The sequence below is a fragment of the Pan paniscus genome, chromosome 1, assembly GCF_029289425.2.
Source record: "Pan paniscus chromosome 1, NHGRI_mPanPan1-v2.0_pri, whole genome shotgun sequence".
Lineage (NCBI taxonomy): Eukaryota > Metazoa > Chordata > Mammalia > Primates > Hominidae > Pan > Pan paniscus.
The window spans coordinates 91,646,932-91,718,611 of NC_073249.2; the positions used below are offsets into that span (position 1 = coordinate 91,646,932).

At 43.5% G+C, this 71,680-nt stretch overlaps 2 protein-coding genes and 1 pseudogene across 14 annotated transcripts; 2 read left to right on the forward strand and 1 right to left on the reverse strand.

Annotated features, from left to right (window-relative positions):
* Nucleotides 1–3,532: 3,532 nt before the first annotated feature.
* On the reverse strand, nt 3,533–47,718 carry CD1D (CD1d molecule). 13 transcript variants are annotated; one of them, XM_055112901.2, is made up of 14 exons: nt 47,546–47,717; nt 35,753–36,732; nt 32,208–32,302; nt 27,864–27,980; nt 25,443–25,639; nt 24,276–24,454; nt 18,719–18,872; nt 14,981–15,203; nt 7,267–7,610; nt 6,704–6,970; nt 6,115–6,393; nt 5,274–5,552; nt 4,395–4,494; nt 3,533–4,301 (listed from the first exon to the last, which is right to left on the reverse strand). In XM_055112901.2, the coding sequence occupies exons 9-14, from the start codon at nt 7,325–7,327 to the stop codon at nt 4,280–4,282; spliced, it is 1,008 nt and encodes a 335-aa protein (XP_054968876.1). In that variant the 5' UTR covers nt 7,328–7,610; nt 14,981–15,203; nt 18,719–18,872; nt 24,276–24,454; nt 25,443–25,639; nt 27,864–27,980; nt 32,208–32,302; nt 35,753–36,732; nt 47,546–47,717; the 3' UTR covers nt 3,533–4,279. The 13 variants fall into 13 exon arrangements, with proteins under 13 accessions (XP_054968876.1, XP_054968873.1, XP_054968856.1 ...); XM_055112898.2 differs by lacking the exon at nt 18,719–18,872 and adding an exon at nt 29,380–29,555; XM_055112881.2 differs by lacking the exon at nt 18,719–18,872 and having other exon boundaries at nt 4,395–4,497; nt 36,516–36,732.
* LOC100994166 (RNA polymerase II elongation factor ELL2-like) lies at nt 10,429–13,079 on the forward strand (annotated as a pseudogene).
* Nucleotides 47,719–58,175: 10,457 nt separating the features above from the next.
* On the forward strand, nt 58,176–61,522 carry SMIM42 (small integral membrane protein 42). The gene has a single exon (XM_057302379.2). It carries the CDS (start codon nt 60,334–60,336, stop codon nt 60,544–60,546), a length of 213 nt encoding a protein of 70 aa, XP_057158362.1. The 5' UTR covers nt 58,176–60,333; the 3' UTR covers nt 60,547–61,522.
* Nucleotides 61,523–71,680: the final 10,158 nt, after the last annotated feature.

Sequence of the window (71,680 nt, forward strand, 5' to 3'; positions counted from 1 at the left end):
TGATACTGAGTATGGGAAAATTCCCTGCGTTTCCACCTAGAGGCAATTTTCAAATCACATCACAGGGAATGGGAAGTGAGAAGACATATGTGGCCTGAGAATAGGGTCCAGACCACAAAGGAAGAAGAGCCAGTTTAAGCAACTGCACAGGACAAATAGAAAAGAATAAATGAGCAAAGTTTGTCTGAGCCAGTCTCAGTTTACACCTGTCATCCTGCTTAATTATTAAGTGCGCCCTCTCAATTACAGTTACCCTAAGCAACAGAGACCCCAGGGGATGAGACGAGAGGATACACTAAGAGTGGGGCAGCATCAACTCCAGATTGGATAAAGAAAATGTGGTACATATATTCACCATGGAATACTAGGCAACAATTTAAAAGACTGAAATCATGTCCTTTGCAGCAACATGGAGGCAGCTGGAGGCCATTATCCTAAACGAACGAATGCAGGAACAAAAAACTAAATACCACACGTTTTCACTTATAAGTGGGAGCTAAACATTGAGTACACATGGACATAAAGATGAGAACAATAGACACTGCGGAGCACAAGAGTGGGGAGGGAGGAAGGGGGGCAAGGGCTGAAAAACTACCTATTGGGTACTATGCTCACTATCTGGGAGACGGATTCATTTGTGCTCCAAACCTCAGCATCACACGATATACCTTTGTGACAAACCTAAACATGTATCCCTCGAACCTATAATAAATGTCGAGGCTGGGTGTGGGGGCTCATGCCTGTAATCCCAGCACTATGGGAGGCTGAGGTGGGTGGATCACGAGGTCAGGAGTTCAAGACCAGCCTGGCCAACATGGTGAAACCTCATCTCTACCAAAAATACAAAAATTAGCCGAGTGTGGTAGTGTGCGCCTGTAATCCCAGCTACTTGGGAGGCTGAGGCAGGAGAATCACTTGAACCCAGGAGGTGGAGGTTGCAGTGAGCCGAGATCACGCCACTGCATTCCAGCCTGGGCGACAGAGCAAGATGCCATCTAAAATAAATAAATAAATAAATAAATAATTGAAGAAAAAAAAAGGTGGAGCAGGCACTTCCAAGGATGGTTTTGGCAAAAAAAGAACATCCATTCTCAGCTCTTAAAGAAAGCGCTACACCGCAAAGCAAAGCAAACCAATTCCATGCCATACACTCATGAGCAAAAAGCAAATTCAAGTAGTAGCTTTGGGAAGTTCACAGATTTCTGTGTATAGCTGAGAAGACACATGTATCCTCCTGAATCCAATCAGGAAATAGAAACTCCACCATGAGTTTAACAGAGGAAGTTTAACAGAATTATTAAACATAATAAGAAAATAATTATAATATGTAAGAAAACTCAACAAAAAACCCTAGGGTGGAAGGAGAATATCCAAAGAAGAGCAACTCGGAAGTGTGACTCCTCCCCAAGTGTGGGGCGCAGATCTTATTGGAGAAGGTGTGGTTCAGTCCCATACCTTGGGTAGCAGAGACATTCACAGGTTTACCCAGGCCAAAGCTGGCCTGAAGTAGCTAGACAAGCTGGAAGAAACCCTCCTGGCTTGAGGCAGGGGCTTGCAGAGGAAGTACTGCTCAGTGGAAACCTCCAGGCAGTGGGTGGATTAAGCACAGGTGATGCGAGGGTCTGCAGATAGAATGGGGTATTGGGAGGGGCAGGGACCACAGGCAGCGCCACACAGGATGTCTTCCCACCCCCTTCATTGACCCACCATGCAGTAGATGGAAGCTGCAGGAGAGCCCCTTCCTCCTGCTGTGTCCCTCCAGGGCCCTTTACTGAAAAAGCTTAACAATGTGCTGACTTTTTAAAGGAACTCTGTTCATTGTCACTGAGCCTATTATGAAGAATGAATTTGGAGCAGAGTGGTAATAAATTGACAATCAGCACAACACTCAGTAAGAAACATGATATTCATAAAAAGAGTATTAACATGTTCTAAAATGAATTCTCAGGATTTTCTGAGATATTTGGAACTGAGTATTTATTTGAAGGAAGAAAAAATTTCCTGGAGAGATAAGCCTTTATTTTCTAAATAAATTAAAATTGTTTAAAGATGAGTCAGAGCTACCATAAATTCATGCAGAAGCATTTCCAAAAGGACGTCAGCAGAGACTTTAACACACGTGCCCTCAGAATGCAGAAGGCCAGTGGGGTTGGTTCACAAACTTGACACTGCTAGAGGAACCTAAGCTGAAGAGCCCCACGTGAGGGCGGGCAATGTGGTACCAAACACAGCAACAGCCTCCACATCTTTTAAGGCATTACACACTTGAACTCCACAAGTCTAGGAGATAATCAATAATAGATAATTATTATCCTCCTTTGGCACAGGAGGAAACTGGTTCAGAGGCTAGAACTCCAGTCCCCTCAGCCAGTGCACTTGCTGGTTCACCTCACTGCCTTTGTTTTTCAAAGCTCTGCTTCAAATTCCCCTCCCTCCAGGACGCCTTCCCTGACTAACGCCAGGCCAATGTCCTTTTCACTTAGCACTTTGAGGAAGTTGTTGTATAACATTGCACAATGTCTAAGAACAGTGGTTCTCTAACTTTAGCTAAGCATCAGAATCACCAGGGGGCTTGACTATTGAGCCTGCTCCCAGACCCAGAGTTTCTCATTCAGCGGGTATAGGATGAGGCCCAAAACAATTTGCATTTATAACAAGTTCCCAGGTCCTGCTGAGGCTGTTGGTCAGGTTACTGCAATTTGGGAACCATTGATTTAGAAGCTAGCGTAATTTTTTTTTTAAGACAGGGTCTCCCTCTGTCATCCTTACAGTGTAGTGACACAATCACAGCTCACACTAACCTGGAATTCATGGGCTCAAGGGATCCTCCCACCTCAGCCTCCAGAGTAGCTAGGACTACAGGCGCTCACCACCATGGGTGGCTAATTTTTTAATTTTTTTGTAGAGACAGGGTCTCACTATGTTGCCCAGGCTGATTTCAAATGCCTGGCCTTAAGAAATCCTCCTACCTCAGCCTCCCAAAGCACTTGGATTATAGGCATATCCAAGTGCTTTGGGATATGTTGAAGCTAGCAGAATCTTCACCCACATCCTAAATTCATATGTGCAAGTCTAGTATAGACAGTGTGAAATGTTGCTTTTCTCAAGCAAACACTCTCCAACAGTTAAGTCTCACTTATTTTTTCTGGGTGTTCAGGGGCCCTGACTGCCAGGAGATTTACCTCCCAGCTAGGCAAACATGATTTTGGCCTCCTTATTTCTTTGGTATCAGAAAGGTCTGCTACCCCTGTAAGTTTCCTGCTCTGTCCTCTCTAAGATAAGAACACAGCTTGGCTGGGCTACCATCACCAACATCGCTGCAGCTCATGCTTGCCCAAGTGGTGTTGGCCCTTTCCCTACATTGTTTCTTTTAATAGCTGTAAGTAAAGGAGACTGTTGTTGTTGCTGTTGTTGTTTTGGGAAGGAAGAGATGCCTTCATGACAATCTTCTTCCCAGGAAAAAAAGTGATGACCATTTGAGAGAAATATCCTTACTCAGAGTAGTTGTTTTCAATATAATACACATACACTATGATTTCTCTTCATTTATTAATTACACTAAGTAAAAATGTGAGACCCCTCTGTTTCTTATAACCTAACTTTCTTTTAAAGAGAAAATGTCCTTCTTCAGTCGTAAATCCAAATTTACAATAGAAACTGTGTCCTCCAACTACCAATATGACATCCAGGGCAAACTTTTTATAAAAGAGACACAAACTCCTGGGTTTGTCATCAGTCAGTAGGTATGTATTTGAGGTGTCCCACATAGTATTTTGTAAAAACTTGAGTCAACCTTTTAAAATCAGGCATGTTCGCTGAAAATCCAGATTTCCAGTTTTCTTGAAAAACGGTTAAAGCCAAGCCAGGTCCTGACTTTATACTTGACAACAAGCAGCTGCAACTGATTCCTTTGGATAGGACATGTGTGTTCCAGTTCCTTGCAGATCCCATCACACACACTCACATCAGCTCTTACCTGCTTGTCTCTGGTAGGTCTTCAGACACAAGTTTGCACACCTCTGCACTTCTGATTTCACAGAGCCATTTGGGCTTATAAACTTGTAGTGTAATTTTTGAAAAAGAATTTAAATTCTTTTAGATAAATGTTAAAAGGGTGTGATGAAAGCTGCCTCATGACTGTTCTCTACTTTTTCAAGGTATCTCTCCTTTCATCTTCAATTTCTTTCATCTTCAATTCCTGAGCAGACCAGGACTGAAGTCTTGGGAACCTGAGGTCCAGAGGTCCTGGGTTCCAGAGACACAGATGTGGCAAGGCGAGTCACAGGACGCCCTGATAGGAACTGTGAGAGAATAGAAAGGGAAAGACCATTAAGGAAGAGGGAAGCCAGGAATGAAGGGGAGAGAGGTTGAGGAAAGGGAAAGGGGAGACTTACGTTTGCCTCTTAAACCGGGAGGTAAAGCCCACAATGAGGAGGAACAGCAAGCATGCCAAGACTGCCAAGACAATCAAGCCCACGGAGGTGTAGCTCCCACCTGCTTTGGAGGAACATAGGCTGTCTCTCAGCACAGGACCCCTCTCTACATATATCCAATCCCCTGGTCTAGGCATGTGTGAGGGTACCAGGTGCTCCTTATTTCCTCCTCCACTTAAAACACCAATTTCTATTCCTCATAAGTTTAGATTCCCCATCTTGTTTTCAGTGCCTGGGCATCCCAAATTCAGCCCACTTTGGCATTTGCTAGTGTAGCATAGAGGGAAAGGGCAACAGCTTTGTAGCAAGGCAGACCTGAATCTAAATCCAGCCCGTCCACTTTCTATGTGGCTCCGGGCAGTTAACCTATCTCGGCCTTCATTTCCTCATCTATAAAATGAAAAGAGCAGTACTTGCTTCAAAGAAAACTGTGAATGATGAGATGAGATATTATATGCAGATTCATTGACCCCTACACAGGGAGCACTCAACCAACCCAGCTATCTTTGCTAACCTGCCTTCCCAAAGGCCTGGCTCCCTTTATGCCAAGGAATGAATCGTCCTGGGATTGTTTATTCGCTGCCTACTTCTGGATCCTTGAGTTTTGTAGTCTTGTTTCTTCTTGTATATAGAGAGCACTATTTCAATCCTTTTTGACTTTCAGGTCTTTATTTCCCTCCTTCCTGTATCTGGAACCCCTCTCTCTATCCTTTTATTGGGGGCCTCATCTCTGAAACTCCTCTAACCTGGGTATATCAAGCCACATCCCTCCCCAGTGCCTCCCTCTATGCCTGAGGACCACCTCCTGCCATTTCCAGCCTGGGCCCAGCTTTTTCTCACCCCAGTAGAGGATGATGTCCTGGCCCTCTAGACTGCTGTGCTTCACCCGACAGGACAGGCCAGCCGCCTCCCCAGCCGCCACATCCAGGGTTGCTCGGAGATACCATGTCTCGTCAGCATTGGGCAGGATGTCCCCTGGCTGAGTGTCCTGCTGCTCCTGCTCACCCCGCATCCACTTCACCCATACAGGCTTTGGGTAGAATCCTGAGACATGGCACACCAGCAGCAGACGGCCAGGGCCAGGACTGGGGCCACGGGACAGCCAGGCCTTGGGCTTCACTGTATCCAACAAGGGAATGGGGGGGATCTTAAAGTGAAAACTCTGCATTAGAGGCTCCAGGCCTCATATCATCCTTTTTGACTTTCAGGTCTTTATTTCCCTCCTTCCTGTATGCCCCTGACATGTTCACTTCTGGAAATGAAGTCTCCCACAACTTTCAATCCATTTGTCCCACCTTCTTCAGGGAGCCTGCCCTGATACTCCTTCTTCTTCTCTGGTCCCAGCCTCCTATGAATGCCCCTTGTCTGTTCCCCTATAACACCCTTTGTTTAGAAGTAACATATGTAGCCTATTTCAAGCATTGCATTAATTAACATCCCCCCACCAAGCAGGGATCCTAACTGCCTGACACCTTTCACCCCCAGTTGTTCATTAATTGAATTCATAGAACCCAAGAGGTGCTCAGTTGATGTCTGTGAAATGAATAAATACCCTCACCCCTTATCCAGCCCCTCCTGGGCCTTCCTCTTTTTGAATGCTCAAAGGGATGAGAACCCTGGAATGGAAAAGCCCGTTTGGAGCCCTGAAGTGGAATGTAGGGAGTAAGGAAGGCAGGCTGACCTTGCTTCTCCAGTTCCGACTTCCCTGACTCAAGGAGGCCACTGACAAATTGGGGGCAGGTGCCATTAAGGAGCCACTGCACTGTTTCCCTCGTCCACTTGTCCTGGTTGAGCACTTGAATGGCCAAGTTTACCCAAAGTGGGGCCTCTTGGGTTGGCTCCCAAGAAGTTCCTTGGAAACTCAGGATATCTTTTCCTTGAAATGCTACATGGAAGAAGTTATTTGAGGCGTTCCCAGGGTGCACCTCACAGCCAGCGGACACCTGGAGCTCCAAGGGATCTGTGGAGAGGAATGGAGAAAGATCAAAGAAGGGTTTAAAAGACTGGGAGAGATGAAAGAGAAGAAATTGATGTGCAGGTTATAATGGGGACCCAGACTTCAGGGAAAGGAAAGTAAGTGACCTGGAGTAGGCAGGAACGAGGGACACTTTGAAGAGTCAAAGCCTGGGACATCTCCAGGTAGAAGGGAAATCAGAAGAGGGTGGACAGAGCAGAGAATCTCATCAGGTGGTGCCACAGTCTCCCAGTTGAGTTTCTGTGGCCATTCTCTCCCCTTGGGTACCGGCCCAGGATCCTATCCCTCAGCTCACAGGATAAGCGTAGCATTTTGGCGAATTCCTTCACGTCCCTGGTGAAGCTGCTTCGATAAACCCGAAATATATGCTGCAGCGTCTCCCACTGCTGGTCGCTGAACGTGCCCTGGGACCAAGGCTTCAGAGAGCGGACGGTGTCCGAGTCGTTGCTCCAGCTATGCGTCTGCAGCTCCCCCAGCCACGCCAAGCCGTCGGTGCGCGTCCAGCTGCTATTGGCGAAGGACGAGATCTGGAGGCAGCGGAGGGGGAAAAGCCTTTGCGGGACTGGGAGAGAATGAAGATTGGAGGCGCGTAGCAAGTGGCCGGGAGAGCAGCCAGCATAAAGAGAAGGAAGAAAGAAAGAAACACGAGGAGATGAGCTTCAGGAGGCGGCTGATGCCAGCGAACTCTGTGCCGCGCTGCCTCTCCCCGGAGCCAGGGAGCAGCGAGTTTTCTACCTAGATCGCGCCAGTGCGTCCCGGGTCTCACCAGTCCCCATCAGGCGTTGCCCTCCCCGTCCCTACCCAGCTCCCTCTCTCCGCCCTCCGGCGAGTGCACTCAGGGGCCCTCGTTCCACCCACCTTCAGCGCTTCCCCAAGCCTGGAGGAGCGCCCAGAGCAGCAGAAACAGCAGGCACCCCATATCGCCCGGCGTGGGGACCTCGCGGAGCGCCGCTGCGCGCCGCCCTCTGACCTGCGCACTCTTCTCCCCTGCCGCTCAGCTCACGTCCCTTTCCGCTGGGTGCCAGCCAATTCCCAAGCCCAGACCCCGGCAGCCCTCCTCGCTGGGCTTGCCGGCGGTTTGCTGCTTCTGCCGAAGGGCGCCCTCGCCCTTAGCTGTGCGAGCTGCAAAGAGGTCGGGGTCCCAGGAATCCTGGCGCCGCCGCTCACTTCAGTAGGTTTCACAACCGGCGTGTCTCACTTTCCTGTTTCAAAGGAGACTTTGGGTCAACGTGTGGGACGCTTTACAACCATTATTTATGTTTTGGAAGCAGGACATAAGGTTGTGTCTGTGTTACAATTCCAACCATGTTAAAAATGCAAAGGGAAAAAAGGATCAAAGTCCTTGCTTTAGCAGTACATGTCTCTAGGTGGAAAGACTATGAGTGATCTTAATTTGCTTTACATCTTTATGTTTTCCAAAATTTCTCAAGTGCAAGTACCACATTTACAATAAAGTAAACGCATGAAAATTAATTTCCTCAGTTGCACATTGAGAGAACTGGATTAGGTTGGCTACAATTCTTTACAACTGTCATATCCCAGGATTCCTCCACCTCAGTGTTCCCTAGCCTCTCTTTCCTCCTGTCATGGTCCTTGCTCTCCCCTCCCCAGCCTCTGCTCTGTCTTCCCTGACTCCTTTTTGGGGGCGCGCCCCCAGACTCTCTTCCTCCTCTCCGCCCTAGCCTCTGCCGGCATACCTTCTCCTCTGGCTCCTGACTCATTCACTTTCCAAATATGCGCCTCTGTCTTAAACAATAAGTGTAAGATGACAGTGTGTACCTGGACAGCCAACTCGCCACTTCTCACACTGAAAATAAGAAAAAGTGACCAAAAATCGTGGTTCTAAGCCTTAGCTCACCTGGAGGAAAAGACTCCTCTTTGGCAACTCAGAACCTGGGCTGCAGCCTGACAGCTCCCTCTCCCTCACTCTTTTTATCCAATCTATCTCCAACTCATCTCTATTTCACTTCTTTTTGAATACCTCTTGAATAAATTCCTTTTTCTATATTTCCACCGTCACCATCACCCTAACCTTTTGACTGATCTCCTGAAGTAGCATTCTTGGGTAGAAAACAAAATCATTAGCACGGCCTGCAAGATTATGCGCCCTCTGGCCCTGGTGTCTACCTTTTGACATCACCTCACACCCCAGCATCATTTGCTCTGTACTGTAGCCTGGCTGTTAGCTTTCAGTTCCTCCACTATGCAAAACCTCTTCCTGACTAAGGTCTCTGCACAAAGTTCCCTCTACATGAAAGTTCTTGACCTTCTCCTCACCTCACCCGCTCCCAATGCCTAGTTATTTCCACTAAGGTATCAGTTCCAAGGTCACTTTCTCAGGGAAGTCTTTCCAGATCTGCCAGACTGTGTGACCCTATGCAGGAGAAGTAGGGCAGTCCCAACCTCCACTGCTTGTACACTAACTGGCTTTGAGAAGCCGTCCTCTCAGCATGTAGCAGAGTTTATAATTATAGAAATGGCCATATGTCTGTCTCCCTCTGTGTCCTCTTCTAAATCAGCTGGAGAGGTGCCAGAAGGCAAGGATCATGTCTCCATAATCTGATTCCTCCCATTCTGCTAACGTTAATGTTTCCCTTCTCCCATATCCTGTTGCAGCAAGAGTCCTAGAGAAAATAGGCTACTGCACCACACTCTAGGCTGGGATCTTGTAGACAGCCCTAACCCAGCCTATCTAATTATGTGTAATTTGCCCAAAAAAGCTTAAAATAACATAGTAACATGTTCTTGTAACAAGGTGTTAAATTATTAAATTTGGATACAAAATTGCCTAAATAATGCATAGGAGGGAAGCTATGAGAAATAAAAAGAAAAATAATTATATGACTCATGGGGCAATATTTTTAAACTTTCTTCAAATTTCCAAGCTCCCTTTAAAAACTTGAACAGTTCTGTTTAGTTTTTGTGTATCTTAAAAATTTTAAGTGCTAACATTCTTGCACACTTAAAGACAAGAAGCTGGCTTGTGTGTGTGTGGTTTTTTTGTTTTTGTTTGTTTATCAACAGAGGCCAGGCTGTATTACCTTCAGAAGTTAGGACTATCTGGAATTATACGGATATTTTTTCCCAAAGGTCAGTTGAGTTAGACACTTTTTGGCTATTGGAACTTTCACTGCTTTTTTTCTGGGAAAGGAACCATTGAATTATGAAATGTTTTGCAATATGTTACCTAAACAAAATATTTTATAACAAGACTGACTCAGAATACCCTAGCACAGAGAGATGATGATTTACTCAGAGCCTTAAAATAAGCCCACGGTGGGTACTACATGATCTCACTTATATGTGGACTCTAAAATAGTTTACTATTTTATGGAAACAGAGTTAGGGTAGTGGTTTTCAGGAGCTGGAGGGAAGGGGCAAATGGGTTAATTTTGGTCAAAGGGTTTCAGCCTCTCAATTTTGAGAGGCTGACCAAAACCTTGGAGCCTGATCATAAGGGACTTACTTGGTTTCAGTTCAGAATTCACAATTCACAACGTCAAATTAGTTGGAATCTTATATGCTTTCTTCATGTTTTTGTTATCCTAACCATAAGGAGACCATTTAATGTACAAAGGATAGCTGCATATGAGAATTTAAGATGCTTGAGAGGATACATCAGGGAAATTTTATAATAGCTATCAGGAGGATAATACCAACGAACTAAAGAACTCTTCTTAATAGGACTTTCCACAAGCCAAACTGATCAAAATCAAACAATTCAAAGTTCAGTCAATAAAGAAAGTTCAACAGCATTCAAGTGCAATTGGTCATAGTCTTTATTCAGAGCATAATGGTGATCAAGGACCATAGTTTGCTGTAAAATGGCCTGATTTAAAGAGGCTACTTCATTTTTGTAAGTAGCCTGATAATACAAACCACAGTAACCTGGAGATCCACTAAAAGAAACATAAGGATTAGAAAACCTTGTGATAGCTCTCTTACCTCTCGGACGTCCAGTCCCAGGAGCAAAACTCCAGCGACTTTGGGCCCCGCTCCCGTGAAAGTGGAGGGCGGCCGATGAGGGCGGTTGTGAAGGGAACGAGACCAATGAGACTAGCCTGGGGCGGGGCGCGGGGCCAGAGGGTGGGGCAGGTGGCGGCGGTGGCAGTCCGAGGTCTGGCTCCGCGCAGTAGATGACAGTACGTCAGCAGCAGGATGGCCCTAGCTGTGGCGGCAGCTGCAGAAGCCCAAGCAGCTGCGGCCGCAGTGGAGGCTGGAGCTGGACTGGCGGCGGCGGCACCTCTGGGAGTTTAAGATGTCGGCGGGGGCGGCGTCGCGGGGCAGCGCTATGGGCTCTCGTGCGGACGGCTGGGGCAGGACAACATCACCGTATTGCATGTGAAGCTCACCGAGTCGGCGATCCAGGCGCTCCAGACTTACCAGAGCCACAAGAATTTAATTTCTTTTCGACCTTCAATTCAGTTCCAAAGACTCCAGGAGCTTGTCAAAATTCCCAAAAATGATCCCCTCAATGAAGTTCATAACTTTAACTTTTATTTGTCAAATGTGGGCAAAGACAACCCTCAGGGCAGCTTTGACTGCGTCCAGCAAACATTCTCCAGCTCTGGAGCCTCCCAGCTCAATTGCCTGGGATTTATACAAGATAAAATTACAGTGTGTGCAACAAACGACTCGGATCAGATGACACGAGAAAGAACGACCCAGGCAGAGAAGGAATCCCGCAACCGAAGCACAAAAGTTATCAAACCCGGTGGACCATATGTAGGGAAAAGAGTGCAAATTCGGAAAGCACCTCAAGCTGTTTCAGATACAGTTCCTGAGAGGAAAAGGTCAACGCCCATGAACCCTGCAAATACAATTCGATAGACACACAGCAGCAGCAGCGTCTCTCAGAGGCCATACAGGGATAGGGTGGTTCACTTACTGGCCCTGAAGGCCCACAAGAAACCAGAGCTACTTGCTAGACTCCAGAAAGATGGTGTCAATCAAAAAGACAGGAACTCCCCGGGAGCAATTCTGCAACAGGTAGTCAATCTGAATCCTAAGGACCTCTCGTATACTTTAAAGGATTATGTTTTTAAAGAGCTTCAGGGAGACCAGCCTGGATACAGTGAAATAGACAGATGGTCATTGGAGTCAATGCTCTCTAGAAAAGTAAATCTATCTCAGAATGCTGCAGGCACCAGCCGTTCAGAATCTCCAGTATGTTCTAGTAGAAACGCTGTATCTTCTCCTCAGAAACGGCTTTTGGATTCAGAGTTTATTGATCCTTTAATGGATAAAAAAGCCCGAATATCTCACCTGACGAACAGAGTACCACCAACACTAAATGGTCATTTGAATCCCACCAGTGAAAAATCTGCTGCAGGCCTCCCGCTGCCCCCTGCGGCTGCTGCCATCCCCACCCCTCCACCGCTTGCCTTCAACCCATCTGCCCGTTTCACATCCTCCTCAGATTGTAAATTCTAACTCCAATTCCCCTAGCACTCCAGAAGGCCGGTGGCTCAAGACCTACCTGTTGACAGTTTTAGTCAAAACGATAGTATCTATGAGAACCAGCAAGACAAATATACCTCTAGGACTTCTCTGGAAACCTTACCCCCTGGTTCAGTTCTATTAAAGTGTCCAAAGCCTATGGAAGAAAACCATTCAGTGTCTCACAAAAAGTCCAAAAAGAAGTCTAAAAAACATAAGGAAAAGGACCAAATAAAAAAGCACGACATTGAGACTATTGAGGAAAAGGAGAAAGATCTTAAGAGAGAAGAGGAAATTGCCAAGCTAAATAACTCCAGTCCAAATTCCAGTGGAGGAGTTAAAGAGGATTGCACTACCTCCATGGAACCTTCAGCAATTGAACTCCCAGATTATTTGATAAAATATATTGCTATCATCTCCTATGAGCAACGCCGGAATTATAAAGATGACGTCAGTGCAGAGTATGATGAGTACAGAGCTTTGCATGCCAGGATGGAGACTGTAGCTAGAAGATTTATCAAACTAGATGCACAAAGAAAGCGCCTTTCTCCAGGCTCAGAAGAGTATCAGAATGTTCATGAAGAAGTCTTACAAGAATATCGGAAGATAAAGCAGTCTAGTCCCAGTTACCATGAAGAAAAATACAGATATGAATATCTTCATAACAAGCTGGCTCACATCAAAAGGCTACTAGGTGAATTTGACCAACGGCAGGCAGAGTCATGGCCCTAGAACTCTGCTTGGACCAGAAGATGTGAATAAACTTAAGCTTATTTATTTAAAATTCCAAATGAGTTGCTCTAGATTCTAAAAAGGTGAAACTTTGGCTGTTGAAAGTTTCAGTATTAGTAAACTTCAGTTACTTTTTCTTTTCCATTTTACTTTGCTTCCCTGCATTTCAAAGCTGCTCTTTCTGGTTCTCCCCACCACCCCACCACCGAGACTTGTGTTTGTTAATGGAAATAATTTTTTAGGAATTGGGGATCCATTGTCTATATTTCAAATCATTTTTTCCTCAAAAACTTGTTTTTGTTATTAGAAATAATTTTTTAGATATTGGGGATCCAGTGTCCACACTTAAAAGTTGTATGTGTTTAAAAAACAACAACAGTAATGTGCAAGGTGAAATGCTTTTGGATAAACGTAAGCCTATTTTCTGACCTTTCTTAATGCAAACTCTTTGCCTTAAATGGTAGAATATTTAGAAATTTGCACAAAATTAAAAAAATAAACATTGTCTTGGAGGGTTAAAAAATAGAAAGATGTACGTGTATAGATTCACATACACATATGTATATACAGGCTGACTTGATCTAGAACATTAAATCCGCCCTGCAAGTTAACCCCCCATTGCAATGGTTGCCTTAAAGTGTTTGCTAGTTGTGTATATAGTGTGGTTAATCACTAGCTACACTGTTTCCCACTTGATTAGAGCAATGGGAAGCATATTGTGGCCTACCAGCATCTGGAAGTGTGTGCTCAATCTGTACGTGTGCAGAGGTGGTATGGATGTGAGCGTGCATGAAGGAAAAAAAGCTGCTACTCCTAGTAGGCCAAACGCTCAGGTTAAACAACTGACAAGTGTTACTGTAGGGTGTTTTTTTGTTTTGTTTTGTTTTTTCTATCAAATTGCAACTTTTGTTGTGGAAGACAAAAGCATTTCCATTTCAACGAGTTTGTCAGCTTTATTAATGTTGGGCAAAAATTGATATGTCATGAAAATGAAACAGATCTATAGTTTTGGGACAAAATTATAAAATTAAATGTGCAGGTAACCTATTTATATACTGCTGTAAAGTATTTTTTGAAGAGAGATATGCAAAGAAGCTATTACCTACATAAGATGTACACTTAAAGATTTTTTTTTTCATCCTGGTGCCAGGAATATAAAAAAGAGTGGATATATTTAACCATAACATACTGTGATTCATCAAGCAGCACAAACTTTCATTTCATGCAGTTTATGTGTTGACGTTGATTTAAACTGTCACTTGTTTTATCATGTGGGAACATAAGTTATGTGGTCAAAAATATAAGGATTTTGAACTAATGTTGATTCAAGTTGCATTGTCTTATTGTATTGTCTTTTCAAAGTGCTGCCAGTTGAAAAGGGAAGCATTATGTTTACAAATCTGTTTTGAAATGTTTGCCAAAATTTTGGTAGTGTCTTTAATAAAGATGTTTGTCTCCAGCATCCAGAAAAATAAATAAATAACTTTGTTGTGGAAAAAAAAAAGAAAACCTTGTAATAGCCAAGTTTGCCATCCACTATGAAGGATGCCTGCAAACCAATTGTTAGCTGCTCCTGTAAATACATTATGTGTCTTTCCCCTAAACAAAAAAAAATTCCTTAATGTATTTGGTGGCAGCATCTAGAGGAACAGCAATATTAGCTACCTTTTTAAGTAAGTGTCAGATAGTAGTAAAATCAGAGAAAAGATAAGTGCAACATTCCGTTTTGTTCAACACCACATACAATGCCCAATAGGGGCATAAAGGAGATCTAAGGCTATAAGATGCTTCATTAAGTGTTTAGTTAAACAAAAATGTTTTAGAAAGTGTCTTCGACCCTGGAGATCTCATTGGCTCCAAATTCAAGATTTTTCCCCAACTTGAACAGATTGGTATCAAACTCCATACAACTAGTACCCCACTGCTGCCAACAGTGAGCCCCCAGGAACTTTATTGGAACCTTTCCTTCATAGAAAATAACTGATCTTCATCTGTTTTGAGGTTGGTTCTAATTTCAGTTATTGACCTCTTTGGCCTGTGAGTACCATGGGTAATTCCAGGCAGAGCTTTTTGGAAGGCAGGAGTGAGCAAGACCAAACAGAAAGATCCAAGCCAGCAAGAAGGCAATGTACAACAGAGTACACAATTTCTCCATAGACCCAATATAGGATCTCACGGGCTGAAAATGAGGTGAAAAATACCTAGTGGTGTTTGAGCAGAGGTCAAGTTATTAATAAATTTATCTTCCTATAAGTCAGCTTAGCTCCTGAACAAGGTCCAGTGGGAAACTGACCTTCTTGTGGTCCTTTTATAGCATACTGTAAGGGTACATAAACACGTTTAGTGGAAAGACACCTCACTACATTTAATCTAGTAAGATCATATAAGCAATTACTCTTACCCACATAGGTAGTCCCCAGGTCTTGAGTTTGCAATACCTGGAGGCAAAATATCCCTTCTGCAGGCATCACTTGGATAGATTTCATATACTTGGTAGTGATTAGGTTAATTATTGGAAAGGTTAGGGTATTGTTTCCATTGAGTGCAGGAAGCCAAATAACAGTGATGCTAGAATATCAGGGATAGCTTTCCATTCTTCCTTTGAGATTTCAGGTGGACTCTCGCTGGGAAAACAAAGAGGCATTGGCATTAATGGAATTGTTTTATCATTTGGGGGCATTAGTCCACACGCCCCAAAATTGCTCTGGTTTCTTGCTAGAGCATAAGCCTTCACTAAAGCCATTCACAGATGATGGTCCCATGGATTTTCCTGTAAGAAAAGAGAAGAGATTAGAATAAAAAGAAACACAATAAAAAAGACAAGACTTTTGTGATACCAGAGAAGTCTTGATCATCAATCTTGGGAGAGCTGTCCGCATCTAGAATGCCATCTGCTTATGGCCAAATCTTCTGTAGTCAGTTTCACCTTAAGATCTCTAATAGGTGTACAGTTTCAGGAGTCTCGAGGGCCCACTTTGAGCTGAGAGATGTGGATCCAATACTTAAGGCCCTGAAGTTTGCTGCAGAAAACTTGGTATTGTCCCCTTCCACTAGAGGTCAAGAGCAGTCTTTCCCAGGTGTCACTTCCAAAAGACCCAATTTCTGAGTTTTAGACTGTGAAAGATCTGATTATCATCATTTGACAGGCCACAATGGGTTTCTTTTAGCTGGTGAAAATATGCTTTGGGATAATGCATTAAAGCCTGGCACTATTCAGCCATGTCAGAGTTTATAAGAGGGGCCAATACCTGAGTTTCCATTATTAAGGGCATAGGTATTTCAGTAACTCTTTTATAAGAGATCAATGTATGTTTTCCAGTGGTAGCGGATCTAATGGCCATCAACTGGTAACATCTTTGAATAAAGCAATTCAATCAATTCAGTTAGCCGTACCTAATACCATTGTGTTTGAAATATCTTATTTGACTGACTTATAATTTGATCAGTAAAGTGGGTTCCTCTGTTGCTGGATATTTTTCCAGGGATGCCCCATAAAGGGAACACATTTTCTAATAACTTCTTTTTTTCTTTCTTTTTCTTTTGTCCTTTTTTTTTTTAGACATGGGGGTTTGGTTCTGCTGCCCAGGCTTGAGTGTAGTGGCACAATTATAGCTCACTGCAGCACTGAACTCGTGGGCTCAGGCTCAGGCAATACTCTCACCTCAGCCACCAGAGTAGCTGGGACTACAGGTCATGCTACCATGCCTGACTAATTTTTTTTGTTTTTGTAGAAATGAGCTCTCAGTATCTTGTTTTAAACTAGAATGGTTTGTTGTTCTAAAATGAGAGGAGTAAAAGTATAGGACTAAAAGTGAATGAATGAAAAAGTTGTAGAAGGTTTGTGGAAGATGAATCTTGTGAAAGGAATTTTATGTGTGATCAAGCTGGCTAAGATTAGAAGAGAATTAGTTATATGTTTGCTCAGGCTGCAGGCTGATCTTGAACTCCTGGCCTCAAGCAATCTTCCTGCTTCAGCCTCCCAAAGTGCTGGGATTACGGGTATGAGCTACTATGCCCAGCCACTAATAACTTCTTAACTATCATCATAGCATCAGCTTTTCTACATGGGAAAGCTTTTATACAATCAGAAAACATGCAAAGTATTACAAGAACATTATGACACCTCATTAAGGGTAGAAATCGAAATTCACAGTCTATCTGTGAAAGTTCAAGTGATCCCTCAAATGGTAAAAATACACCACTTAAACTTTTGATTGTCTTATCAGAATTATGGGTTTGACAAGCCAAACATTTAGCACTTTTAGAAGAGTCGCCCCATCAATATTTTTTCACAATTTGGATCCTTTTATCTCTCCCATGATAAGTCATGGAGTGCAGAGCTTTTGATAATGGAAACTTTAAGGACTCAGGAAGAAGCAGGTAGCCATCCAGGTGCATAGCATTGTTTGTTAAATAAGTTATCATAGGTAATTTGACTTAACTCAATCTTTTTGGAGTTCATTCAAATTGCATATCTTAATAATTTCAGTACTGGCTGACTTAGTAGGAAAATCCGCCAGGTCATTTCCTTGGTATTTAATTAATTCTTGTTCTGCCTGATATTGGGTTAGTTTTGTGAACGAGTCACTTGCTCCACTAAAGTTCTGGGAGTTCTTGCCCAGTCCAATGGTATGATCTTGAAGTTATCAGAAACCTGTACTTGTTAGAGTATTTTTCATTACTCTCCATGAAGATGAAACACTTTAGGCTCATAGTTAGGAAAGTATCAGAGTAAACAACCACCTGTGAATGACAAGACCTGAAATGTCCATGGTTAAAGATATGATGACAGTTCATTATAATAATGATTCAATTGACAAAGTGTTTTGGTTATTTCTGTTGCATAAAACATTTTAAGATAATAACTAGAATTATAACTGTTAGAGTTATAGTAGGACTATTAGATTTCTATAAACTTTATACAGTTTCTGAAACACATTAATAACATATCTATGCAAATAGGGCTCAAAGAAAATTTGGCATTACTTTTATTATTTGACAATCCTTCCCATATAATTTAATATGTCAAATAAGCCCAGTTATTTTAGTATCTCTCTTTTTATCAGGAGAGGTATTCCTTTGAAAAGTTCCAAAAGTTCAACTTGAAAATACCAAAGTTTATTTGAGGTCCAGAAAAAGAATTAATTTAGAATTTGATTTTAGAAGTTTATCAAAAATATCAAAGAGTTAAAATATTTGATCAAAATAGGATCACAGGTCACTGTGAACAATTCATTTATTTAACCAAGGTAATATTAAAAGACTTCAAAGACAAATATAGAAAGTTACATAGTTATAGAAAAACCTGAGCTCTTTTAGTAGAGAAGGCTCAGCGTTCTTAAGTAATGAAAAACCTGAAAAAGACAACATAAAGCAAAGGAAATTATCTTGGTAAAACATGGAATCTTTGTTTTTTGGGCCAATTACACAAAAGGTAAAGGAAGACCTTTCCCAATTTCCTATTTAGAGCAGATAAATACTGCAAAAAAGTTGTGTTGTTTTAACAGGTGGACCAAGTTCTAGTTTTGTATCAATGTATTTTTATATTAATGCTCAATTTTTAGAAAAACATATAAATAATTCCATTCACATACATAAACATCTAGACAGAAAAAGACTTCAGAGCTTTTATTCAAAAATTTTAGCCATGTGCCAGGTACAATAATGCAAACTCACTAATTTATTAAGGAGTATCTAGGCTCAAATTGTTTTTCTAGACCATAGAACAAGATTTCCAGCACAGATGGCTAAAGCTTTTGACTAATAATTATTAAAAAGACTTTTAAGATTTGTTTTCATTTGCCTTTTTTAAGGAACCTTTTAAAGAGGCAAACTTTGATTTAATTTAAATGTTTAGACACTTCTATGCACCAATTAAAGAATGTATCACCTTTCTTTTTTGGCATTTTGGATACTTTCTTTCCTAATGCACCTCATAAGTGAATATTTTTAACTAGGTTAAAACTTCCACATTGTGATGACTGTAATTCTAAGTTGTTCTTAGTAAAATTAACCAGTTTTTTCCAAAAATGCACAGGTTCTGAGCTCATAATTTTTGTATAAAACATTAGCTATTGTCCCAAAAAATGGAGTCCTAGGCTTCTTAGATTTGGAGGAACTCATTTCAAAAGGTACTTACCCGAGGTCTCTAACTGGAACCAATCTAGTTAGTTATCAGATACAATCTGATCCTGGATCCAGTTCAGTAAAAATTCCTCAAATAAAGTTGAAGAGGACACAACACAGTTCGACGGAGGTTGAAACTGGGAAAGAACTTATCCAGATCCCAGTTGCTATGAGAGATCAATGGGCACATTGAATGCTAGTAAGTACCTTTACTTGGTAACTCAGTGCTCCTGTTGGTTACTAGACATCTACTTCAGATCCCACTTCTTACACCAATCTATTAAAAGAAAATCTTTAGACAAATTAAATTTAGCAGAGTTTATTTGAGCAAGGAAATGATTCATGAATTGGGCAGCACCCTGAACCACTGAAGATTGAGAGAGCTCCACCCAGCAACATTGACAGGCAGTATTTATAGAAAGAAAAAGGAAATTACATACATAAATAGCCTGATTGGTTACAGCTCTGCATTTGCCTTATTTCAACATGTTTGAGCAGTTTGCAGCCTATAATTGGCTGCTATGATTGGCTGAGGCTTGGTTACTTGTTTGCTTGTTTTTTTTTTTTTTTTTTTTGAGACAGAGTCTTGATCTGTCACCTAGGCTGGAGTGCAGTGGCACAACCTCAGTTCACTGCAACCTCCGCCTCCCACTTCAGCCTCCCAAGTAGCTGGGACTACAAGCATGCACCATCATGCCCGGCTAACTGTTTTTGCATTTTTTAGTAGAGATGGGGTTTCAACATATTGTCTAGGATGGTCTAGAACTCCTGATCACAAGTGATCCACCCGCCTCAGCCTCCCAAAGTGCTGGAATAACAGGCATAAGCCACCACGCCCTGCTGGTTACTTGTCATAAGAGTATACTGTTAAGTTGTGTTGCTGTTTGTTTACATATTAAGTTAGGTTATACTTCACTACATACAGAGGCAGCTTTAGGTCAAATTTAATTTAACACAATGTATACAAATATCAAAATACCAAATTCTATGCCTTAAACATATACAATTTGTATATGTTAATGATATCTCAATAAAGCTGTTAAAAACATTTTAAGAAAAAGCCCGGGGTGGGAGCAAACTCAATCCACTGTACTTTCTGCTTTTCCCAGGGACTGGCTGTGATCTATGCCCTTAGACTACTAATCACTTCCTTCACTTTTAAAGTAGTTTTAGTTTCCAAAGACCTTTCACATATACCATTTTGTTTAATCCCCACAGCAACTATGAGAGACAGGGATTACTATTCTTAATTTGTAAATGAGGAAACTAAATCAAAGAGAAACTAAATCCAAAGCAGCACACAGTTAATGATTCGGGGATGGAACTGGAATTTTGATCTTCTAACTCCTGCTCCAGCATATTTTATTCCTCATAGCTGCATTCAGAGGTTGCACCTTCCCCTCTGAGGAGGTGTTTCAGTGATATGAATGGTGTGGTTTCTTTTCTTTTGGTATTCTATAATCCTGGGCCATCACAGCTGGAGGAGAGCATAAGAATTTCTTGGATGGGAGGAAGACAGAACTAGAATCAAAGAATTACAAATGATTTGAGTAAAAATAGCTACAGATACAAATTGTCATTGAATAGTTAAGGTATAAGAAGCCCAAGTAATATGAGGGCAGTGTATTTTTTTTTTTCATTTTATTAGTGAGAGGAATAATGGGTGCCACCTGCTTACTCCTGATTAGCTGTCTGGCATCAAAGTCCCCTGTCTCTCTAGATTGTATTCTGATTGGTTCTGATTGCCATATGTTGATTTGCTTAGTTATCTTTTAACGACCAGCATTACATTTTGATTCTTTTTTTGCTCCTAGCCATACTGTTCAGTTGGCTGGCTTGATTTAAGTTTCTAAAATAAAACTTTCCCATTGATCTCCAAACTACTTTTTGTTTGCTCTCACTGATTTATGTGAATTATACACCCATATCACTATCTGAAATTAAGTGGCTCATTTATGTTGCATGTTTATTTACTGATCTCTTGCCTCTGGTCTTAATACTCTGTTCCCAGTGCCTACTACACTGATTAGAACATTATAGATACTCTTCCGGGCATGGTGCCTCACGCCTATAATCCCAGCACTTTGGGTGGCTGAGGCAGGTAGATCACCAGAGGTCAGGAGTTTGAGACCAGCCTGGCCAATATGGTGAAACCCTGTCTCTACTAAAAATACAAAAATTAACCAAGCTGGCAGCATGTGCCTATAATCCCAGCTACTCGGGAGGCTGAGGCAGGAGAATTGCTTGAACCTGAGAGATGGAGGTTGCAGTGAGCAGAGAACGCACCAATGCCCTCCAGCGTGGGTGACAAAGCAAGACTCCACCTCAAAAAAAAAAAAAAAAAAGAAGAAGAACTCAATAAACATTTGTTAAACAGATAAATTTCCAAGCATATATCCTACATCTGCAACTATTCTAAGTGCTTTATAGCCATTTTCTTATTTAATCCTGGTATAGACTCTACAAGAAGCTGGGCACAGTGGCTCAGCCTGTAATCCCAGCACTTTGGGAGGCTGAGGCAGGCGGATCACGAGGTTAGGAAATCGAGACCATCCTGGCTAACACGGTGAAACCCCGTCTCTACTAAAAATACAAAATATTAGCCGGGCGTGGTGGTGGGTGCCTGTAGTCCCAGTTACTGGGGAGGCTGAGGCAGGAGAATGGCGTGAACCCGGGAGGTGGAGCTTGCAGTGAGCCGAGATCTCGCCACTGCACTCCAGCCTGGGTGACTGAGTGAGACTCCGTCTCAAAAAAAAAAAAAAAGACTCTACAGGAAACTTTCTTGGTTTTGTTCACTGCAGTCTTCGGCACCTAGAATAGTTCCTGGGAGAATTTAGGCACTCAATACATATTTTTGAGATGAAGGAAGTAGGATAGAGTGAGGGAAAGCAGAGCTTCAGCCCTGAAGAAACAGGAAACTTCCTTTCCTAGGAGAATCAAATCTAAAACATATAGATAGTGAGTGCAAGCATGTTTGTAGGGGGAGGATATGAGGAGAATGTTTCTGCATGTAGACACAGTATTTGGGGTAACATGACAATATCAAAAGCATAGCAAGCATTGCTGGATAAAATAGAAGCCTAGGGAGCTATGAACACTGTAGATATACTCTTTATATGTTCTCTACAGGTAACCAAAGAAGAAATGTGCCCTATAGGCTAAGGTCATATAGCAGAGTCAGAGAATCTAAAATTGGATCAAAGAGTCTCACACCACTTCTGTAGATCCACAGTGGATAGAGACCTACTATACACCATAAACTGAAATAGAAACTATATATATCAAACAGCAATCTAGTCTAGATTTGACCTAGCAATTTCACACCTCTGATTTTATTTATTTGGGTATTTTCTTTTTTTCATAGTTAGTCTAGCTAAAGTTTTGCCAATTTTGTTTAACGTTTTAAAAGAAACAACTTTTCATTTCATTGATTTTTGTACGATTTTTAGTCTCAATTTCATTTATTTCTGCTCCGATTATTACTATTTCTTTCCTTCTACTAATTTTGACTTTGGTTTGTTCTTGCTTTTGTAGTTCTCTAAGGTGCATCATTAGATTGTTTATTTGAAGTCTGACCTAGCAATTCCACTCCTGAGTAAAATGCATGTCTACATGTGTCAGGAGATATGCACAAGAATGTTCACAACTACCTTGTTTGTAATGACCCCAACCAAAAATGTTTTCATATATTAACCCAAGAGTAGTTGTACTTTTTAGAATTAAACCCCAAAATTTTCTTTAGTTTTGTGATTTTCTCATTGTTTTAATGGTTGCTTTGCCGTCTTATCCTCTATGTCTCTTTAGCTTCACTGTATAATTTCCTTATGTTTATCTCTGCTATGGGTTGAATATGGCTTGTCCCCACCAAAACTCATGTTGAGACTTGGTCCCCAATGTGGCAGTGTTTTGACATAGCACCTTTAAGACATAATTTTAGAATTATAAAATCATTAAGATGGATTCATGTCTTTCTGATGAGACTAGGTTAGTTCTCGTGGAAATAGATTCGTTCCTGCAAGAGGAGGTTCATATAAGGCAAGGTTGCCTATCATGTTTTGCCCATTTTTGCACATGCCCAGTTCCCCTTCCATTTCTCCACCATGTTTTGACCCAGCACAAAGCACTCACCAGAAGCTCAGACGCAGCCACCCAATTTTGAACTTCCCACACTGTAGAGCAGTGAGCTAAATAAACCTCTTTTCTGTATAAATTTGACAGTCTCAAGCATTCTGTTATAGCAACAAAAAAATGGACTAGGATAATCACTCAATGCATTTTTGAGTAGTTTCTTCAGAGCTATCTTCTACTTTGTTAAATTTACCATCAACTATCCCTGATCTGTTATTTATTTTTAACTTGTCCATTGATTTGTCAATATTTTTCACTTCTTGAAAATATGATTTTTTAAACATCTTTCTGTTATTTTTATCATACTGTCTTCTTTTTCACTATGGTTTCTGTTCCTTTCTTTTGGTCAATAAACATTTTAAGCATACTTACCTCTTTCATATTGCTTTATTACCCTTAATTATTGGGATGTGAATTATCTTGTTGTATCTGTTGACTCTTTTTCCCAATGTAACTTGTGCTTTCTATTGTGTCCTCATCTTCATAGATATTTTTATTAATGTTTTATCATTATCTTCCCTTGTGGAAGTACCATCCTTTAGGTTATGAAAAAGTCCATGTAGAACTATTTTGCAATTGCTTCTGCCAGGGCCCTAGGAATGACAATGGCTCTGGACCTGTTCTTGTGTTTCTCAGCTTTTGGTTCACGCCGTATGAAAACAACAAAATACTGAGGCCCCCAAACCAGTGCATATTACAGGCCTGGGGTTTTCATTTCTCCCAGATCCTTTTTTTTTTTTTTTTCTTTTTCATTAACTCAGAGCCCTAGCAATTTTTCTCATCACTTCCCAGGACCAGTGGGCAAAGGTTTTATTCCCTTTGTAATAGACTTTACACTTATTAGAGGATATAGTTTTAGGGGACCTCTTTTGCAGAGTGTCACCTCCCACTATCCCAAGGTAAAGTCTTCTGTCCCTTCATGGACATTAGAAACTCAGTCCCCAGCACCTAGGCAAAACCAGTACCAAGACACTGTGAGCTGCTGCTCTGTCTGCTCACTATTTAATACTTCTCTTTGTTATAGGAAGGCTCCCTTGAGCTCAGCTGTGTTGTTTTAAATCTTTAGATTACATTTCACTCAGTATTTACAAGTCTTTGAAGTATGCATTGGGATGGGTGGGCAGTCTCTATTATCTTACTCCGCCTTGTTGCCATGAATTGTCCACTATGATGTTTCATATTGTATTGTTTTGAGCACTTTGACTGAAGAAGAACATTTACAATTACAACCTTCCTAGAAGAGGCCCTACAGAATGAGGAAAGGTCTTAAATCATCAAAAGGAAGAACAATTTAAAAGACTAGCCAGTATTTAAAGATCTGTCAGGAAGAAATGGGAAATCACTTTTCAGTTGCTTTGGCTGGTGACATTAAGCTCAATGTGTGAAAGTTATCAAAAGGCAAACTTTAGTGCAACTGAAAATTGTATAGCTGTTAGACTTACCCAATAAAGGATGGTCTGATTTTTGTGAACTCTGCCAGTAGTGATATCCATACTGGACCTGGATGATCATCTGCCAAATATGCTGTTGAAGAGATTACTGCATGGACGGGGGTCTTCCAATTCTGAAGTTCTTCCACTTTTTAACAAAAGTTTAATTTCATGGGCTCACCTTTCATGATCTATGGTTCAAATAAGATGGAAATCTAAGACATATCAGGAGAATAACCACCAGTGAAATGGAACAAAGCTCATAGAGAACCCAAAAAATGGAGAAAAACTGGTTTTAACGGGTGCCTTCTCAGAATCTCCAATTTTTATTTCAAGGAGAGAAAGGAAGCACTTGTCATTTTGTCAACTTCCTTTTTCTACTCCATGACTCACAAATTTACAAAGCAAATGCCTCTGAAGAGTAAGTTTCATGTAACAGACACCTAGCTACACCTGCAGAGATTTTTTAAAAACTGTATGTTGCCTTATCTCTTGGATCTTTCATTCCTCTGGATTCCTTCTCCCCCATCACACTCTCATCCTCATCCTCCTCTTCCTCCTCCTCCTTCTCCTCTTCTTCTTCCTCTTCTTCCTCCTCCTCCTCCTTCTTCTCTCTCTCCCTATCCCTCTTCCACTCTCATTTACCTATCTCATTCTTCTCTCTTTCTATCTGCCCTTCATCTGCATCTGTAGCCAGCCAGGTCATCCCATTTCTCCTTCCCTCTCCACATTCTTTTTCCCTCCACTTCTTTACTTCATTGTCTCATCCCTCTCTCAGCTCTTGACTAGGTAGTCACCCACATCTCAAATAGAAATGTGCCTATAGTATTCCACAGTGGCATCAAAACTGAGTTTCTATCTAGCTGGCTTCTCTGGCAGAGCCCTGGCCCTGACCCCTGTGGTCAGTTTCTGTTTCATCCACAGCCTACAACCACAGTGTAGGCTTCAGAGAAGATGAAATGTCAACCAAGGTTCAAATCAATGAGTGAAACTTGAGTTTAGGGAAGTGAATTTGCCTGTTCACTTTAAAGTGTATAACACTTTAATCGCCAATATTTCTCGAGCAGTTTCTATGTGCCGGCAATACATTAAGCAGTTTACATTTATTTTTCTCTTTTGATTCTCACAACAGCCTGACAAGTTAGGCACCATTATTAATCATATTTTTAAAAAACACACCTTAGAAGTGCAAAGTAACAGTTAGAGAATGGTAGCCATGGGATTGTAGCCTGGCACCAAGTTCTTGACTCTGAAACAATAAGCTTCCCACTAGGGAAGGGAAACGTGGAGAAGATGTTTCACAGGTCCTCTTTTCTATCTAGTGTTATGCTTGCAGCAGAAAAGGTCGAGATTATCCAAAGTGAGGCCAGACATCCCTGCAAACAATAATGACAGAGTTTTATTTTTCATAGTGACACTAAGAGAAATTGGGCTAGAAGATTAGCTTTAACTATATCTTTTTTAAAAGTGGAGACACTGTGGACTAAAAGAGGACTTTAAAACATGTTTTTTTTCCACTTTATGGGCAAGCCATTTAATCTCTTCGAGCCTCAGCTTTCTCATTTATGAAATCAGAATCTCATATGAGTCTTATGTAAGAGATTACATAATGTGTATAAATCACCTGGAACATAGTAGATACTTGGTATTTTTTAGCTGAGTCTTAATCCAATTTCTCTTAGTAACACATTCCAGCTTCTCCAACCTACCCATTCCCATCTGCAGGCTAATTTCAAGTCACTCATCAGTCTCACGCCATTTAATCCACGAACCTCTCTCATCAACCCCAGTCCTCACCCAATCTGAGCTAAGTGATAGTTCTGTTTTTCCATAGAATCATGTGCATGCCTCTATTACAGCTCTCATCACACTGCCACTATCTACCATCCTGTCTCCCTAACTAGTCTGTGAGTTCCTGGAGTATGGAGACTTCTCCATTTATCTCAATATCTTCAGTGCTAAGCACAGGGTCAGGCACATCTCAAGTACTCAGTAAATGTTTTCTAATTAAGCCCTACTTTTAAAATATGTTAAACTGTGGACCTAATACACTTTGGCTTCAATGGAAGTATGAGAGGAGTTGCCCAGATGAGCCAATAGCTATTGTGAGCCAAAGACTTAGTCACATGGTTCTCACTTAGGTTAGAAATACTCAGAATGCAAATACTACCTTAAAAATATTCCAGGCTTGGTCCATATTCTTCTTGGTTTTATACACTAATCATCTGTACCCTCGTTTTTCTTAGTATTCATCTTTAGATGCTAAAAATTCAAAATCTTTTAAGCCTGTGCTCAGCAGGTCAATTCCTTTTATCTAGCTCCCCAAATAAATATATAAAAATTCCCTCCCCTTCTTTTAGGGCTACTCAATCTTCTACCAAGATCCTGCCTCCTTTCTCTTTCTAGCTCTGCTGTCCTTACTTTGTTTAAGCATGGATTTGCCCAATAATAAAACTATGTTTATTGTTTGGCTTTCAAGACATGTAATTCCTAATGGTTTCTGGCATTGTTTCAGCTGCGGCAGCTTAAAATTAAGCGTCTCCAGAAAATCAGCTGTAATGAATCTGAGATTCATTCCTGTCCTGGTTTGTGGCTGGTAACTTTGTACAAGGTAGCCTGTGTAATCTTGAGTCCTTACTTTAAAATTGCATGACTTCATAGATTACAGCTATAATCTTGTCTATGTACAATTAGCCTTTGGAGATTTTTTTAAATGTAGAGGCTTTTGTTTTTTAAATATTATTGTTAGTACTTCATTTTTTTTAATCTAATGCTAACAATAGCTTGCATTATTTTCTTCCAAATTATGTTACCTTTATATTTCTCTATTTAAAGGCTTGCTTTGCACTATAACTTACTTTAACCTATAAAGTTTTGTAAGAATTTTCTTCCATTTGAAACCCCTCTCTTTTCCAACTGAATACTGAAAGAATTTAATGTAATCTATGAACTTGGGGCACCTGGCAAAATTATTGAAGAAGCACTGACACAACACCAATGCCTTCTGTGTCATGACTTGCCCTGCATGTTTTTTGCTGCTTCTTTCAAAGAAGGGGAAAGATCACGGAACTAATCTGTATTGAAAATCCTGTGTTCTTCTGACTACTAAGAGCACAAAAAATCTATTATTTTCCATTCAAAAAAGTATTCATTTATCCCCACCCTATATTTGGTATCTTTAAACAGCTCCCTCACACTATAACACAACTAGCCTCCAATATTTCTACAATTCAATCTTTCAGCAGTCTTTGATAAAAAATTCTGTTTAAGTCCTTCATAAAACAAAAATTTGTATAAAATAAGTTCTCTGGGCATGAAGAAAAAAATTAACTTTTTAAAATGCAATAAATACCTAATGAACACTGAGTAGATCTTAAGTTGTTTTCCACTGACTAGATCTTAAGTTCTTTTTCCCCTGGGAAGAGGAAGTGCTTAGCCTGAGCTCTACTCCGGAGGCTGGGGACCTTCCATCTTGACATCCTGTCTCACCCCCAGAACTCTCATTTTAACTGCCTCCCTGTCCCTCACCATTTCTTTAAAGCTTTCCACCACAGAATCCCAACCACAGTCAAACAAGTCCTCTTCTTTCCCCGGACTCACCTGTTCTTGACTCTAAACTTTGTCACTGGGCACATGTCTCCTCATTAGTCTTCATGAAGGCAGAGATGTTTTATCAGTTTTGTCCACTGCTATATCTTCCAACACTCAGAATAGTGCCTAGCATTATTGAATGAAGGAATAGTTGAATGCAATTATTACTTGGTGTTTAAGACCAAATAATAATGTAATTATTGGTCTTAAACGCCAAGTAATAATTGCATTCAACTATTCATAAGTCAAAAATTGCACAAGTTTATCTCATTGAATAAAGAGTATATCTCAGGAAGTTCAGTGAAAATTAACCTAATGAATATCAAATGTTAGTTTCAGATTCACATTGCTATTTCAGGCTATTCTAGCTTGCCTTTCAGATTCACCTCCAATTGCAAAGTTTTATCTTCTCTTTGGGTTGTGTTACCTTATTGCTTCTCTGCCAAGTTGCTAACTATCTGGTAGCAAATACTCATCTGTAGAGAAAAAATCCCATATAAAAAAAAACCTAGCGATTCATCTTTTTCTATAGTTAAGAATTATCACCTAATATAATTGTTTGGTAACTGCCTGATTTTTTAAGCTTTATACTGTCAAGTTAAATCTATGAGAAGCTAAAATGATCATAAAGATATCACCCTCATTCAAAGCTCAGACCCAGCAAAATTGCTATATGAATAAAATATGTACACAAACTAATCTTTTTAAAAAACTTTTCCCAAGGCTGTATATGAATATAAAAACCCAGATTTGAATTATACATGCAAACTGTAAAAGCAGAGACACATGCTCCCTATTAAGTCTGTGTTTTAAAATATCCAGTTACCAATCAAGAAACCCCAGTAGATTCCAAAGAAGCATAGTCTGTAAGAAACCATGACAAGGTAAAAGATTATTATCTGGCAAGTAGTGCCTAGAATCAGGTCTGAGGGCGCCAGAAGGGACTATGAATCACAAGGTGAGAAAAGATAATTTGCAGCAAATTGGTAAGATATGTGGGAGGAGCTAAAGTAGTTGGGTCTGCCGGGTGAGGTGGCTCACACCTGTAATCCCAGCACTTTGGGAGGCCAAGGCAGGTGGGTCACCTGCGGTCAGGAGTTCTAGACCAGCCTGACCAACATGCCAAAACCCCATCTGCACTAAAAATACAAAATTAGCCAGGCGTGGTGGTGCATGCCTGTAATCCCAGCTACTCGGGAGGCTGAGGCAGGAGAATTGCTTGAATCCAGGAGACAGAGGTTGCAATGAGCTGAGATCGCACCATTGCACTCCAGCCTGGGCAACAAGAGTGAAACTCCATCTCCAAATAAATAAATAGATAAGTAAAATAAAGTAGTTAGGTCAGGTCATGAACAATAAGAGGACATTAGAGGCCTGTTTGTGTTGCTTTATTGTGGTGCTATCAACTGTGAAAAGCTGAGGCAAGCCTGAGAGCTTGTGAGAACTACAGGACCAGCCAGTAAGTCCTTGTTTCAGCACCAAATTTAATTTATACTGGCTGTGTTAACTTGCACAAGACCCTTACCTTCCTGAATCTGAATTTCCTCATTGGAAAATGGAGTCCATTAATGCCCCCTCACAGAGTTGTGGTACTTGGATTGATCACAGTGGTGCACATATTTACTACATTATTATGCGCTGGAGAGGAGCCAGGCCTACCCTATACCAGTTTTCTCTTCTTAATCACTGGCACCTCCTTTCCTACAGTTGTTGAAGCAAAAAACAGAATCGTTATGTCCTCCTTTCTTTTCTCCAGCTCACATCCATCCCATGAGGAAATCTATCAACTCCACCTTTAAAATATATCCAACAACATGCTACCACCACTCACCACCTCTACTACAACTACCTGGGCCCCTATCAGCAGGTTTCCTTTTTCTTGTTTTCACTCAGGCTATTACAAGAGCTTCCTCACTGGTCTCTCTCTCTGCCCTACCTTTGCATCCTACAGTTCTTAATCGTAACACAGAGAGAGCCTTTTAAAATATGTCAGGTCACACATAGGGTTCATGCCTGTAATCTTAGCATTTTGGGAGGCTGAGCGGGAGGATCACTTGAGCCCAGCAGTTCAAGACCAGCCTGGGTAACAAAGCAAAACACTATTTCTGCAAAAAATTTAAAAATTAGCTGGGCATGGTGATGTGTGTCTTTGGTCCCAGCTACTCAGGAGGCTGAGGCAAGAGGACTGTTTAATCTGGGTAGATTGAGGCTGCAGTGAGCTATAATCATGCCACTACCCTCCAGCCTGGGTGACAGAGTGAGACCTTGTCTCAAAAAATAATTTAAAAAAAGAAACTAAATGTGTCACATCACATTATTCATATGCTGAGGCCCTTCCAGTGGCTCAGATCTCGCTCAGAGCCCTTACAATGGCCCACAAGGCCTGTGGGATCGGGTCCCCTGCCATACCTCCCTGACCCAAATCTCCTCTTCACTAACTTGGTAACAATCACATTGAAATAGGAGTTCAGCAGGACTTGGTTTTTAAGACACAGGTCACAATGACCCCACTGATAAAACAACATACAGTAAAGAAGCCAGCCAAAATCAACCAGAACCAGGATGGTGACAAAAGCGGCCTCTAGTCATCCTCACTCCTCATTATATGTTAATTATAATGTATCCGCATGCTAAAAGACACTCCCACCAGCTGCCAAGACAGTTTACAAATGCCAGGCAACATCCCAAAGTTATGGTGGAAAGATATGGTCGAAAAACGCAGGGAACCCTCATTCCAGGAATTCCGTGCCCCTTTCCTTTCCCAGAAAATTCCTAAAGAGTCCACCCCTTGTTTAGCTATGATCAAAAATAACCGTGGAAATAGCCAACCAGCAGCTCTCAGGGCTACTCTGCCTATGGGGTAGCCACACTTTTTATTCCATTACTTTTTACTAAATTTGCTTTCACTTTACTCTGTTGGCTCAATCTTGAATTCTTTTCTGTGTGAAGCCAAGAAGCCATGTGGCCTCCCAGGCTGAGCCCCAGTTTTGAGGTTCACCCTGTGACAACATGTCCTACTGATGCCTTGATTTTAGCACAGTGAGACTCATTTCAGACTTACCTCTAGAACTGTAAATTTGAGAAATTTCATTGTTTTAAGCCACTCAGTTTGTGCCTGCCATCAACACTGTCTCAAATTATTTATTCCTACACCTTATGGTCCATTGTAAATCACAAGCCTGTGAACCCAGAAAATCTTAGACAAGTCTCAGTTAATTTAGAAAGCTTATTTTGCCAAGGTTGAGGACACACGCCCATAACACAGCCTCAGGAAGTCCTGATGACATGTGCCCCAAATGGTCAGGGCACAGATTGGTTTTATACATTTTAGGGAGACATAAGACATCAATCAATATGTGTAAGAAGTACATTGGTTCACTCTGGAAAGGCGGGACAACTTGAAGAAAGTCCGGAAGACTGAAGTCGGGAAGGAGCTTCCAGGTCACAGACAGGTGAGACACAGTTACATTTTGAGTTTCTGATTAGCCTTTCCAAAGGAGGCAAATCAGATATGCATCTATCTTAGTGAGCAGAAGGGTAACTTTGAATAGAATGGGAGGCGGGTTTGCCCTAAGCAGCTTCCAGCTGGAGTTTCCCTTAGTGATTTTGGGGTCCAAGATATTTTCCTTTCACAAGCACAACTCATGCTTCCTACTTTGGCAGCACATTAAAAGATATGCAACATCTTTACATGATTCACAACCTTAGTGCCAAACCACTTACACTATCCCTTTTTCCACTACAAACTTCAACTTTCTTTAGATCTGCACTACTCAATATCATAGCCATTAGCCACTTGTACAACTTTCTTCAGATCTGCATTATCAAATATGGCAGCCATTGGCACCAGGAATATGGCTAGCCTGCATTGACATGTGTTGTAAGTGTAGAATACATAGCAGATTTTGAAAACTTACATATATAAAGTAATGTAAGACACCTCATTAATAATTTTTTTTTTTTGAGATGGAGTCTTGCTCTTGACATCCAGGCTAGAGTGCAGTGGCACAATCTCCGCTCACTGCAACCTCCGCCTCCCAGGTTCAAGAGATTCTTCTGCCTCAGCCTCCTGAGTAGCTGGGACTACAGGCGCATGCCACCACGGCCAGCTAATTTTTTTGGTATTTTTATTAGAGACAGGGTTTCACCATATTGGTCAGGCTGGTCTCGAACTCCTGACCTTGTGATCCACCTGCCTCAGCCTGCCAAATTGCTGGGATTACAGGCATTAGCTACCGCACCTGGCCCTCATTAATAATTTTTAAACTACTGATTACATGTAGAAATTAGTTTGAATATGCTGGGTTAAATATATTATTAAAATTAATTATTGCCAGGCACAGTGGCCCATACCTGTAATTCCAGAATTTCGTGAGGCTGAGGCAAGTATTACTTGAGCCTGAGTCCAGGAGTTTGAGACCAGCCTATGCAACCCAGTGAGATCCTGTCTAAAAAAATAAAAATAAAATTGTACCTCGTTCTTTTTACCTTTTTAATATAGCTACTAGAAAAATTTCAATTACACACATGGCTTGCATTATACTTCTCTTAGATAGTACTATATATTCTATAGCCATTCTAACTTCTAAATTTGGGACTAATCATATTGTGCATAGCCTCACTCAACCCTCAGGCCTGACTCAACAATGTCTGGCTTCATTCCTTGACTGTTGCTGCCCATCCTGTGCCAGATTGATAAGACACTCCCATCAGCCACCCAGCAATAGGTACAGGAAACATAACCATGGACAACAGTGCTGCCTTAAGGCAATTGTGCTCTACTTATTGAAGCTCTACTATTCTATCTATAGTGTAGCTTTACAATTTTTACAATCCTGTTTTATCAGTCCCATTTGATGTTAAGTGTTTATATAAGGAAAAAAGCACTAAAAGAAGACAACTATTAGGAACACTTTGGTTCCTTCTCCCCAGCCTTGTTCAAACTTTTTAATTTACATCTTATTAAATGTAGCTGTATATATTAATATATTTTTATATATGTGCAGATAAAACTATTGGAAGGGAAATTTCTAAAATGTTAACAATTTCTAAAATGTTAACAGTGTTTTCTCTAGGTAAAGATAAAAACAGGTGACTTTTGTTTCATAATTTTATGATTTTTCTGAAATGTCTATAATATACATATATTGCTGTCATAATCCAAGGGTAAGAGACCTCAATTTATAATCAATCACCCAAGCCTGATAAAGCAGAGCAAGCAAGTCTGTTCCACGTCGCTATGAAGTCAAGAGAAAGAGTGGGTTTCCTGTGGGGTTTGCTCACCCAAGAACCAAATGAAACAAGTCAAGCTGTTGGCTGATTCTCTTTAACCATCCCAGTAGACTGTCTGCAAAGACTCTTAGTGGAAAGAGAAGGAGGTAGTCCAGGATTTTGAGGATGAAAATATAGATTCAATGAAGGTGAAGGGGGAATTTCCTGAGTAGATCTGCCTACATCAAGCAGCAGATGAAGTCATAGGTTCCAGAACACTAGATCCCATCTTATTTAGGCACCAGCCTATTTAGGCACCAGCCACCTCACCCCAAACACACAAATGATCAGAAAAAAATGGGGTACTTGAAGAAAAGCAGCAGAATCCCCAAAGACTCCCAAGGACCAAGATCATTTCCCACTCTGCCCAAATATGCCTCCCTTGCCTCGATGTTTGTCCATGCTGTCAAGGTGCTGTAGTGTGAGTATGTAACCACTGGTATGTCTGACTGAGTGATGAAGGGTCAGAACACAAGAAGAAAAAGGACAGGAGACAGCAGTATAATTTGTCCTCATTTAGCATGTCCATGTTCACATCTGCATCCCAACAACCCCTCCCTACTAATGAAGAACTCCAGGAATGTACCAGAAATGCCAGTGACTCCACCCCACCCTAACCCCACCATACCTTAGCCAACAGAACATAAGGAAAAGAGTAAGAGCTTTTTAGTCAAACAACGCTCAAACCTTGGTTCTTTCATCTCCTCTGTCACTAACAGCAGTGAGATTTTGAACAAGTTATTTGTTTCACAATCTATAAAATTGTGGTCAAAGTGCCTCCAGTGGGAGGGAGACCAGCCAGGACCCCTTTCCTAACAGGCAACTTTGTACATTTCAGTAATGCTCCCCAGGTACAGTAAATACATAGTCCAGGTAAAATGGACCTCCTTGTAGTCCCTTCTACCTCTCCCTCACCCTCCCTTATTCCTTTCCTCTCTAGACTCTCCTAATGGACTAAACATCCTCCTCATATTCATTTTGATCGGAAAAAAAAGGGAACCAAAGCTGACCTTCTACATCTCCCCTGCACACTGCTTCCAACACACACACCCCTGCCCCTGCCAAAGCTTGTTCACAACAATCCTGATCGCGTTCTTGCACCTTATCAGGATTCTCTGCACATGGTATGTTTCAAATGGACACATCATCTAGGAAAAGTTTTCACTGGGCCTAGAAAGAATCCTTAGACCCAAAAGAAAGAGGATAAAACGAATGAATAACTGGCAAAAGGAAAAATGTACGCTTGACTTCATAGCATCTCTGAAAAGAAAACTAAACTCAGAAGTACCATTTTGAGTAAAATTGTTCTTCCCTTTCTTGCTTCCCCTTCTGCTGTACAGTTTCTTTTCCCAACAATCTTTTCCTCAAATAGAGTTGTATGAGCCACCTGGGGAGAGTCAAAGGAAGGTTGGTGTGTAACCCCAGGGAATTCCCAATATGAGGGAATTCAAGTGAAAATGAAATGAACTGAGGGAAACTATTTAGTGACAAAGAATATAAATTCCAGCTTCTGAATCCCAGAGCCATTTTTCAGACATTAATATGAAAAGAGAAAATACTGGCAATATTGAGGCCATCATAAAGAATATGCTTTTACAATGAATTAGGCAGTTGAACAAGGAGTGGTTTTTTGGTGTGCCTTGCTCCAGGGCACCTACATCTATCCGGGAAGACATGTCATAATTAATATAGCTTAAAGGGTGGCAGAAATTGAACAGGCAGTGAAATGAGGAAGATTTCTAGTGCCTCCTAAATGGGGACTTCACATTGTGGTGTCATGATATGCTAGGAAGTAGTATGAATTCCCAACATTAAATATAATCAAATGAAAACACTACTCCCAAACTAAAGAAAGATGAGCCTCTTCACAAGTCTATTCTCTTCACAGGATGTAAGGATGACTCAGAGTTGATCATCCTTACAAAAATGGCCTACAGTTCAATATCAGCAACAAGCAAGAAACTATTCTATTCAGAGAATATTCAGAGAAATTCCATTTTCAAGTGATACTAACTCAAGACCTAGAGAGTCTTCATATTTATTTTAATTTCATAAAATAAGCCTAAGGCTGGAAGAAAAATATATAGGCACTTCCGACAGATTTTGATACTAAAAGCAATCATCCATATCCAGTACCTTTCCATGTAGCCAGTGACGAGCAAGCTGGGTTTAACTAAGCAAAATGTATGAACATAAATGGTGGGGGAAAAACTCAGATCTGTGGAAAAATGATGGGGACTAATGGGGGACGGGAAGCACAGAGCTGTGAAAAAATGATGGGGAAGAGGGATGCAAGAAGGTTTAAAGGGGTTTAGCAAAAATAAGAGCTTTACATTCACTCATCTACTCATACTGACTGTATGCCAGGTGCTAGGAACACAGTGCTGAATAGGACATATTCCATGTCTGCATGGAGATTACAACTAGTAAGGTGGATATACACCTAAGCCTGACATAATACAGCATAATTAAGTACTAAAGTTGGGGCAAACCAACTTGAGGAAAGACCCTTTAACCCATCGTGGGGTGTGAGAGGTCACGAAAAGCATCCCAGAGTAAAGAAGGTCAGAAGCCAAGGCAAATGCCAAGGTGAAAGGCATTGTGAACAAATCTCCTTTCCTACTCACCTAATGTCCTTTTTACTTTCACTTATGGCCCAGACAAAAGGCGATGATCAAAAGAGGTGGGTAAACGGACCAGAGGATGAAACCAGCTGAAACCATGATGTTATAATCACACATACAACTATGTGAAAATTTGAGAATACAGGAGGGAGAGTGTAACTCTGAGACTGACAGAGGTGATGTTTAGGCCAAATAGTGGAGGTTGGGTAAAAAAAAAAATGGCAAGAGAATCGTAGTGGGAGACATTGACAGAGTATTCATGGCTGATCGATTTCATCAGCCCAAACAGAACTGTCACCTAGAGTCCACTGCTCAAATTGGCTCCTTTTATTTTTTCCTGGTAAACTAGCCAACATATGTGGAGTATGCTCAATTGCCCCTTCTAGAAGGCCTTAAAAAAAAAGTGTTTTTTTTCTCTCTTCAGTATTTTATTTGATGTTTCTGTTAGATTTCTTATCCCTAAGCAATGGCAGAAAAATATGTTTGCCAATATACAATCAGCTCTGAGAGTCAAATGAAAACTGTCCTTCTTTACATGTGTAGGTTTCTCCAGTGCTGCATGAGGGTGCAGTTGTGCTCAACTTTTTCTCAAGGTCAATACTACATTTATAGATTTCTTCACCATTGAGGATTTTGGTGTTGGATGAAATGAAGGCACCAAAAGATGCTTCACAGCATTGGACATAATATATGGGACTTCTCCTTCAAGTGGATTCTCTTGAAGCTGAGGAAGGACGGCACACTAAGTGAAGATCTTCCCACTTACTGCCTGCACAGACCCACTCCCCTGAAGAATGCTTCTGTGGAACAATCACATCTTAGGGGAAATCACTGACATATTCTTCTTGGTGAGTTGCCGTCTATCTTTCACTGTCTTCCTGTTGCTGAACAATTTACAGATTGGAGGATGTACAGCATTTATGGACCTTTCTTGTAATATTTCAGTATACTGTGATACCCTGGAAATGTCCTGCTAACCAAACCTGAGTAAAAAAAGAAAAAAAAATACATGTCTCAAATGTATATTAGTATTATGGGAATCCAACATTTTTGAGAATTCAAAACAAAGGAAGAAAACCAAAATGAGGTATAGCCAAATTTCCAACTTCCTTCCTTCCTTCTTTCTCTCTCTTTTTTTTTTTTTTTTTTTTTTTTGGAGACAGTATCTCACTCTGTCGCCAAGGCTGGAGTGCAGTAGCATGATTATGGCTCTCTCTGCAGTCTTGATCTCCCAGACTCAAGTGATCCTCCCACCTCAGCCTCCCGAGTAGCTGGGACCACAGGTCCAGTCACCACCGTGTCTGGCCAGTTTTTGTATTTTTTGTATAGATGGGGTTTCACCATTTTGCCCTGGCTGGTCTCAAACTCCTGGGTTCTGGTCAACTTTCATTCATCCATTATCACTCTCCACTTTCAACTATTACTCTACATATTTTTAAAATGAAAAATAGTATTGGTTTTATTGCATATTTCATGCTTTGAAAGAGATAATAAGCAGATTCTGGAAGTTCTTTGAAAATACAACCATGGTGTTTTTGAGAGCTAGACTAAAATATGACTTTAACATTATATACAAAAGAAATAGCTTGGGTCAGAACAAAGGGAAAGGGGCCTTAAGAATGGGAAGTGGAGTGTATAATAGAGAAAGATGTGAAGAAGCAAAATACTTTGGAATTAGCTGGGGTAGGTGTGGGAAGGAGCAGAAGCACACACAGAAAGGTAAAAGATAAATCGATGTCATTCTGCAATGTTGCTCATCTGTATATCTGTGTTCTCTACAACTGAACTCTCAGCATCTAGGATTCTAACTAATGCATCCCCACCACAGAGCTCACAGACCCCTGCACACAGCCAGCACTAAAGAGTTTTTGAGGGCACAAGAAGTTTTACTCTCTCTTCCCCCTCTTTCACCATATATCTCCCTGACGACTTCTTCAAACCTAAATACATCAGTTTCCTCTCTTTTTCCAGTTTCTTTCACTTCCCACTCTCTGACCTAGAAGTCAACCCAGGGTTAGGTCCTCTGTTAAATGACAGGCTGTGGAGGCCAGAGACAAAATGGCAGGTCTGAGAGTTCCTATCTAAGGCCATCAGACTTCAAAGAAGCAAAGAGGCTACAGAGAGGTAGAACATAGAGGTGGAACCAGAAGAGACAAGGATCAGAAGAGAAGCAGAAATAAGTGAAATGAAGTAGGATGGTTCCGATCTGCTCGTGCCTAAAAACATTTACTGTGGGATCCTTTTCTTAGGGTCCTTGGCGTGACTCCTGGGGCAAGGGCAGAGTGTTAGAGGAGCACTGTCTAGGACAAAAACAAGAAAAGGTACTCACGAGGGAGAGAAGGATGAAGATTCCAGGAACTGCATGTGAGAAAGAGGACAGAAACAGAGTATTTACGACTAGTCGGAGCCAGTATGAAATAATAAAGGGAATCTGTAGGTTTTATAGAGGGAAGTCAAAGATGTGGGAGGAACTGAGCGTTAACGAAGGCAAGGCAGAAAGTGACCCTAGAAATGCTGTCGGGTTTCCAGTCCCTGTTCACACTTCATTCAATGTCTCATCCAAAAGAGAAACAGCAGAATTAAGCCACACCCACGTAGCTAGTCCACACTCGATTCCCCCGTGCAAGCAACTTTTTCTCAAATGATTTTCTCAAAAATCTTCGTGACTCAACTAGTCGCGAAGATTTCCTCTTAAAAGAACAAATTGCTACCACCCTGCAAAAACTACAACACCCATAGTGCCCCGCGCACAGCCCGAGTGACCCATTCTCTTCCGATTCCCACTAGCTAACGGTCTTAGCCAATTTCCTCGGCCGGGAAATGATTTGGAGCACATGCGCACTTCCTCTCCTTGTCCTGGGCTGGCCTCCAACTTGGAACGCGGGCGAACCGCCTGACCTCTTCCGGCGGCCTCAGCCTGGGACGCATGCGCACATCGAGGCTCCCCGACATCAGGGCGCGGGTCTTTAATTACATATTTTGCTATGCTCCAGGCTATGCATTTGGAACAGTGCTTTCCTTTTTATCTTTATTTTGTTTCTTTTGCTTAACTTCGGGATGCAGCAATGAAGTGTTATTAAAAGAGCCCTAAAGCTGAGGGTGAAATTTGGACTCTGTAACAAACCAGCTGTGGGGTCTTAAGCAAGTCACTTAAACGTGGGGACCTCGGCCTCCAAACCAGATGACACTCGAGGCACAGCCTGCCTCCTATCCCTGCTGGAAAGACTGTGGAAATGGTACAGTTGGTGCCCATAGACCTCCAGACCCCCATGGGACAGCAGCTGGGCATTCCTCCACCATTGAATGAAGTGTGAGCAGGGACTGGAAACCGGACAGCAATTCTAGGGCCAGTTGGAAGGAGAGGTAGGGAAAGAGAAGCTTCCTTAGCCTTTCCCTCGAGCCCACGTCTCATCAGTAAGCAATTCCTGACAGTTCTCCACCTACATATCTTCCCACTTTTCTCCATCCACACTGCCATTTCTCTATCTCCACTGCCATACCATTTTCTCTTGCTTAAATGATTTCCCTGTTTCTAGTCCCTACCCTACTGGCTGTGGGATCATTCTAAGATGCAAATTTGATCATTAAAATATTTCATGGCTTCTCTTGGCCCACAGAATAAAGTCCGAACACCTTAACAAGGCTGTCATTGCCTGACTTCTTCCTAGTCTTCCAGACTTCCTTCTCTCCCTCTGTGTTCCAGTCATCTTCAGAAACTATCAGTTTAACAAACCAGGCTGCCTCTTACTTCAAAGACTTTTTGCATGTAGAAACAACTTAATGAACATTCTGAACTCTGCTGAACATATTCTCAATGAGGTTTTAACCAGTGCCTTCAACCATACTCTCAGTTCTTCCAGCCCTGACGGATTCTGTAGTTTTCTGTTTACTTAATTATTAGAAGTCCAGTCTAATGCAGTCCACTTAAAATCTTACATCTCATTTCAAGTTTTGCAGTGAGATTTGCAAAACTTCCTTCCTTCCCCTCAGCACCAGCCAGACTTGAACAGTGGAACTTGGTTTGGGGAAGTGGTGTATTCTGTCCTTTAATAGAAGTCTGCCTTTCCCAAAAATACTTATTGTGTTGGGACCCCGAGGAAAAATCAGGGAGGGCTGGGAAGTGAGGGCCAAAAGTCATTTTGCCTAACTGGGCATTTAATTGCAATTGTCTGTTGGTTCTCTCCACCTCTCAGTTGAAGGCTGATTGGTCACGAATACCTTCCATTTGGAAGGTACCCAAATGCTAGTTCTTAATAGGCACATGGGTTAGTTCCCTGGGAGCTCTCCCCAGTACACAATTCCTTGATGGGAGATCTGCTGCAGCTTAAAACTGTTACTGGTAGAGGGTCTTGACTGCAAGTTGTCCAGATTTTTGGCGTTTTCAACAAAGGATTGGACAAAATGCACAGCAAAGCAAGGAAAGAAGGAAGCAACAAAAGCAGAGATATATTGAAAGTGGAAGTACACTCCACAGTGTGGGAGCAGGCCGAGCAGAGGCTCAAGGGCTCTGATGCAGCATTTTCTTGGGTCCAAATACCCCCTAGAGGTTTCCCATCGGCCACTTGGTGTTCACCCCATGTAAATGAAGTGGTGGCCCACAATCAGTCTGATTGGTTGTGGAAAACAACCAATCAGAGGCTGAAGTGAAGTTACAAAGTTACACTCCTATGCAAACATCTGATTGATTGCAAAAAGCAACCAATCAGAGGTACTTTCAGTTTCCCATCTGCCCTGCAGAAAAGGTAGGAGTTTTTAAAGGGAGCAGCTTCTGGTCCTTTTGTTACTTAGGCGTGGAAAATTAAGGCTTTCCTTTCAATTTAGTTCTAAGGAAGTCGGCATGAAACCGCCTTAGGTTCCTTGCCTTCAGACCCTATTCTCCTGCCTCATAACTATTTCCCACAACCCCTCAGCCCTGCTCTTGGTGGTATAACTAGGTTCCCTGGCTTGGCAGCCAATTCTCTTGGAAGGAGAACCGGCAAGATGGCCCACACCCTGTTGAGTTTCACACTGTTCATTTAACTCACAGTAAACTCACACCGATTTCCACACTGTTCATTTGACTCACACATCCTTGCTAAACCAAGTGGTAAGAGTGATAGCTCTTTCCCTGTCATCCTTCTCTCCCTGCTCTAGTGATCACAGAGTACAGATCAACAAGCTCATCAGCAGATATCCAACCAGAGATTGAGATAACAGTCTCTTCTTGCCAGCCCACCAATTTCTATGAGTGATTCTCTTGGAGACCCCTCACTTGGAGGAGGTGAGAACAAAAGTCACATCACTCATTTCCGTGGCTGGGTTCACACGACTCCATCAGTGCCCTTTCTCTTTTTACCTCCATATTATCTTCTAGGGGATGGTTTTAAATCTAGGAGATGTTAAGGATGGGGAGCTGTAGTATGGTTCGGGGTAGCAGAACTAACTTTCCACTTTTAATGGCACCTCTAGGATGTTAGTGCAGGACAATATATTCCAAGTGGCCTTGGACAAACCCAGTTCTCCTCTCTTTCTTGCTTGTAATTCTCAAGAAAAACTGTAAAATGTGCTGGGAATACAATATCCTGAGAAAGGAAGGAACCGCTTGAAATAGACTGGGCCTCCTTGTTCCTGTCCCTCCTAGGGAATGTAACATCTGGAGTTAGAGAGGAGGTGCCAGGGACAGCCCAGGCTTTGTACCTCTCTCCCCTGGAAGCAGGATGCCCTTCCCAGCTTTGTCCAGTGAGTCACATGACCCCTGAGGTATATAACTCATAGTGGGCTGCCTTTTGGGGCCCCTCACTTGTGGTGCACATGGGGCATGTACGGGCAACACTCAATCCTGCCCAGGAAGCTTCCTTGAGCCTTGAGGGCTGCCTCACAATGGATCCTAGGCTTCTTTTTTCCCTTGCTGCTTGCCTATAAGTAATAATCCCACCTCACAAAATTTGTTGCATGTGAGTGTATCTCCAGCAGACATTGGTAGACCTTCAGGCCAGGATGTAGTGGGCAGAAGTGTGTGGGCTCCTATTTCTGTCAATTGGCATAGTGTCGATCTCTGCTGTCCTGCTTGTAGTGGGAGTCTTCTCTTGGGATTGGTTATTAGTGAACCTGCCTCACAAAATTGATGCTATGAGCAGGGTCTGATCTGACAGAACCATGGCTTTCTGGTGAAGTGGGATGGTGATATCCCCCTGTATCTGACCCAAGGCAGAGATGTCAGCCTGGGCATTCAGGAACTGACTGGACATGCAGCTGGATGAGTCATGGGGAGGGAAGGATGATAAGCGAAACATAGTCTCCCCACCTCCCCTGCAGATGGGAGTGAGCTGGCTGCATAGACCGAGGAGAGGGTATGGAATGTAGAAACAGGATAGAGCAGTGTACAATTCCCTGGGTGTTGGGCACTTACGTAATCGCTCATTCCCAGGCCAGAGAGCTCAGGAAGTGGGTATTCTGATGGACCCTGAGGCACTTGAGAGAGAATGGGAAAGAGGTCCTCAGACAGTCCCTGGAACATCTGAGAGGGAACCAACACACACAGGGTGGGTCTTCACAGATGGGGAGACCGCCTATCTAAAGGATGGATATGGAGGAAGGCCAGGGAAGTCTTACGCAGCCTGGGCGGTGTGTTTGATAAAGGACATTGCAGACCCAAATGTCTCAGGCTGAATGGTGCAGTTAGAAATGGAGCCAAGGTCTCTGGGTCCCCACTGAGTACCAATGGCTCCATACTCCTCTCAGGATAAAAGGGGGAAGGAGAAGGATTCAGACTTTTCTGGGGTTCTTGTGCCCTGGGGCCCACATTACAATATTTCCAGGTCCCCTTAGGGGAAAAAAAGTTAAACTGATGACATCAGGAAGTTTGGAAATGAATATGGTAGCTCATGGTGCCTATTTGCTTGTGGTGCTTATCTGCTTGTGGGTGGGGCCCTTTGGGCCATTTCAGGTGCCAGTGATCATGATTCCATCACTAAGTGTATTGTAGGCACTGACATTTTGGCTGCTTCTGGAACAAAATATCACCACTGCCTGAGGGGGTATGTCCTTTCACAGCTAAGAATTCAAGCCATTAACAGTGGGGTATAGGCACTCCTGCCTGCCACCTAAGCTACTCAGGACCCATTGGGTTACTAAAAAAAAAAAGCAGTATTACATATTAAATGGAGAACAGGACATTACTTAGCTAATTCAAAACTTGCTACAGATAAAAATGTTATAAGCTACGCTTTCACAGTGTAACTGCCCAATTTGGCCAGTCAGAAATGCCTTTGGGGCATGGAGACTCACAATGGACTGTCCCAGGCTGAATGCCAAGGCCATCTGGGCTGGAAGCCAAAGAAGTATCCCAGATAAAGTCAAGCAAAAATGTTTAACCCTCATAGCATCCACTAATAAAAAGGAGGCCCAACAGCAACAGCTGGTCAACCTCTTTGGATACTGACAACAGTATGTACCTTACCTAAGTGTCCTTCTGGCCCCCTTAGTCAAAGTGACCAACAAATTCCCCACTTTGAACAAAGAGCCCTTTGCAATGGCAGGCCTTGGAAGCCATTCAAAAAGTTGTGGCCCAGGCATTGACTTTAAAACCTTGACAGCCTGCTAGCTTAATGGAGTTAGAGGTCCACAACCCCCATGCCTGCTGACTGGAGTCTGTGCCAACAGAAAACTGCCATTGGGTTATACCAGCCTCTCATTTTAAACACATAAGTTGTGCCAGGCATGGGGGCTCACGCCTGTAATCCCAGCACTTTGGGAGGCCGAGGCGGATGAATCGTGAGGTCAGGAGATAGAGACCATCCTGGCCAACATGGTGAAACACCATCTCTACTAAAAATACAAAAATTAGCCGGGTGTGGTGGTGTGTGCCTGTAGTCCCAGCTACTCAGGAGGCTGAGGCAGGAGAATCACTTGAACCCAGGAGGCAGAGGTTGCAGTGAACTGAGATCGCACCACTGCACTCCGGCCTGGGCAACAGAGCGAGACTTTGTCTCAAAAAATAAATAAATAAATAAATAAATAAATAAACACATAAGTTGCCTGAGGCAGCCACCAGATATGTCTGTTCTGAATTCAACCCCTTGCTTGCTATTGGGCACTCTTGGGGACTGAACATCTTACAGCCTGAAGGACACATGTGACACTGTAACCTGAAGTGGCCATTCCCACTTGAGGGCTCACAAACCCCAACTATACAATTGGATGTGCATGACAGATATCAGTTATCAAATATAAATGGTACATTCAAGATTGAGCCCAGCCAGGACCCCAGGGGACCAGTATGCTCCATAAACAAATGGCTGGCTTATCAGAAGGAGCCAAGCTAGCCATACTGAATGCTCCAGAATGGCTGGCTTGGCTCCCTCTGAGGCCATCCAGGGCCCAAGACTCAGAGACTTGCCTACTGATGGCATGGCAGGTTTACTGACGGAGCTGTAAAACAAGAAGACAGGTCCACGAGGTTGTGGCTGCCATCTGGCCAAGGGATGGTCATATATTGATTGAGACAACATGAATGTTCTGCCCAATGGGTCAAACTACAGGAAATGATGATGGCCATCCAGGCCACCTCTACCATCGTATCTTGCTATATTTTCACGAATTTATGGGCTGTTGCCAACAACTTAGCCATTCAGTCAGAGGAATGGCAACTAAGTGACTGGACTATTAATGGATTCCTTGTATGGGGAATAGGACTATGGCAGCAGCTTGCTGCTTGGAAGGGAGACATATATGTCACTCATGTGAATGCTGGGACTACCATAGAGCCCCTTGAGAGGAAATTATGTCATATTTTTGGACACTTCATGGGACTTTACTCTGACCAAGGAACATCCTTCACTGCCCAGGGAACGTGATGAGCACACTCTTAGGGAGTATCATGGACTTTCCATGCACCCTGTTATGTGCAGGCCAATGGAGCTATTGAACACTGGAATCACTAGCTGGCTCAGACAGCAATGAAAAAAGGACATCAAGACAGCCTGCTGGTGTGGAATACCTGCATCTGACTAGAGCAGTATGGACACTAAATTCTACACTCCAATGCAAAAGAAACATGGCACTGCAGCACATGTTGGGAAAACACTGAGCTTGGTGGAGATGGAGGTGAACCAGGCAACCACCTGATTAGGCTATGCCTGGGAAATCCTAATCTCAGTATTCCCAACCATTCTTTTTCTGTTTTCCCTTAAGAGTGCATATTCTGGAGGTAAGTTCGAGATTCAGGCCATTTTGGCACCCTGAACAGGGCCTCCCCAACTCTAATCTTCAGGTGATACTTCCCCTGCTGCCTCCCTTCTATGGGATACTACAGGAGTGGGAGACAGAACCAAGGAGTACCAGGTGTTAGGGTTCCTCTAGTGGCACTGGGAATGTCTGATCTTTCCAGTCAGGTGGGTAGTGTTATCAGATGTCAAATTTGTACCTGACTTAATTTCCCTACATGGGCTAGATAACTGAGGCTGCAAGGCCTGGGTCAAGCAACAAGGGTAATGGTGCCTACAGAGGTGGTAGCTTGGGAACTGGGACAGACTGGATCACTACACCACCTCAGCCCAACCCCTATCTGTTAGGCAGGAACTACCTGGACCTCAGGGAAGGGGAAGGGGAAGTAACCTGTCAATCTACTTCTTCCATGAGGACATGGCAGTAGAAGCCTGGAGCATAACACTTTCATTAGGCATTCCCAAGCTGTGACCACTGCAGGTTGCCTGACTAAGTGCTGGATCCTCCATCCCAGACTTTGTTCTGTTGCAGACCACACAGACCCTCTCATCCTGCCAATGGTAAAGTACACAAGCATTCCTAAAGCCACAACGTACACTAACAGAATCCAAGCCCTGGTTACTGAGTGAGGATCTGGCACTTGCCACTTAAGAGGGGGCTAGAGGTGCCTGTTACAACTTAACTGACTCAAAGTGTCAGAATCACACCTAACAAAACCTTGGTGGGCTGGTGCTTTGACGCAACATAGTCCTTTGACTACTTGGATCAGAAATGTCCCAGCAGTGATGACAAAAACAAGGACTGAACAAATGCTAGTCCTCTGTGTAGGGCTTCATGAGCAATATCGAATGGGAGAACTCAGCTCATACAACTATGTGATTAATGAGGCCTAGCTGGTGAATGCCAATGCCTACGTACTATGAACAGGTCACTGAACAATGAAACAGGGGAATGGATGCTGTGTGCACCCGAGGGCTACATCTTTCTCTGAGGGCAGCTGGAGGTGACCCAAATATGGGAGGGGCAATGTCATGCCTGAAAAGCTGATGGATGAGGGGATTCCATACATTGGGCCTGCTGGAGTTGCCCCTAGACAGCACTCCTTGGGGTGAGATGAACTGTTGGGCCAGCAGCCTAAACTTGTACACCAGGCTACCTAGGGACCTGCTAGGAGGAGGAGCTGACTCTGGAATTATGTCCTTTATGAGAGCTTTGGTACCATACATAGGAGTCAGAGCTGAAAAAAAAAAAAATCTGTCCCTGACCATGAAAGATATTGTTTCTTCCACTGACCCTGCCCCTGCCCCCGCCCCTGCCATAGCAGCCCAGCAGATATCCTTCAACTTATTCAAGAAAGTTGTTTTGGACAACAGAATTCTTCTAGGCTTCCTTTTAGACCAGTCAGGAGGAATGTCATTGCCAGCACTTCCTGCTCTAGATAGATAGACAGATAGATAGTTATTGTGGAGACACAGGTGGAGGAGATCCGAATGCAGCCCCACCTTGCTGCAGACAGTGGGGACAACTGAAGAATCCTTCTTTGGCCTCTTTAATGAATTCTTATCTGGATCACTGGAACCTTGGGTAGGTCACTGCTCAGGCAGGTACAGCCACCCTGCTTGTGATTATAATACTCCTGGGCCTAATAAAATGTACTCTGGCTCACTCAGTGATGTTGCACCAAGATTGTGTCAGTGAAGGTGTCACATCGGCCTGACAAGGCAAACCTCTACCTCCAGATCTGGGGAAGTCTGTGGACGTACTAAATGCACTAGCTTTGCTAAGAGGGATATCTGGGTTGGTGGGGGGTGACTGCAGGACAGTCCTCCAGGGGGCCTTGGACTGACCTAATTCTCACCCCTTCTTGCTTGCAGTTCTCAAAAAAACTGTAGAATATGCTGAAAACGTAATACCCAAAATAGGCCTGGCATGGTGGTTCATGCCTGTAACCCTAGCACTTTGGGAGGCCGAGGAAGGCAGATCACTTGAGATCAGGAGTTCGAGACCAGCCTGGCCAACATGGTAAAACCCTGTTTCTACTAAAAATACAAAAATTAGCCAGGTATGGTGGCAGGCACTTGTAATCCCAGCTATTCGGGAGGCTGAGGCAGGAGAATAGCTTGAACCCAGGAGGCGGAGGTTGCAGTGAGCTGAGATCATACCATTGCACTCCGGCTTAGGCAACAGAGCAAGACACCTTCTCAAACAAACAAACAAACAAACAAACAAACCCAAAATAGGCAGTAACTGCCTGAAACAGCCCAAGCCTCATTTCTGTCCCTCCTAGAGAAAGTAACATCTGGAGCTAGAGAGAAGCTGCCTGGGACAGCCCAGGCTTTATTCCTCTCTCCTCTAGAAGCAAGATACCCTTCTCAGCTTTGCCCAGTAAATCACATGACCCCTGAGATATGTAACTCAGGAGGAATTGCCTTTCAGGGCCTCTCAGCTGTGTTGTGTGGGGGGCATGTACAGTCAAGACTCTATCCTTCCCAGACAGCTGTCTTGAGCCTTGAGGACTGCCTCACAATGGATCCTAGGCTTCTTTTGTCCCTTGCTGCCTGTCTGTATTATAATAAAGCCACTTCACATTACTTGTTGCATGTGAGCGTGTCTCCAACAGACACTGGTAGCACTTCAGGTCAGGATGCAGTGGGCGGAAGTGTGTGGATTCCTATTCCTGGCAGTTAGCATAGTGACGATCTCTGCTGTCCTGCCCATGGTGGGATTGGTGATTAGTCCTGCTTCATAGTTATGTGAATGCTCCTGTTTGTCCTCAGTTTGAGGTCATAATTGACAATTCCAGGGTTCCAGATACATAACATTCTGCTACACAGATGCTGTTTCCTTTGCCCAGCACACCTGTCACTCACCTCAACCCTTTCTCTCTTTTCCCCATCTTTCTGTGGCTAGCTCCTCCTCATTCTGCAGGTCTCAGTGTAGATAGCACACTATCAGGAAGGAGTCCAGACACTGCCAGGCCTAAGGTAGGAGACTAATCTGCTTCCAAAGCTCCCTGTGCCTTCCTCATCACAGCGCTTCCCAATTATGTTTCAAATTAGTCTGTCTTCCTGGACTAGACTAAGCCCCGTGAGGGCTGAGACAGTGTGAGCCCGTTTTGTTCATGTTTCCACCCAAAGTACCTTGTGTAAAAAAGGCACACAATATTAGTTGACTAAACTTGTGAACGAATTTTTTTTATGGTTTTGAAGAAGAGGGAGCTTGTGTGTGTTTGGAAAAAGCCTGGACTCCTATTGATAACACCACCATCCCTGCAGCCCCCTCCTCCTCGAGAGCCACTGCCCTTTATTCCTGCTGCACATATCAGATTATGTTTGCAGAAAAATATTTGAATATCTCAAGGGCTATGTTTGAATCTGTACTTCTATAAATCAGATTTATTTGGTCAACCCCATCCTGTAAAGGCTTGCAAAAGAGAAAACTATGAGACAGCTAAGGATGGTGTATTATCCTGAACTTTTTGCTCCATTCCTCACCAGGCTTTTCTTGGTTAATTAAAAGCCTGACTCGGGCGGGTGGGGTGGCTCACACCTGTAATCCCAGCACTTTGGGAGGCCGAGGCGGGCGGATCACAAGGTAAGAGATCGAGAACATCCTGGTCAACATGGTGAAACCCCGTCTCTACTAAAAATACAAAAATTACCTAGGCGTGGTGGTGTACACCTGTAGTCCCACCTACTCGGGAGGCTAAGGCAACAGAATCGCTGGAACCTGGGGGGTGGAGGTTGCAGTGACTGGAGATTGTGCCACCGCACCTCAGCCTGGTGACAGAGCAAGACTCCATCTTAAAAAAAAAAAAAAAAAAAAAAAAAAAAAAGGCCTGACTCAGCCAGTAGGAACTCCCTTCCCACCAACTGACTATAATGAAAGGGAAATTATGGCTTCTTCTACTACTACACAACAGCCTTTGGATGCAACATTCCACCATTTATTTGTTCAACAAAATACTATTAATATTAACTGACCTCGAAGGGCCGAGAGGGCTTTCATGTACATCCAGCTGGGGCCCTTCATGCTACTAGGGACACAGTGAGTGATGAAAACTTCCCCAAAGTAAGGATATTCCTATGCTTGGACACTAAGGTAGAGTTCTCAGGGGCTAGGGCCTGTCATTCCTTCTCTTTCTCTTCTTCTCCACACCTCCACAATGGAACAGAAAGCAACAGTTGTGCCCCAGAAAAAACTGCCTCTTGGCCTTCAGAACCCTGGGATGAAACAGAATATCATTCCCAGGAAGTAGCTCCAGACATAAAATTCTCCCCATATTATCTACCCTGGGTTATCTATTTATTTCTTTAAAATAGGGGCAGCATTTTTGTCTAAAAAAAAAAGTTCCAGGATTAAATAAAACATTAATTAATCTAGAATATTGCACTCATCTGTTCACCCAATGAATATATATTGGGAATATTTATATGCAAGTTTCTGTGGATACTTAAAGATATAATTCCTGCTCTCAAGTTGCTCACGATCTAGTGAGAAGACGGAAACAGTTTCAGCACTAAGCACTATGATAGGGTTATACATTTATGGCCAGAAAGTGGAGCAGGTCAGGGGAAGCTTCCCAAGGAAAACAACACTGGCTTAGTCTTAAAGTTGGGGTGACTGAGCAGAGAAGGGTGGACGGAGGTGATGCAGAATTGCAGACAGAGTGAACACCAGGTACAGAAGCCAGGCGATCATAGACATAAGCCCTTGCTGAGCACTTATCCTGGGATGGATGCTACATTAAGAGCTCAACCACAAATCTTTGAAATAGGGCCTATGCCCCCTTTCATATATGAGGAAACTGAGGCGTGGAAGGGCTAACTACATAAATTGAACAAAGTCGCAGTTTTCTTAACAAGTGATGAAGCCAAGACTCAAACCAGAAAGTTTGAGTCCAGAGTCACTGCTCTTCACCACTTCATTACCTGGAACTTGCTATTGATGTAAAGTGTCTTTTGTAAAGGAATATAAGATGCCCGAGAAAGTAGGACAGGAAAACAGACTAGGCAGTGGACAGAAAAGCATGTCATGAATGTAGAGTTTATAAGCCCTGTGGTGGCATTGGACTTATATTAAAGGCAACAGGGACCCAAATGATGGATTTTGAGGAGAGAAGTGGCCTGACTTATTTATGTGTATTATTCCATTAACATTGAATAGTATGGATGATAACAGAATAAGACTACTAGAAGTAAGAAGACCATTGGTAAACTGTTGTGGTGACCCAGGCAAGAACTGATGAGGACCAGGAAGTGAAAGCTTGAACTAAGGTAGAAGCAATGAGGATAAGGAGGAAGAGATGGGTATGGTGGGTGTCTCAGAAGTGGAATTGACAGGACATTGAAACTGAATCAGTGCAGAGAGTCACGAAGAAAGAGCAGTCATGAATCCCAGGTTCTTTGTTTTAGAGGTAGAGTATGGAGGAGAAGCAGATTTGAATGAGAAGATAATTAGAGTGGGTTTGGGGGTGATGGGTTACAGATGCTTGTGGGAAGATTCAACTAGACAAGACAATGGGAAGTTCCCTATATGAGTCTGGAGTTAGGAGTGAAATCTGAGTAGAGATATATATTAGAGAGCCATTGGAACATAGGCTGTCATTGAGACCATGAGAATGGATGAGATAACCCAGAGAGGATCTCAAAAGATAAAAAGACTGAGGGTGGACACTAGGGAAACACCAAACACACAGAAGGAGAACTGGAGGCAGGAGGCAGAGGAGGAGCTGAAATAGGAGGAAAATTGTGTGGGCATGCCACCACTGAAGCGAAGAGGAGAAAGAGGTTTAGAGAATGAGGAATTGATCAATTCTGCTATGTCAAGGTAGAATTGGAAAGGGCTCTTATATATGGGATGAAGTTGTTTGTTGTTGGCCCTGGGAAAAATTGTGTGGTGAGGATGGAAGAAAAATCAAAGTGGGTTTCAGAGCATGTGGAAGGGAGGGAATGGAGGCAGCACTTTTCAGGAAGCTTGGCTTTGATGGAAAGTAGGAGAGAACACAGGAGCAAGGGAGTTGTTGTTCAGTGTTTTGGTTTGGTTTGGTTTGGTTTTTAAATAAGAGAGACTTAGCATGGTGTATTAGTTTCCTATTGCTGCTGTAACAAATTATTACAAACTTATTGACTTAAAATAATACAAATTTACTGCCTTACAGTTCTGGAGATCAGGAGTTCTAAAATGGGTTGGCAGGGATGCATTTCTCGGGGAGACTCTAGGGGAGAATCTATTTCCTTTCTTTTTTAGCTTCTAGAGTCTTCTTATATTCCTTGGTTTGCATCCCTTCATCAGTCTTCAAAGCCAGCAGTTTACCATTTTCCAATCTCTCTCTGTCTATCTCTCTCTCTCCCACTACCCCTTCCCTCTCTCTGCTTCTGTTGTCACATTGCTTTATGTCTGATTTTTTTAAGAACCTTGTGAATTCATTGGGCCTACCCAAATAATCCACGACAGTCTCCTCATTTCAGGATCCCTAATCATATCAGCAGAGTCCCTTTTATTATATGAGGTAACTTATTCACAGATTCTGGGGACTAGGATGTGGACATCTTTGGGGGGTTATTACTCAACTAACCACATATGATATCTCTGCCTGGCATATAGTAAGTGCTCAAAATTATTATTACAATAAAGGTGCTGGGAAAACTGGCTAGCCATATGTAGAAAGCTGAAACTGGATTCCTCCCTTATACCTTATACAAAAATTAATTCAAGATGGATTAAAGACTTAAATATTAGGCCTAAAACCATAAAAACCCTAGAAGAAAACCTAGGCAATACCATTCAGGACATAGGCATGGGCAAGGACTTCATGTCTAAAGCACCAAAAGCAATAGCAACAAAAGCCAAAATTGACAATTGGGATCTAATTAAACTAAAGAGCTTCTGCACAGCAAAAGAAATGACCATCGGAGTGAACAGGCAACCTACAGAATGGGAGAAAATTTTTGCAATCTACTCATCTGACAAAGGGCTAATATCCAGAATCTACAATGAACTCAAACAAATTTACAAGAAAAAAACAAACAACCCCATCAACAAGTGGGCGAAGGATATGAACAGACACTTCTCAAAAGAAGACATTTATGCAGCCAACAGACACATGAAAAAATGCTCATCATCACTGGCCATCAGAGAAATGCAAATCAAAACCACAATGAGATACCATCTCATACCAGTTAGAATGGCGATCATTAAAAAGTCAGGAAACAACAGGTGCTGGAGAGGATGTGGAGAAATAGGAACACTTTTACACTGTTGGTGGGACTGTAAACTAGTTCAACCATTGTGGAAGACAGTGTGGCGATTCCTCAGGGATCTAGAACTAGAAATACCATTTGACCCAGCCATCCCATTACTGGGTATATACCCAGAGGATTATAAATCATGCTGCTATAAAGACATATGCCCACGTATGTTTATTGAGGCACTATTCGCAATAGCAAAGACTTGGAACCAACCCAAATGTCCAACAATGATAGACTGGATTAAGAAAATGTGGCACATATACACCATGGAATACTATGCAGCCATAAAAAATGATGAGTTCATGTCCTTTGTAGGGACATGGATGAAGCTGGAAACCATCATTCTCAGCGAACTATCACAAGGACAAAAAACCAAACACCACATGTTCTCACTCATAGGTAGGAACTGAACAATGAGAACACTTGGACACAGGAAGGGGAACATCACACACCAGGGCCTGTTGTGGGGTGGGGGGAGGGGGGAGGGATAGCATTAGGAGATATACCTAATGTAAATGACGAGTTAATGGGTGCAGCACACCAACATGGCACATGTATACATATGCAACAAACGTGCACGTTGTGCACATGTACCCTAAAACTTAAAGTATCATAAAAATTTATATATAAATAAATAAATAAACATTTCTATGCTGAGGAGAAAGAGCCATCAGAAAGAAAGACATTACAAACATAGGAAAGAGAGAAAGAGAGAGAGAAAGAGACTCTGAAAGAGAGAAAGCAAGAATCCCTTAGGCCAAAGGGATGGGACCCAGAACACAGCCAGAAGGAGGGACACTCTGGACATTAAGTGAGATAATGTACACGCAGCTGGCAATAATTTTTAAAATGTAGCATTCATTACATATTTGTTTGCCTGCCTTATTCCTCAAGTGTTCCTACACTAGTGAAGGATTATGATATCATCCCTGCCTCAACCTGACAACCCAGCCATATACTATTATGTAAGCTCCCCAAAATTTCACCTCTGATTTATCATTGCTTCTTCCAGAGCTCCCGGCTCTTTCTCCTCGGCAACAACAACAACAACAAAAATTAATTAATTAATTATTTTTAAAAAGCAAGCTCAATACATGTTTTGGGATAAATAAATTAATGAATTAATGAAAGAACAAATGAACAGCCTTGTGGACTGGGAGAACATTGATTTAGGGTGATCAGAAAGTAGCAGCTTCTCAGTCTTCATTGACTTCTTCATTGCTCCCACCTGGGACACCTCCCTTCCTGTTCTTTAAGTTTTGTCTTTAAGAACAGGAAGGGAAGGTGTCCCAGGTGGGAGGAATTCTTCTGAGATAGAAAAAGGAAAGAGGGCAGGGCAAAGAGGTATGTGGGAGTCAAGTGAAAACACTGGCTGTGGCCCAGTGCAGTGGCTCATGCCTGTAATCCCAGCACTTTGGGAGGCTGAGGTGGGTGGATCACTTGAGGTCAGGAGTTCAAGGCCAGCCTGGCCAACATGGTGAAACCCCATCTCTGCTAAAAATACAAAAATTAGCCAGGCGTGGTGGTGCGCGCCTGTTGTCCCAGATACCCAGAAGGCTAAGGCAGGAGAATAGCTTTAATCCGGGAGGTGGGGGTTGCAGTGAGCCGAGATCACGCCACTGCACTTCAGCCTAGGCGACAGAGCGAGACTCTGTCTCAAAAAACAAGCAAACAAAAACAACCAAAAAAACACAAACCACTGGCTGAAGTAATTGAACGGGTAATTAGTAGAAGGCACTACAAGCCCCTAAGAATGAGTTTGCAATGGCACAAGATATACATTGGTGATAATAATACTGTACTATAAACTGGGAAATTGCTAAGAGAGTAGATTTCATGGGCTCTTACCACTTAAAAAAAAAAGGAAAGATAAGTATGTGAGGAAGTGGACATGTTAATTTGTTTGACGGTGGTACTCATTTCACTATGTATATAAAAAAACTATGTTGTATATCTTAAAAATATATTATTTTTACTTTAAAAATTTTTTAAATAAAAATTAGAAAAAAGCTAATGACTCTAGATTTCTCAGAGATACATGAACAGCACTACAACAGAAGAAGCATGAGAATAAAAAAAAGCACTCTGCTGGAAAAATTTTTTTTAATCATAAATTAAATTCTTGATTCTAGCACTAATTTCTGCATGAACTTGAGCAAATTACTCAGTCTCATTGAGCCTCAATTAGCCGAAAGGACAAAGCGAGCTGATGCAGGTATAACAGCCCAGTAGCTAGCGTAAGAAAAGAAAGAATGCCAGTGGCTCACGCCTGTAATCCTAACACTTTGGGAGGCCAAGGCAGGTGGATCGCCTACGGTCAGGAGTTCGAGAACAGCCTGACCAACATGATGAAACCCCTTCTCTACTAAAAATACAAAAACTGGTCGGGAGGCCTGGTGCGGTGGCTCACGCCTGTAATCCCAGCACTTTGGGAGGCCGAGATGGGCGGATCACGAGATCAGGAGATGGAGACCATCCTGGCTGACGCGGCGAAACCCCATCTCTACTAAAAATACAAAAAAATTAGCCGGGCATGGTGGCGGTCTCCTGTAGTCCCAGCTACTGGGAAGGCTGAGGCAGGAGAATGGCGTGAACTCGGGAGGCGGAGCTTGCAGTGAGCCACGATTGTGCCACTGAACTCCAGCCTGGGTGACAGAGCGAGACTCCGTCTCAAAAAATAATAATAATAATAAATAAATACAATTTTTTTAAAAAACTGGTCGGGAGTGGTGGCAGGCACCTGTAATCCCAGCTACTCAGGAGGCTGAGGCACTTGAACCAGAGCAGCAGAGCTTGCAGTGAGCTGAGATCGTGTCATTGCACTCCAGCCTGGGCAACAAGAGTGAAACTCCATCTCAAAAAAAAAAAAAAAAGAGAAAAGAAAGAAAGAATGCAGTAAATTATTGCTGTTACTATCTCTCAGAGTTGTTGTTATAAATAAAACACCATGTCAAAGCACCTAGGAAATCATCTTAGTGGAGGTTCGGCAAACTTTAATCTCTTCTCTTCCACATTAGAAATGTAAACTAAATGCTCTCAAGGGATGAGAGACACTGGAAGCTGGGAGGCTCTTGGAACTCTGTTGCCATCATCAAGGTGAGAAAACTCAGGGACTGGTTCAGAGTCCATGGAGGACTCAGGTATTTGAGGTTTAAGTGGTTGGTACGTAATGTCTCCATTTTCCACCTTAATATAAAACGTGTCTCTTTTTCTCATCCAAGTTTTGGACCAGCGGAGACAAAGAAATGAGGCAGATAGCAAAACTCACCTTTATAACTGATTTTAAAAAAACATGGTGGACTGACTCACCACCCAACATAATTATCGATGGAAAACACAGGTCTCTCACTCCTGGGGACATAGCCCTGGGAAATGTACAGAAAGCAGCAGGTGCATGGGGTGCTTTCTGCATCCTGGGGCCAAGAGTGACAGCCAGAGCCTAGAGAGGCCAGGAGTGTTTGTTTAATAGGGTTTCTGCCCCAAGAAAGAAAACACCAGCAATGGAGAGAAAGTGTTCCCCCAATGGCATGTTCTATTTCTTTTTTTCTACTTAGGCTTCCAGATACAGCCCTCTAGGTCATCCAGAGGTGCCAGCCAGCCCTCACCAGTGGTCAGCTTTTCCTCAGTGGAGTGGTGGGTGAGCCAGTGGAGCTTGCTCTGAAGATACTAGAGGGAGCCAAAGCTGTCTGGCCCTTCAGTGTGACTTAGTTTCCAGACTCTTTCTCTTTAGACATAAATGAAGAACAAGTCAACCTTGATACCTTTGAGGGTTGGTTCAGGGGATGATGTGTTGTGGGGTTTTCCCACAGGTCAGCAGTCCAACTACCAGGGCCAGAGCCCCATCAAAGAATCTTCAGTGCCAGCCGGAAAGAATGATGAACTCCTTGTGTAAAGGGAGTTTGGGGCAACCAGTCAAACCATGGCCTCATGAGAAGCAGCTGACTAGGGAATGAGAGAGGAATACAAAAGACAAGGCACTGCGAAGCCAAGTCTGGTTGGGGAGAAGAAACCAATATGCCTGAAACAGGGAACCAGAAAGGACTCAGACAAAACTGCTGACAAGTATGGGGTTTCTTGGGGTAGGTGGTGAAAATATTCCAAAATAAGATTATAGCGATGTTTTAATAATCCCCTGGATACAATAAGAAAACATCGAATTGTACGCTTCAAATGGGTGAATTGTGTGGTATGTGAATTATATATCTCAATAAAGATGTTTTAAAAAGAAGACACGGCTGGGCACAGTGGCTCACGCCTGTAATACCAACACTTTGGGAGGCTGAAGTGGGCAGATAGCTTGAGCCCAGGAGTTTGAGAACAGCCTGAGAAACATGGTGAAACTCTGTCTCTGCAAAAAATACAAAACAAAACAAAACAAAAATAGCTGGGTGTGGTGGTGCTAGCTGTAGGTATGGTGGCATGCACCTGTAGTCCCACCTACAAGGGAAGCTGAGGTGGGAGGATCACCTGAACCTAGAAGGTTGAGGCCATGCCACTGCACTCCAGCCTGGGCAACAGAGCAAGACCCTGTTAGTGTGCCAAAAATTGTGTGACTTTAGTCACTTCCCTTCTTTATGCCTCAGTTTCCTCATCTATTAGGTGAAAGAGTGGGAATAGATGACCTCTCTAAGGTTCCCGTATTAACTTCCTGGGGCTGCCATAATAGATTACCACAAATTTGGTGGTTCAAGGCAACAGAAATTCATTCTCTCACAGCTCTGAAGGCTAAAAGTCTGAAATCAAGATATAAATACCAGGCTCCCTCCAGAGGCTATAGGGGAGAATCCACTCCTTGCCCCTCCCAGTTTTTGGTGACTGTTGTCATTCCTTGGCTTGTGGCCATGTCTCTCTCTCTGCTCTGTCTCCTTCTCCTTTGTGTTCTGTCTCTCTCAAAACTCCTTTCTCCTTTCTCTTAGAAGGATATATGTGATTATATTTAGGCCCCACTTGGATCATCCAGGATAAACTTCTCTTGAGATCCTTAACTTAATCACATCTTTTGACATTCCCATGCTCTAGGGAATTGACATAGATATCTTGGAATTGGGGGTGGGGGGAAATTTACTTATAGATCTTTGCATGTTTATAAGAGAGTGAGAGAACTGACTTGAGAAAAGTTGAACTACCTTATTTTTTCCAGAAACCCCCTCTTCACTTCCCTTCACCTCCATCCTAGATCGTATTTAAAATAACTTACACTTGTATGGAATTTTATGGTTTGAAAGTTATTATGCATTTATCAGCTCATTTTATTCTCATAAAAACCTATAAATGTGGTATTATCACTATAATTCCATTTCAGATGAGTAAATGGAGGCTCAGAGACACTAAATGACCTAACCAAGGTCACTAGCATGTAAAGTACTAGTGCCCAGACTCTGATCTGAGTCCTTGGACTTCAATTCCTGTGACTCCCGCACTGCCATCGTTTGCCTGACCCTTGGTATAGCACCAAGGGGTTCTACACAAAGAAGAGTGGGTGCACTTGGAGTAGATTCCCTTCTTCCCATTCCTCCTGCTAAACTAAACACAGCTAAAGCCCCTGGACATTATATATAAAACTAACATAAAAAGACAGAAAGGTGCAGAAAAAGAAGCAGACTGACTAGCAACCTTGGAACCTTGATTTTGGAACCCAAGAATTGAATGGCAGTGAGTTTGTGGATTTTCTTTTTGCCTCACAAATCCTGAACTAGGTGCTAGAGAAGCAGCCCAGAAATGCCAAAGAGCATGCACAAAATAAGGTCCCAAGAAAAGCCTGCTTGTTCTCTTTAGCCAAAGCACTAGGAAGGCAATTCAGCAAGGCAGAAACTTTTAGAGAATAACTTTCCTACTCTAGCCAAACACCATGGAAAAATATCACAGCCCTACCACCATCCCTGTTAGCAAAGGCCAAGTGGGGAACCTAAACTTCCACCTTTAATTAGCTGTAAGGAGGTACCCTCCCCAGACTCCACCCCTCACCAGGGTGTTATCAGAGAATATGGAGTGGGGAGCTGGGACTTTCATCCCTATCCAGAGGTAACGAGCTCTCTATCCAGCAGCAGTAACAAGGCACCCTTCCAACTCTGCCAGGACGAAGTCAGAGGAGGCCATCTGGGAAGCCTGGAATCCCATATCCACCAGTAAAGCACCTTTTTCCCCACTCTGGGTAGTCAAAGGAGGCTGAGTGGAGAACCTGGACCTTCACCCTTGTTTGGCATTAGCAAAATGAAACTCCCTCCCTTAACAGGCATGGTGTCAGAGGAAGCCTGCTAAAACAGAAGATTTAAGTAAGATCCAGAGTCTCATAACACCCAAAATGTCCAGTGTACAATTAAAAAATCACACATCATACCAAGAACCAGGAAAATCTCAACTTGAATGAAAAAAAAATCAGCAGATGGCAACACCGAGATGACACAGATATTGGAATTATCTGACAAAGATATGAATACTCTTGGCACAAAAAATAGAAAATCTTATTGAATAGAAGCTAAATGGAAATTTTAGAACTGAAAAATATAACCACCAAAGTAAAAAAAATCCACTGGATGAGTTCAATGGCAGAACAAAGGGGACAGAAGAAAGAATCCATGAACTTGAAAACAGAACTGTAGAAATGACCCAAGCTCGGTGCGGTGGCTCACACCTGTAATCCCAGCACTTTGGGAGGCCGAGGTGGGTGGATCACTTGAGGTCAGGAGTTCAAGACCAGCCTGGCCAACATGATGAAACCCTGTCTCTACTAAAAATACAAAAATTAACTGGGCATGGTGGCGGATGCCTGTAATCCCAGCTACTTGGCAGGCTGAGGCAGGAGAATCCCTTGAATCCGGGAGGTGGAGGTTGCAGTGAGCCAAGATTGCGCCATCGCACTCCAGCCTGGGGGAGAAGAAAGATACTTCATAAAAAAAAATAAAAAATAAAAAAAGAAATGACCCAAGCTGAATAACTTTAAATTGTGTAAATACACAGACTTTCCTTATCTTCTTGAGTTTTCTAAATTGTTTGATGGCTGAAGCAAAAAGTATAACATGGCCTGAATGTGGATCTCAATGTATATAGATGAAATATTTAATACAATTATATCATAAGTGGAAAAAACAAGGGACTTACAAGAAGGTAAGGTTTCTACTTTTGTATTGAAGTGATAGAATATGGACATCAGCTGATCTTTTTTTTTTTTTGAAACAGAGTCTCACTCTGTTGCCCAGTAGTGCAGTGGCACCATCTTGGCTCACTGCAACCTCCACCTCCCTGGTTCAAGCAATTCCCCTGCCTCAGCCTTCCGAGTGGCTGGGATTACAGGCGTCTGCCACCACGTCCGGCTAATTTTTTTGTATTTTTAGTAGAGATGGGGTTTCACCATGTTGGCCAGACGGGTCTCAAACTCCTGACCTCAGGTGATCCACCCACCTCTGCCTGCCAAAGTGCTGGGATTACAGGCGTGAGCCACTGGGCCCGGCCAGATCTTTGTGGTGATAAGATAGTTCTGTTATCTTGATTGCAGCGGTGGCTGCAAGAATCTACAGGTATGATAAAACGGCATAGACTACACATTGTACCAATGTCAACTCACTGGTTTTGATTGTGTACTATAGGGCAACATTAAGCGAAGAGTACACAGGACCTTTTTTTAGTATCTTTGCAACTTCCTGTATGTCTAAAATTATTTTAAAATCAAAAAGGTTTTTAAAAAGAGGACAAAAAAAAGAATAAAAGAGAACTGAAGGGGCATCATCACAGGCAACTGGGGAACCCCCTTTTCAATCTGGAAGCCATACGTGAGGGGAGATGGTGCTCAGAGAGCACAGGTTTCCGGCCTGGAACCTTTGGCTCAGGCCCTAGTCTCACCCTCCAGTGACATCACAAAGCCTCAGAAGCCCCACCGACCACGCAGAAGTTTTGCTAATGGAACTATCATCTGTGTTTGTATTGGAAGCAGTTGTTTGGCCTTGCTGAGCAAACGTCTATGCCTTCTCCATTACATCCGAAGGAGAATAGCCCCATGTGAAGAATGGAATCAGTAGATGTTTGGTCGCTGTACCATATCCACTCCTAGGATACAACAAGAGCAAGCCCAATTCTCTTGGTGGTGTGGACAGTCGGCTTGCACCACGTACCTATCTCCACTCTTTTTGGAAGCTTATGTCCTCCCCACAACTTCCAGCTTTCTTATGGGACAAGGGTACACTCACCACTGCCGTATCTAATCCTGCTTGCCTGGTAAATGTTCTCTTCTTCTTTACACCCCTGATGACTCTGGTCACTCTACTCATCCTGGTCTGGAAAGTAACCAAAGACAAAAGCAACAAGAACAGAGAGACACACCCAAGAAAGGAGGCAACATGGCTGCCATAAAGATCTGGATCTCTTGGTGGGGACTACACTGAGGTGAAGACCTGACTGTACAAGAGGCACGGCCACTGGAGCTGTCTCAGAGCCCAGAGCCTGGGGAGCCAGAGCTGCTTTAGCCACCCTGTTCCTCCATTGCCAGATGTCCCCCCAGGCCTCATTTCCTTCCTCTGCCACCATCCCTCTTATAATGCACTCCTCCTGCGGTTCTTTGGCTTGTCCCAGCTTCTGAGTTTGAATGTCTTTTTTGTTTTTGTGGATCTTCAAGACTGAAATAGTAAATGGCTCTTGATTTCTGCACTAACAGAGGAAAGAAACAAGTACATGGAAAAGTAAAAATTGATTACAAAGCCTAAATTTTCCTCTATAAATTGGGCATGTGCTGACTGTGGGATATTGAAATTATTGGGAGCTCACAGCATCTCAAGTTATATAATGAAGCTATTCTGGAAGCTCATTTCCAGAAGATCCTTAAAATGAAATGGTTCACTGTATGCTGAATTGTAGGTACACTCCTTCCTCCTCTTCACTTAATGCTGGGAGTAAAATGTATTTTTTTTTAATTTATTTTTTTTATTGATCATTCTTGGGTGTTTCTTGCAGAGGGGGATTTGGCAGGGTCATAGGACAATAGTGGAGGGAAGGTCAGCAGATAAACAAGTGAACAAAGGCCTCTGGTTTTCCTAGGCAGAGGACCCTGCAGCCTTCCGCAGTGTTTGTGTCCCTGGGTACTTGAGATTAGGGAGTGGTGATGACTCTTAACAAGCATGCTGCCTTCAAGCATCTGTTTAACAAAGCACATCTTGCACCACCCTTAATCCATTTAACCCTGAGTGGACACAGCACATGTTTCAAAGAGCACAGGGTTGGGGGTAAGGTCACAGATCAACAGGATCCCAAGGCAGAAGAATTTTTCTTAGTACAGAACAAAATGAAAAGTCTCCCATGTCTACTTCTTTCTACACAGACACAGCAACCATCCGATTTCTCAATCTTTTCCCCACCTTTCCCCGCTTTCTATTCCACAAAACCGCCACTGTCATCATGGCCCATTCTCAATGAGCTGTTGGGCACACCTCCCAGCCGGGGTGGCGGCCGGGCAGAGGCGCCCCTCACCTCCCGGACGGGGCGGCTGGCCGGGCAGGGGGCTGACCCCCCCACCTCCCTCCCGGACGGGGCGGCTGGCCGGGCAGAGGGGCTCCTCACTTCCCAGTAGGGGCGGCCGGGCAGAGGCGCCCCTCACCTCCCGGATGGGGCGGCTGGCCGGGCGGGGGCCTGACACCCCCACCTCCCTCCCGGACGGGGCGGCTGGCCGGGCGGGGGGCTGACACCCCCACCTCCCCCCCGGACGGGGCGGCTGGCCGGGCGGGGGGGCTGACCCCCACCTCCCTCCCAGACGGGGTGGCTGCCGGGCAGAGACGCTCCTCACTTCCCAGACGGGGTGGCTGTCGGGCAGAGGGGCTCCTCACTTCTCAGATGGGACGGTTGCCAGGCAGAGGGTCTCCTCACTTCTCAGACAGGGCGGCCGGGCAGAGACGCTCCTCACATCCCAGACGGGGCGGCGGGACAGAGGTGCTCCCCACATCTCAGACGATGGGCGGCCGGGCAGAGACGCTCCTCACCTCCCAGATGGGATGGCGGCCGGGAAGAGGCGCTCCTCACTTCCTAGATGGGATGGCGGCCGGGCAGAGGGGCTCCTCACTTTCCAGACTGGGCAGCCAGGCAGAGGGGCTCCTCACATCCCAGACGATGGGCGGCCAGGCAGAGACGCTCCTCACTTCCCAGACAGGGTGGCGGCCGGGCAGAGGTTGCAATCTTGGCACTTTGGGAGGCCAAGGCAGGCGGTTGGGAGGTGGAGGTTGTAGCGAGCGGAGATCACGCCACTGCACTCCAGCCTGGGCACCATTGAGCACTGAGTGAACGAGACTCCATCTGCAATCCCAGCACCTCGGGAGGCCGAGGCTGGTGGATCACTAGCGGTTAGGAGCTGGAGACCGGCCCGGCCAACACAGCGAAACCCCGTCTCCACCAAAAAAATACGAAAACCAGTCAGGCGTGGCGGCGCACGCCTGCAGTCGCAGGCACTCGGCAGGCTGAGGCAGGAGAACCAGGCAGGGAGGTTGCAGTGAGCCGAGATGGCAGCAGTACAGTCCAGCTTCGGCTGGGCATCAGAGGGAGACCGTGGAAAGAGAGGGAGAGGGAGACTGTGGGGAGAGGAAGAGGGAGAGGAGGGAGAGGGAGAGGGAGAGGGAGACTGTGGGGAGAGGGAGAGGGAGAGGAGGGAGAGGGAGAAAACGTATTTTTTTAATTAAGAAATGAAGTACCATACACTTTTCTCTCCTCTTCTCTCTCACCCTCCAACTTAGTGGGTTGACAAAATTTTAAAATATCATATCCTAAAATGATAATTTTTCTTTTTCTTTTTTTGTCCTTTCAGAATTTGGAGCAAGTTAACTCCTTTTTCAAATGAAATCCAAATTAAAGAGGCAGTTTTTTTGAAAAACCAAACTCTTATTCAATTCGGTTTGGGTAACCCTAGGGAGAATTTTACTACTTGCCTGAAATGAATGAATATTTTTCTAGGAGAAGAACCTCTTTGCCCAGTCTATTGTTAACCCTTCCTTTTAGAAGCATCATATCAGGTGTCCCCTTGCTTCAACCCTCATATGCATTTGACTCTGGAAGTCTTAAACCAGGGCCCCTTCCCTCTAAACCTTTCCCCCATTGCTTACAATCATGGAACTGTGTTTGGCCACTGGAAGAATAAGTCACTTGGGGTGTGCGGCCATGCACTCTGCATCTCAAAGCATGGGTCACTCTTTCACCTCCACTTTAGCCCATAGAAATTTGGAAGCTTGGTCCTTTGGTGCTGTAGAGAGGCTAGGGTTGCTACCAGACCCAAGGGGAGTCCACCCCAGTGAGGGCTCTCACCTGCCTCCTGGAGTGCCTGTTGCCAATGGTGGCGGTGGGTGTTTGTTTCTGTGGTTGACCAGCTTTGGCAGAAACAAACCACCAAGTAGCTGGCAGATGAAACTGAAAAGCCTCATGACTGAGAAAGACATAGCCTGGTTGCCTCTGACAGCTGAGGCCCTCTTTATTAAAAGCCACCAGCATTCCTCCCAAGCATGGTGTGCTTGGAAAATAGTGCATGCTAGGGGTGGGATGGGGAGTGGTGTCTTGACATGAGTGGGCATGGGTTCCATGCCTTTCCTTGTTGGGGAGGAGTTCCACCAAAGGTCTGTGCATGTCTTAGAATTGGCAGAAAGATCTTCAGCACTCCTAACACTCTTCAAATCTTTCTTTCCTATCATGCAGATGCCTCTATTCACCCAGCAGATATTTACTGAGCTCTCACTGTGCACCAGACTCTGTCCTGGATGCTGGGATACAAGAATAGCAGAAAGGTGCCCATCTTCTCTCTCCTAGAGCCCATACAGCACAGTGAGAGAGACAGATGTTAACGAAATAACTGCATACATGATTTTTAAATTATAAATGGAGAAAAGTGCTCTGAAAAAGGAATCTGGCTTTATGAGAGTATATATGAAAGGAATCTGACCTAGACAGAGAAAGTTTACCTGAGGAAGTAATGCTTGGGCTGAGAACTGAAGGGTGAGTGGATGAGAAACAGGTGAGGGGCAAAAGAAGGGCCAGGCCCCCTGGATAGAGAGACAGCACCGGCCAAGGCCTGTGAAGGGAGCAGTCAATGGGATAGAAAGATGGTCAGCAGTTCTGGAACACAGAAATTGAACACAAAAATAAAGCATTATGAGGCTGGAGACATAGGTGGGACTGTATCTCACAGAACCCTGGTGGGCAGTAATCACTGGTGACTGAGCTGTGGAAGGGGGATGGGGATAGATCTCTAAGGCTCCTTCCAGCTGGTGCATTTCTGCACTTACTAGTTAGGTGCATGTATTAAAAGACTCCTGGCCAGGCGGGCGCGGTGGCTCATGCCTGTAATCCCAGCACTCTGGGAAGCCGATGTGGGTGGATCATGAGGTCAGGAGATTGAGACCATCCTGGCCAACATGGTGAAACCCAGTCTCTACTAAAAATACAAAAATTAGCTGGGCGTGGTGGTGCATGCCTGTAATCCCAGCTACTCTGGAGGCTGAGGCAGGAGACTCTCTTGAACCCGGGAGGCGGAGGTTGCAGTGAGCCGAAATCGCACCGCTGCACTCCAGCCTGGCAACAGAGCAAGACTCCATCTCAAAAAAAAAAAAAAAAAAAAAAAAAAGACTCCTGGCCCAGATTGTTTCACACTTCCCAAAGACTCAAAGTTCCCCTCCTCCCATGGAACTCAAAGCCATTTCCTTCCATCCTCCAGGATTTAGTTACTCCCCAAACTCCTCAAGCCCCGCCTACATTCTTCTGTTTCTATTATTCAGACTTAATGACAAACCGGCCAGGCTGCACTGTAAGCTTATGGCCATCAGATGGCAGCAAAAGATCAGCAAACCTGGTCCTTGTAGCACCCGCAAAGGCAAAGGGACTCAGCTGGATAGTCAGTCCCTCCCTCCACCTCCATAAAGGCCTATAATCAAGTCATCCACAATAATGGGAATCTCTTTTCCAGAAGATCTCCAGGGCTGGAAATTTCAGAATTTTAAAAACGTGTTATATATTAAGCATCAATTATACACTGGTTCTTAACATATGGTATCTTTTTGCTACCTAGCTATGCTGTGAAAAGGGCATTATCCCTCCTATACAAGGAAAATTGAGGCTCAGAGCATCAGGGAGGCTGGTTATCTGTTCAAAGGCTCATAGCAGAGCCTGAATTCTTTTCCTCTCCCATGCTGCTCCCTGCATTCATCATGGAATAAGACATTTTCAGCTTCGAGGAAGCTCTTCTTTCTCTATCAGAAATCATTTTGCTCTAAAATGCTGCTGGCATTAATTTATAGTATTCTCTTTAGGGAGATGCTCTGCTAGGGGTGCCTTGTGTCTGCCTCCCTTGCCTCCTATGGCTTTTCTCCAACACCCTCCGAGAGGTCTGTCGGCAGCTCCAGCTCCTGCACCTGTAGGCATCAAGTCAACAAGCACTGACCATCATAAAGCAGCCAGTGAGCAATGAGCAGCAGAGAGAAGGTGGTGAAGAGCAATGAGATGTTAATCCCTTCTTTGAGGAGCTTTAGTTCCAGATGTGGCTAAGGGCTTCCCTTGGACTAACAGCAGCCACAGGTGGTTTCTGAGACAGGCCAAGGATGGGGTGTTGGCATTCTAAAGCCTGAAGGGTCCTTGTGGGCTAGGGAAAGCATCCAGAAGCAGCTGCAATGTTAGGGAAACAGCTAGCATAGACTTAAGAGTGGAAGGGAGTTCATGAGGCATGACAGGGGGGCAGTGAGCCAGCTGCATGACGCACGCAGGGAAACAATGGGAAGTCAGGTGAGAAAATAGCACTTGCCCATGGTAGAGACCTTGAATATCAGGCTAAGGTGTTCAATTTCAAGCTAGAGGGAGCCAGGGAAGGAAAGTGACACATGAAATAAACACTCAAGGTTAATCTGGCATGGCTGATGAATAGGAATAGGGAACAATTAAGAAGATAGGCTATAATGCTATAGTTTCATCATAAAGGTTTCCAAAGTTTTATCAAAAACTTTCCAAAGTTCCCTAATTACCCTTTGGTAAGAAATAGGGAGAAATTAAGTCAAGATAAGTTAAAATGCTATAGTTTTATCATAAAATGTTCCATAGTTCCTGGTTCTTTCCTGTTTCTCTGACTTTGCCTGTTGTATATTTTCCACCTGAACTGCCCTTTTGTAAACATTTCTCTGCTCAGTTTTTTGTTTTTTGTTTTGTTTTGTTTTTGTTTTTTGAGACAGAGTCTCACTCTGTTGCCCGGGCTGGAGTACAGTGGTGCCATCTGGGCTCACTGCAACCTCCGCCTCCTGGGTTCCAGTGATTCTAATGCCTCAGCCTCCCAAGTAGCTGGGATTACAGGCGTGCACCAAAACGCCTGGTTAATTTTTGTATTTTTAGTACAGATGGGGTTTTGCCATGTTGGCTAGGCTGGTCTTGAACTCCTGATCTCAGGCAATCCACCCACCTTGGCCCCCCAAAGTGCTGGGATTATAAGAATGAGACACTGTGCCCAGCCTGTTCAACAGTTTTTTAAGAGTGTGTGTGGAGAGGTAGAAGTTGAATTCAAAGGGGTCCATCTTCAGAACTTTGTCAAAAAGCAGGCGATACCAATAAGGACCTTTGCTGACTCCCATCTTCCTAACTTGGAGCATCAGCTGGTTGGGTCAGTAGCTGAAACAGGTGATGCCACAAATTGGGGTTGGGGTGAGAAACCTAGAAAAGTTTGGGAGTCACAGAGCTGTCTTCTCAAGCGATTGTGAGATGCTCTCTAACTGTTCCAGCCCACTGAAGCTCAAAAACTGTGGATTCCCTAAGTGGGCAGGGGCAGCAGCCATAGAATCAGCACTGCCCAGAGCTGCCATCATCCAGACAGACTCATGGAGTGCCAGAGCCAGAAGCTCCTTGGCCCACCCGGAACTTCACTCTCACTTTACAGAGGCCTCTGGTGCCCAGGGGTAAGTTGGGGAGGCCTGAGTGTGGAGGTGTGTTTCAGAGAAACTGGGAGTGGAATGCTGGCTCCACCCTTCATTCATACCAGCTGTGCATCCACAGCAAATTACCTAAGCCAGTGGTTCTCAATGTATGATTCTGGGATCCCTAAGGATACCCCAAGACCCTTTCAAGGGATCCATGAAGTGGAAACTATTTTAATAAAAATATTAATTTTTTTCACTCTCTTTCATGAGTGTACAGAAGAGCTTTTGAAAGACTACATGTTGAATTTTAAAGAGATTTGCAAACATGTAAAACACTGTTATTCTTCTTTCCAAATATGTTATTTCTGTTAATATGTAATAAGTTTATCATAGTTATTTTTACATAAAATAAGTATTTTTTAAAAGTTTAGTGTTAGTTTCTAACAAACTGAAGTTCCTTGGGGTCCTCCATAATTTTTTTTTTTTTTTGAGGTGGAGTCTCACTCTGTTGCCCAGGCTGGAGTGCAGTGGCGTGATCTCAGCTCACTGCAACCTCCGCCTCCTGGGTTCAAGTGATTCTCCTGCCTCAGCCTCCCAAGTAGCTGGGACCACAGGTGCATGCCACCACGCCTGGCTAATTTTTGTATTTTTTAGTAGAGACGAGGTTTCACCATATTGGACAGGCTGGTCTCGAACTCCTGACCTCATGATCCACCTGCCCAGCCTCCCAAAGTGCTGTGATTACAGGCGTAAGCCACCACGCCTGGCCTGGGATCCTCCATAATTTTTAAGATTGTAAAGGCAGACTTAAAAAGTTTGAGAACCACTGATTTAAACTCTTTAGTTTAAATTTCCTTATCTTATCCATCTCTCTATCTGTAAAATGGACACAACACTTACTTCACAGGATAGTTGAGGCTTTAAAAAGACACCTCATATAAAATGCCTAGGCAAGGTTTTTGAAACACTGCTTTCTCCAACATCAGCTCAGAGCAGTTCTTGGCTTTCTCTGGCATTCAGTCAAGATCTAGTGTCTGGGAAACAAAACTTTGTGGAGTACAAAGATGCTTTCCTGCTGGAAGCCAAGATCTGGGTACACAAGGTCCCATCTGTACCTGGGGAAGACCCCTGTGTCAAAAGCACCACACGGTGACAGTCCAACTAGACACATCACAGTAAGGTGCCCATCGGCAACAGCTGAGTTCCCAGAACCTGCTAGCGCACCTGTAGCTCACCTCTCTCACCACCTGAGGGCAGAAACCCCACACAAATAGAAGAGCAGAGTGGGCTCAGGACAAAAACCAAATTAAGCTCTTAAAATGGGCACTTCCAGAACAGGAAAAGTCACTTCAGATGATGTGTCCCTTAAACAGCTGTTTTAGGAGCTGTGACATTTTCCAACCATGAGTAAATGGGGCAGATGACCCGGCCATGGGGATGATAAACACCCAGAATAGGGGAATAGGGGACACATCCATGCAGAGTCCCAGTTACCAGTCTTCCTTTAAGCAAGAATGATTTTCATATTGTAATGCCTGCCTAGGCTTTTTTTTTTTTTTTTTTTTTTTAATCACTGCTACCTCCACCCCCCGAATCTCCCGAATGAGGCTTTTTTTTTTTTTTTTTTTTTTTTTGAGACGGAGTCTCGTTCTGTTGCCCAGGCTGAAGTGCAGTGGTGCGATCTCGGCTCACTGCAACATTTACCTCCCGGGTTCAAGCGATTCTTCTGCCTCAGCCTCTTGAGTAGCTGGGATTACAGGCATGTGCTACCATGCCAGGCTAATTTTTGGCATTTTTGGTAGAGACAGGGTTTCGCCATGTTGGCCAGGCTGGTCTCAAACTCCTAACCTCGAGTGATCCACCCGCCTCGGCCTCCCAAAGTGCTGGGATTACAGGCATGAGCCAACGCCCCCCAGCCGAATGAGTCTGTCTTAATTCTAATTAGATACTGGAAGGAGTCAGAAGATGGACTCCTAGACTGACCTGGTCACTAATTCCCTGTGTAAGTGAGCTTCAGTTTCCTCCTGTGTAAAATGGAGAGGAAAAAAAAAATACACACATCTCATAGGATTGTAAGGAGCTAAGGAAAGAGACAGAAAGGATCTTTGTGAAGTCTAAAGTGCCCTTCAGTATTTCTTACTGTAACTGTCTCAAGCAGCAAAAGCTAAATAGTTACATCCTTTTCATACATCAGTAGATCCTTTTTAATATATGCAGAAAAACCAATATGCCTGGCTTGGGTTCAGAAAGGAGCAGTGATTTAGCAAGAGCATGTTCCTTGGAGTTTAGTTGGTCTCCTTGATTCAATTAATGCTCAATCTGAGTGAAATGGTTCTAGAAGACAGCCATACAAATGTGATTTGGGAAAAACTGTACTTTCCTGTTAATGAGTGCCTATTTAACACTTTAGAGTTTAAAAATGATTTTACCTACACTATCCCAAGTCCTCCTAAGAATACTGAGAGGAAGCTAGTCTTCTTTCTACAAGAACAGGCTGAGAGAAGTAAAGTAACCTGCTGAAGGTTTCAAAGCAAGTCAGAGGTGCAGCCAGATCTGCTGAGTCTAAGGTTTGCATTCTTTCCACTGTCTGACCCCAGAAGACACCACCTCGATTCCCAGTGAGATCATGTGGGCAGCTCTGGTCACTGGAAGCACAGCTGGAAGGCAGCGGGTGCTGAACTGCGGGAGTGGCTTTGTTCAACCCAATTTACCCAATCTGCCAGAGGAGAACCAAGAGGGCCTCTGACCCCCACTCCCTCATCCCCAGTAAATGCCACTGTTTTTTGGTCCCAAATGAATGGTAACCCTGCCTTTCTCTGCAGCTTGAAGGGGCTGCCATAGCTCCTCTGAGGCCGGCTCCCCACTGCCACCCAGACAAATATCTCAAGCAAGGTTTCCTCACAGCTGTGTCACAGTGAGCCACACAGGAGGAACCGCACAGCGTGCAGGAGTAGGGGAGCAGGGCTCAACCGAGTGGGCAGAGGAAGAGGGGGACCTGAGACACCCTGCCCAGGGAGGCAGAGCTCACAGAGGATCAGGGTCAGGGGCACTGAAGGGTTTGAGCCCTGCTTCCAATGCTTACCCCTTAGGGCTCTTGAACAGTTCACCGGCCTGGTCCATAAAAATGGTCCCAGGTCCATAAAAATGCCCTGTATATTCCAAAAATCTCTTTGGGGTAGAACAAAGCAAAAGGTAGGCACTCATACTGTCAAATCCCCTCTGTCTGAAGAAAGGCTTTATTTGATCTCCCCAATTATCTATTCCTTTAAAAAATACCTCTAGCTTGTACTTTAAAAATTTACATTAACATGGATTTCAACCAGTTACTTCTACTCTTAACCTGGGATCCATGGATACGTTTTGAGGGTTCTTAGTACTTGGATGGGAGGATGACTAGATTTTCACTAACCTCTGAGTGAACTTAGTAGATGTTTATTACAAGCCCCAATAGTATTAGCAATACCTGTGTCTCTGTCACTAATAGAAATCAAAATGTTTCCATATTCTATCAGTTGTTGTAGTCTCTTGAAATATTGTTTATACTCATCACAACTTGGAAATTATAGTAGTTATTAGGTCTGCCACTAGATCTGGTTATTGAATGCATTATTAAAGAAGGCAGTAGATTACTATGTCACAAATTTGTTTTTTGATGCTTTCAATAACGTATTTCAGTAAGATTGGCTTCCTTTGTAATCCTATATATTTCAGCTTCTGTATTTGGAAACACTGTAAGGAGTCCACAGGCTTCACCAGACTGCCAAAGGGGGCCTGGACACAGAAAAAGTCAGGACCCCCTGACCCAAAATGCTCCTCTGAGTCCTCAGGGACCAACCAAGCTCCCAGCACCAAGCTCCTCTCTGTGCAGTGGGACAACGGAGGTCTGAAGGATGAGTCACCTAATTTGAGCTCCAATAAGTACCAAGAGTTGTTATTTCGTTTAATTCTCACAAAGATCCAAAAAGATCTCAAGAGAAGAAACTGAAGCTCACAAGGAAGTGAGCAACAGCTACCCCAGCCCACCCCCTCCCACTCTGCAGTCAAGGGCCCCGCCTCCCATTCACCACCACCTCCACCCCCCTACCACTCCCCCATAGAGCCCCATCTGCTAATGGTGAAAAATTGGACTGCGAGTTAGGTACAACCAGCTGTGTGACTGGGAGCAAGTCAGTCGACGTCTCTGAGCCTCTAAGTCCTCATCACCACAATGAGGATAAACATCCATTCCACAGGGTTTTATTGTGTGGGTCCAATAAGAAAGCATGTGTAAAGCGCTCAGCGTGGTGCCTGGGACCCACAGGCTGGCTCCTAAAAAGTGGCTGTCATCACTATCACTATCACAGAGCAGGGACTCAGTATATTGCATGTGTAGCTGCATTACAGTCCATTTTAGAAATTATAGGCAATCCTAAGGCCTCTCTCACCTCCAACAACTCTAATCAGAAATAGCCAAGGGTTTGTTTTCTTTCTCTCTGGGCATTCATGACTTCTTAGAAGCCAGATGGACTTCCCCTCCTCCACAGCAAGGAACACGCTGAAAGATGAAAGCTTCAGCGGCAGGGTCTCGAAGAGGGGAAGATAGGTGGCCGACTCCAGTGCAGGTATCAGCACCCTGGGCTCGGCTGAGCAGAGTT

Coding starts and splice junctions, on each gene's coding strand:
- SMIM42 (XM_057302379.2), top strand. CDS start 60,334: ATGTCCTCCCCACAACTTCCAGCTTTCTTATGGGACAAGGGTACACTC.
- CD1D (XM_055112884.2), bottom strand. CDS start 7,327: ATGGGGTGCCTGCTGTTTCTGCTGCTCTGGGCGCTCCTCCAGGCTTGG. Junction 6,394..6,703: donor CAAAATGCTACGCTTATCCT/GTGAGCTGAGGG, acceptor TCCTCTCCACAG/ATCCCTTGGAGCTCCAGGTG. Junction 4,302..4,394: donor TCCCGGTTTAAGAGGCAAAC/GTAAGTCTCCCC, acceptor ATTCTCTCACAG/TTCCTATCAGGGCGTCCTGT.